The sequence below is a fragment of the Ptychodera flava genome, chromosome 10 (assembly GCF_041260155.1).
Source record: "Ptychodera flava strain L36383 chromosome 10, AS_Pfla_20210202, whole genome shotgun sequence".
Lineage (NCBI taxonomy): Eukaryota > Metazoa > Hemichordata > Enteropneusta > Ptychoderidae > Ptychodera > Ptychodera flava.
In genome coordinates, this window is record NC_091937.1 from 25,086,532 (window position 1) to 25,141,632 (window position 55,101).

Below are 55,101 nucleotides of genomic sequence, written 5' to 3' on the forward strand. Positions count from 1 at the left end.
AGTCTTCGCAGTGGGAGGTAAAATTGCGTCGTTCGAACTTATTATGGACTCCCTAGAATATCGTCAATCAGCACAACAACAAACCTTCGGGGGATTTCGCGTCATAATCAGAAACGATCGTAAAACTTCGGGATGTGAAAAATACGCTCGGGAAATGACATGTTTTTATCGATATCTCGAGATCCGCGCGCAGTCGCCACGTCAAATATCGACCGTTGGCATTAAAAAAATGTGTTTTAAAAATGTTACGAAATGGGAGTGACTCTTTAAAATCTGTAAAAGATACAAAGTTATGTTCTACTTCTTTCATGATGATTGTTTTATAAGGGATTTCGGGATTCTGATATCAATACAAGACTATACTACACAATGCGGTTCGTATCTTGACATTCTGAGTCAGCCTACTATCGCCGGTTTTAACCAGATAAATGTTAATATTGGCGATTTCGGGACGCTAAAATCCGAAGACGAAACTACGCAAAGCGTCTCTCGTCTCGACAGCCCGGATCTGCGAAATCGCCCTTATATACCCGATAAATATAGGCAATTTCGTGACTCTACCTGGTAATATTGATATTACAAGATACTTGAATGACTTCTTGCCTATTCTCGATCGCGGAGAGACGTCAGTAGGTGAAACGCATACGAGCGAGGTGAATGAGAGATCAGACGATACAGAAGAGCGAATGATACAGAAATTGTGTGAAAAAAAGCAGAACTAAAAATTATGTCATTTATGTGTATTGAAACTTTGAATATTTCTTTGATGGTTGAAAAATTCGAACTTCCAACGGCGCTGTGACGCAAAAATGACGTAAGAATCCGCAAGTACCCGGATGGCCCGCTGTCGAGAATGATGGGTCTCGATCTGCACGCCGGGTCTGAGAAATCGCCGACATTATATTTACCCAATAGATATCAATTGCGCCGAGACTCCTAGGCTACGATACCAGACGATACTAGATTTACGTGCACTGTGTGGTGTCGGCACGCCGGGTCTGCGAAATCACGGATATTTATCCGATAAATATCGGCGACTTAGGACTTTAACTCTGATACTGGACGATACTTTGTCAAATTGTGGGTAAATATCCGATGTATATCGGAGATTTCACCACGTGCCTAACAGATCTGACCACCCGACCACCTCTGTCCGACTCTTAGTTCATAGCATCCGTGGCCGGTAGTCAAGAATATTGTATGTTTTACATTATTATATTTATTCATGCATGAAATACATTTTTTACACGTAAAACATTTTTTTCATTAAATTTCCATACGAGCTTTCATACACTACAATCGGAAGTTCGTCGAGAGGGCCGATCGGATATCACCGTGAGTTGGGGAGCGCCTTGCACGAATTACATTCATATTCTTTACATGTAATGCATTTTACTTGGCGATCGGGACTTGAACAGAGGACATATCGGACATCATCGAGAGTTTTGGCTGGTCTTGTATGAAATACATTCTTTACAACAATATAGACAATACTATTTTTTTAAATAGCGGGCAAATATCCATTATATCGGAGATTTCATCACTTTGTAGATCTGAGTAAGCCCGACTTCCTAAGTTCGACACCAACTTCGAAAAATAGATGACACTGTACATTTGTCAAATTGCGAATAAATATTTTCCGATATATATCGAAGATTTCGCAACCTTAAAGATCTGGCCAAGCTCGACTTACGTATCATTCACGAACCAAAAATTAATTTTAAGCGACTGATAAAGAAAACTCTGTTTTAGAAACGTAGCGCTGGAGGATCGCAGAGTCACTCAGTGACTCCAATCCACTTCGGGGTCTGTACAAGCACAGTGACTCCCTCCGCGGAATTATGAACGATGTGTGGAAATGCTTTCCCATTATTACATATCTTGGTTCAAATTAGTATGGTTTGATTTCAGTCGGGGAAAAGTAATACTCGATGTCAGAAATATCGCTGTCCGAACTCTCCATAGTCGTCTTACGAACGCGCTGAACTGTTCACGGTACTCCTTCAGCTGCAAGCTACAATCGTCTGTATCGCCGATGACGTCACGCACGCTTCTCCCATGAGCCCTTTCGCGCCCATTGGATTCCGAGCTCATTTTCATAAATGTCGTCTACTTCAACTTCTCTTTTCGTCGCAGCGCGTGCAATTATGTTGTAAATTTGAGCTGCATTTTATTCAAGGGTGATTTTGGAAGGGATAAACGGTCAATGTCGCTGGACTTAGGTTTCCCTTTAAAATACCATAAAGGATTTTTAATCAATTTGTATACAAATACAAAATACAGTAATATAACATAATGAATATAGTGATATAGTAATATAATTGTAATGTCTAAAAACTTGTGGTTGCCAGTCAGCTACAGGTCACAATACAGTTGTAGTCGTTTTTCCTCGTAGAAATTAGTGACTCCCTAGGCCTGACTTTATTCTGCAATTTTAACTAGAATGCTTGTCAGATGTGAAACCACACGAATTGCTTCATTTAATTAAAAATATAGATCTATGTCTTAAATTGATGAGGTTTCTGTGTTATCATCGCACAAAACAGACTGCGGCGATATGTGCATTTTACTTTGTATAATATTTTTGAAGTTACATGAACTTACCATCAACGTGAAGACAACAGACAGGAAAAGATTATTTCATTTGATTCATCGACCGACTGAAATTTTGCCAATCTGACGCTAAGATATAATTCATATCGACCTTGGATGAATGGCAATTCGACGAGGATCAATACTTGAAAATTCGTTTCTGTTTTCGAGACAGTTACACTATTCATTATATAGACAGTTCAATACGGATAGTTTTCAATCGGGTTCGAACCCACAACATACGGCATCAGTCGCCTAGCGGAGAGGCCACAGAGAGAGCCGCTCGGCTAATCTCCACTCCCAAAAAAGAGTGGTTCAATAGCCGGGCTAAGTTGTTACATTTTTCTGACTGAGACCGCTCAACACGTTGTAGAGTTCGTGAAGCACTCACGCACGCATGCTCACTATCACACATCGCAACATTCAAACTTTATCGAAGCGAAGAAAGTTCAGTTTGCCTAGGATATACGATGCGTTATCTTTCATGATCTCACGAAAAGTAAGTTACCTGCAATATAGGCTTTTTGTTCTACATTAAATAATATTTAAGCAAGACAAGAAATATTACTGTAGTGTTTTATTTATCATAGATTTTTGAAACTCTTGACAATGTGTACATGTTTGATATTACGGACGTGGATGCCTTTCTTTCTAATGTTAGTTCGAAATGTTTAATGTTCAAATTAATTTCAGTGACTATAGTCCTTAACATGGCACGGATACACTAGCATACTCCGTACTGCAGGAATCATTTTGGGTAAATCTCTAATGTTTAAAGACAACTTTGCCTTCATTTCATGTCCCCACATACATAAGCTTAATATTTGCACTGTCGACGATCACATGCACAAGATCGTGTAATTAGTCAAGGTCTCATCTCGCGTATTAATAAAATGAATACATAGCTTTACCATTCACCTCATGCACAGTGTACACGAGACTTGTGATCAGCGGGCTGAAAATTTCGTGCTCATCCTATAGCGTGTTGTTTATATGTACAGCGTTCAGGGTGTGTGTGTTCAGTCGAAAACGTGATTCCTAACATCATACGCGACGCATCGCCTCTGTCACGAGGAAATTGTCAAACTTGGAGCCTACCTCATTTGCATGGATTTGACTCTATCGAATGTGCACAAACCAATGCTTTCAAAATTAAAGGTTACAAGCAGATTGTGTGAATTGAATTCTGCCGCAATACTCCTGGACAAGGGTTACATGTATATATTACACTAGGGACGTACGGCTACATGAAAAGATAATTCATTAATATGTTCATCTTTTCATATTCATCTCTCCCTAATCCCATACATCGCTCTTGTTATCATTTTCTGATAACATTGCATCTCCCGCGCCAATGACAGAAAGTTGATGTTGATTTGAATTTGCCATCTGAGTATAAGAACAAATTGGCGGTTCTACATGTATTTTATTATGCAGCCTCCATGGAATGTGCCAGAGTTTAGCTTAACTTAACATCTTTTCCTTTTCTGTACGAGAACACGTTTGTTATCAGAAGATCTCTATTGGTGTATCAAGGATTATTAAAGCTATTTACGTACTTAGGAGCTGTTAGCCAACACATACCATCATTTGTGACTGCACACTAGCGGAACGATCGCAAGTCGCTAACTCACAGGCGTGCGCTTAGAGGACAGAGGACAATTATCTGTTTTTACATAGAGAGGGCATTTAAGAAACTTATTCAGTTCTTGATCTTTACTAGAACAATGACAAGGGCAAGGTTATCCTAAATATGAATGAAAATCATTGGAACAAGTGAGTCGGCTAGTTGAACACTGTCCCGCCCCTTTTTAATTTCATCGTAATTTTCCTTTGACTTACGCGTTCATTACCCCCTATGTACATATGGCATAATTGATAGTAGTGAACCATAATCCTACAAGTCTACAATATCAGCTAATGCAAGACATACAGAACAGACATGTTAAAACGTTTAGTTCTCCCCTTGCCCGTTTAGTTCAAACATTGGTTTGTGCATGGGAGGTCATCAAGATTTAGGGAGCCGAAAAATGAAAGGTAAAGACAGAAAATAAAAGATAAAGACGCAACAATAGATAATTAAATGCCTACTTGTAAAATACTGAAATACAAAGATGTACATGAGAGAACTTACGCATTGAGGGTGATCGAACGAGTTGATTGGTCATTAGAAGAATAATGCGATCAGCAGAGATTATTAGAAGTATATGGATGTACATTTATGACGCAATTTAACGTCTCTAGCGGAAATGAAAAACATCCCACAGTAGCTCTTTAGTCCAAAAACTTACGAACCGTGTCGTATGTAGCATTTCTCAAAGAAATAAAATGATGTTGGTTCATAGACCCTAGTCTATATATCAACATGCCTCGTTTAACAGACTATACTGATGTCGATGCTGACTTTGCTGCAGAGTCTGTGACTGGGGTGATATTTTCGCAGTATAAGAGACATACCACAAGAAATACAATAATGCATTATGGTACCATGATGAAGTGGCTGATATTTGTGGTACGTAAATAAGCTTATTATATATAAGAGGTTTGTGATTAAGGTGGTATGCGCCTCGAAAATGAAACATTTAAACTTTTGCTCGAACTTTCTTCAAACAGTCTATCCTCTTTCAAAATTACGAATAAAAATTTGGGGTTACTGTACAAATCTGTTCCACTTCGTTGAATCTTGCAAATCGCGATGCGCAGATTGACCCACAAACAATGCAATACTCGTACTGCACTACATGTACATGTATACAGAATAGCTCTCCCAGTTTAATCAACACAGTGTTGGCTATGTTGAAATGTTATGCCCTGTCTAGCTCTGCTCTAAAATAAAGGTACATTCTTGCTCCGCCTTCTGAAAAGAAACACAGTAAACAACCTTTACCAGAGCAAAAGAGTATGGAAATTCCTCCCACGAAATTTGAAATTTTCACATCAATATTTTTCCAATGATTTTTCATATCAATATTTTTATTTGCATCTTGCTTCTGTTAGTATTTTACTCCCCAGAAACGATGACAGCTAGTCTGTTAATAAAACATTAGAGTTATCGTACGGCGGTATACGGTCTCAAGATGATCTTCTCCATGAGATATCGAAGCAAGGTGGCGCTGTTTTGTGATGAACGCTTCATTGACTTTTAAAACGATAGAAGTAAAATTATGAAGCTAAGCTGTTCTTCCACTGCTCAGATTCACAATGCAACAACGCTTTAGTGAGAGCTTGTCTGCATAGCTGTAAATTATGAGTCGAGCTTTCAATGCCAGTAACCCACAGGGTCAACCCCTTCCCTGGAAGGCATTACCCTAGATACGCGTCCACAACTTAGCTGAAGGCTATTTTCAGGTAAGCCTATCGTATCGGCTGTTATTCGAACATGGGAATACCAGTAAGCAATTGATGTAACAACGACAAACAGTCAAACTGGTACAGACAAGCCGTGCGACGAGCAAGTCCGGCGGTCACTATAATTTCCTGATTTCGAAGACGTCGGATACTTGATCTGTCTTGTAACATCGCCAACGGTGGTCTGACATTGTAATTATGGGATCTCCAATTCTACCTTTCATCGGCATCGGCTTGACAGTGCTGGCTGTGCTTTTCTACATCATCGCTACTGCGACCAATGCATGGGCAAGTCACAGAGGGGTCGACAGTACTGCCGATTTGGGTCTGTGGAAATCCTGTTACGGGTCAACATGCGACACCCTTGGTTTTATTTTGACAAATGCTGGTAAGCGTTGTCCCGACTCTAGGGTAATATGATGGATTATTTCAGTATTTCTTCTTGCCTTTATCAATTTCTCCTACTCGTCATTTCACAAAGTAACATTCAAAGATGTAAAATGGGTTATCGTAAACAATATAATTCAATAAAGAAGAGTAATGCTAGCTCTGTGTTCTACATGACTACATTATTCGCGCTTCAACGTTAACCATTTATGTGCATAAATATTTACGATTACAACATGTTAGCTTTTTTCCAATCTCCGCTTTATATAATTATCATTATAATGCTAAAATGATTTTCAATGTTTCCTCAGTATACAACCCTGCCATAGGAATTAAAACAGCCATTTTAATGTGTTTTGCATTGTCATGGCGGAGTGTTGTAATACTGCTAAAGTCTCGAGCTCAGTGAAGCCTAAGATAACATCAGATCACGTAGGACCGAGATGCCTTAACTGTGATATGTTGAACACTTGTGCCAAACTCACAACGACGGTTCTGTTCCTGAAGTTCAATTCAAATTGCTCTACTTCTTGTAAATAGCTCAATTGGATACAATTCGCCAATTTCGCAAGTATATGTGACAGTAATACAGCAATACCATATTATAAATTTGAATGTGTTTCTTAAAATTGTGAGAAAATAAGTCAAATCCCTTTGCTTGTCAACGGCTATTTGTACGGTGCATTGCCGTGTCATATTTGTTGATTTAAAAAATCGATCTAACAAGGCGTAAACAATAACGAGTTCAAACATCGCTTGTTGCGAAGAAAACCGAGGTACATGTATCACCTTTAACAACCAGGGTTTCAACTTGAAATGGGCGTGGCACTATTTCTTTGGTCGGCGGTTGAATTATGGTCTACGCTTTTTTCACGATCTATCAATCATTCTGAAATGGTCCATTGTGACGCATTCTGCCATTGTAGCTATAGTGTACTCGTGACGAGGTAAAAGTTGATCTTTGGAAGATTCTACTACGAATTGAAGGGATACTCAACATTCTAGAAATCGAAAAGGCAAAATAAATTATGAATATATACGTCAATCAAACAAAAACTTGTCATAAAATGTAATTTGTACCTACAGGTCATGTGTCTTCAGCACCATATATTTTTAAGTAATGCATTGTCTTCCTACTCTCAAATAATATAAAGGAGGCGTCATTTATTGAAATGCTGGGATACAAAATTAACATCAAAACTGTTAGGCTGACAAAATACAACGATTGTACGTCGTTTTGTGAAGCGTGCTAGCGAAAGCGGCTTCATTTATGAGTAAAGCCGCCTTCGACAACAGTGTGTCACGACGTTTAACACTAGCGTCCTTAGGTGGTCTATCGCTTTAGGAAGGTCAAAGTTCGGTGCTCCATAATGTCGACTTTGGTATAGCCATTATAAACGCTATGCTTTAATTGACAGCCTTACAGGTTTGTACATCATTTGCAGTCGGAGCCCAAGACGTCATGGGTGTACACGTGTGGAGGAAGGGGTTTCAATACAACAAATTGTGTGCCTCTGACAGCTTGAAAATCATTCGTCTATATGTCATAAAATTTCAAGATGTGTCACATAATAATCATCGATAAATCTCCATCTGGTCAGAATTTTGAGTGTCGATTTAGTGTAATGGGTTTCTTTTAAAGCCTAAACCAAATTTGATGTTACTTTCAAGGTATTTCAATTGTATTTAGCATGCGAAAAGTTTGTTTGATATAGCTTACTGATCATTAACTATCGATTCTTGTTATAGTTAAGGCTATATATCGAAACTTACTTCACAAGACACGATCTCATTCTTGACATCTATAAGTAATACAGAGGTTTAGTCATGCAAGAAGTGTGGTAGGTGTGGCGTACTGGTTTTTAGACCTTTTTAGCGAACCCGTGCAATTAAGCCAAATATCAAAAACATATCGAAACGGATTGGACTGAGTTTGAGCGGAGTTCATAGGTACTTATCATTCTAAGGGTTAGTTCGACCGAAAATTTGATGTGCTTGACTCGACGGACAGCAGTTCATTTACAAATGTATTTATTTTAGTTAGGTCAAACATCAAAACTGAGTGCCAAGAATTCAAAAGTGACACCAGATGTACATTTTCATGCATAGCTTTAGCTAGTTACGCTGAAAGATTTGTGAAAATTGACGAATGATTATTCCGTATTTGCATATTATCGAACTATTCTGATACGGCAACTTGTCATTTTTTTACTCAGAATGACATAAACGTATACTACAAACTATTCCGTGAATGTACTATAAACTTAACAACACAGAACTATATTCTATTTCATTATTTTTGCTGAAGCCCTGTGACGCTGTGACGTTACAATTTCTCTGCAGACGCAATCTACGTCTCCCGGTTTGCCATGATCACGGCCATATTGGTTGCCGTGGGAGCTCTCATTATCCCTCTCCTTGTGTTCTTCAAGAAACTTCAGAAGAAGTTGGTGAAGGTATCTGCTGGATTAATCATTGGTACAGGTGCGTTTTAACATGATTCAGTACTTTTCATTTGTTGTTTTTTAATGTAGGAATTTACTCATGTATGCAAACCTTAGCCTCGAACTAAAAATATGAGAGATTTTTTTTTGGCTCAACTATTACGTACATGTGCCGGGATTCAATGCGCCCATCTGAGAACTGTCTGTATGTCGGACGAATGCAGATATTAGAGAAGTGGCAGACTAAATGCATTGCTCCTGTCATTGATATCCAGATACATGCTGTTCCTGAATAACTTTCAAATTTATTTAAAAACGTGACCACGATCAAGCGGCAAAAACACTCGAGAAAGCAAGTTTAAATGATGGGATGTATCGTCTACAGTTAGTATCATTCAGTAATGAATAAAAATCATTACATTTTAATTTGGGAAAGCGATATTTTTTACGTCAAAACCTAGCCCATTGTTAGTGTATTTTGAAAGCACTATTCTTGCAAACTAAAACGTAGATTGCCGTGAGAGTTATTTATTTTGAGATTGCTGATTCTTTTTTCATGTACTGGCACCTAATAATAGAAGACTCAATATGTTCAATGATTTATGATTTGATAACTGGCCTGGTGGTGAATGCAAATAATGTAAACAATTTTATGCACTCTTGGTTGTACTGTCATATATTTAAGAGTATCTATAACCTCATATTTTTGTCTCTTTTAGTGCACTTTCCCCAATTTGGTAGTTGCTGCCCCATTATATAGAGCAACTGTAAGGGCCCCATAGGGCTGTTGTACAAACTGATGTTTTGCAGAAGTGGGTCCAAAATGTATTCTAAGTGGTCGTGGGTGATCTTTGACCTTATAATCAGTTTCTGCCATTCATTTGAAAATAGAAAAAATGGTTACACATAATATCGGTCGTCATATTGGCAGAACAGTCTTCTAAGAAACTTTTCACAGGAGTTTGGTTTACAGGCTCGTATACAGTTTTGTCACAAAAATGTGCCTCAACTCTGAGAAACTTAACATCAGACCATTTCCTTTGAAAATCACAAATAAAAATCCCGAGTCACAGTGCAAATGCTTGACGTGATTAAGTAATATCGGTTGTTATGCTTGTCTGACGATTCTCTCAGAAACTGTTCACCCTGTTAAAACAGGTGTTTATAGGAATATTGTTTTTATTTCGATTTGAAAATGGTCATTTTAAGTCATTTGTTTCTCCAGTGCAATCATCGCACGTTGACTCAAGATGTTGGAATTCGTGTTTTGCAAAGGCAATGTTCTATTGAGTAAATGCAATCGTAACACGATTGGAACTAATATGAGAGAGAGGGATCTTCAAATTGTTCAAATTTATCAAAAGTGTGAGGTGCCCTATAGCTTAAAAGTTCCAATATTATAAATTAAATGAAAATAAGTGTATTGTTAAAAACGAAAAGCAGATGAGCTCATATATGCATATTAAATCACTATTACTACAATATCCAATTATCCCAAATTAGCTCAAATCGCGTTTCGTGTAAATTTGCATATTGCAAACATTACACATTAGACATATTTGCTAATCTTCTTTTCCTCGCCTTGACGTAAAATTTCAATTCTATCAGAATTAATCCCTGTATGACTTTGAACTCCATGGAAAGAGTCTCGCCACTACCCACATTGTTAAAGTGGATGTTTCAATGTCTGTGTCCACGATGCTACATGATTAAGTTGTTGTTTTTTGTAATTCCTTTTCGTCAGCCGTATTGGTATTGTGCGGCACCATCTCGTTCGCAGTGTTCAAGGAGGACCGCTTGACCGAGTACGGCTATGGCTACTCCATCATCCTCGCCTGGCTCTCCATACCGATAGCCATCGCTGGTGGCGTCCTTATTCTGCTCGGTGGTCTGGAAACTCCGGTCAAGTTTATGGAGAATGATGTGGCACTTGCTTAGACTTCTTACAACGGACGAAGATGTGCAACTTCCTGAGGCTCTCCTTCGTCACCTGAAAACATAGTCAGACCAGTCGTTGCGTATATGACCCAGAGCATGGAGACGTATGATATTAAACTACATCGTGATCGCAAGGTGTAGAGAAAGGACAGCCAATTGTAATTTACGCTGCAATGACTATTTTGCAGATAGTGCGTATGGATAAGATTTTATAAGGATTTTTGTATCTAATAGATAATAATAATACTCTTCTTGTAGCTTATCTCAGCATCGATATCAACATGTGGGTGTTAAGGTTGCTTTAATAAAGTTTCAGCTCTCTAAATTTTATTCTGTTGCTTTTATGATTTCTTTGCCAAATTTATACATATTTTGATTCATACAAATTTATCAAAAGGCTCCTTGCTTTGCCGACAGGGCCATCAAATCTGCGATTACGTTAGCAAACACACATTTTAGTGTATAGGGCTCAATATCAAAAACGTATGTTTGAAATCGGTAGTAGGTTTTTAAGATAGCATGTTCTGGAGTTGTCATCGTTTCTCGCACTCTAACGTTTCAAGTGGAAGCAACCACGTATTCTGTTGTAGCCAGTGTTGTATTAGTTTATTATGAAAAATATGTTAGGTTTTTCTACAATAAGCATGGAATAAATGTTGAAGGATTAAAAGAAATCCTTCGAAATGGGGTGCATAAAATATTTTCGCAGCATATGTAAAATTGTAGAACTACTTGACACTGAGGTCAAAAGTTCAAGGCAACGAATGTATTGTACATGACGGCCAGCCTTGAAGTACAGATGAACGGCTAGCCTAAGTATTAGCTGGCAGTCAGCAGAATCTTTTTGCGCCTTATTTAGCGTCGTCTTTCTCTAGAAGACTATGTGTAATGTTTTATGTCACTTTTAATGTCTGCTTGTTGCCCAGCTTTCGGATGTCACTTTCTCCCCTTGTGTCTGTCTCTCTTTGTCAGTCTCTTTTTATAACTTTCTCTCTAAAGATTCGCTGCCTTTGATGGTGGCCAGATATAAGTCTAAAGTAAACGGACAAGGGTAATGAGAAAAGTTTGCCGAAAGTCTCCTAGATCTATAGGGACACCCGCCTACAAAGTTTCTTTATCTTAATTTCAATTGTCTTGCGTTAACAAATATATGTGAATCACATAGGATGGCCCTGAGTCCTCTGTCATGCATGGAGAAGTTAAGCACCTTTCAATAAACGAATGAAATATTTAAACGAACGAAGATGTCTTACGAGGAATATAAAGGATTGGATTTTATTTGTGTTCTGAACTTTTCAGGAGTCGGTGTCTTTTGAATTTTTACTGTGTTTATCACACGAAGTCGTCAAAAATGCGCCAAGACTAGCGTTTGCTGTTCACACTCGTTTTGGAAAATGATGCCAATTAATGTTGGTAATTGTAAAGATCTCAGTCATGCATATTAATTTTCATTTTACTTTCACGCCCAGCAACTTTTACAGAACCTCGACTGTGTCAACTTGTACTGCCCCTTTGCCTTTGACATGAAATGAGCGGCATATACCGCAGACACAGCGTTGCGAGGACGATAGGGGCAATCTCACTGAAATGCTCCGTCAACGCTATTGTAGCCTAAACCGTAACTCATTCTTCTCAATAATGATTGTGGACCATGGAGCTGGAGATGAATAGGTTTATGTCTTGATCAAAAGCGGCCCGCTCTACTATGTTCATAGCAAAAGAAAGCCATTGTTCATGTCCTCCAAACCAGAGGGACACAAAAACTTGCCAACAATAAACGAACCTGTACCTGAACATCACAATCGAACTGCCATGTCACGCTGGTCAAGCTCTAGTGCTTAAAACTTAGCCACAAAGAAGGAAAGAGAAATATGCGTACTCTTAAATTGCTTGCTGTCTTAACTACTTCTTGATTCATACAGGACTTCCTCCAGTTTTCGGGGTAGCGACATAATATTCATGTGTGTTCATGATTTTTAGAATATATCCCTGAAAGTGTACTGACTCAGAGAGATTCCGTCTACTAACCTTCCTTGTTTTAGACGAAAATGTTATTTGTTTAACGGAATTTATGTAAGGTGACGGTAAAAAGCCACACAAAAAAACTCCCAACGTTTCCCGCCATTCGCATGGAAATGATAATTTGACAATCAAGGCATTTGCAAGAGTTCCTTAGGTTATATACTTATTGAAGTTTGATCCCTGTTGTGACCTCAGTTACCGTGGTAATGAGGTCAGGGTTCGGTTGAAAAGTCATCACTTAGTTCAACCAATCGGAACGGCTCGTAAGTTAAGACTGTTGTCGATATGAACTTGACAATTTACTGGCCAGGACGAGAAACATAATAGTACGCAGCTATAACGTTAATTAGGATCCACTGTTGGAGACGGAGTCGAATGTTTTATTCACCGAGAGTGTAGACTGATATTGTAATTATGGGATCTCCTGCTCTACTGTTCATCGGTGTCGGTTTGGACGTGCTAGCTGCGCTCTTCAACATCGTGGCTACTTCGACCAATTCTTGGGCAAGTTACGAAGAAACGTCGGTGAAAAGTACCGTTGGCTTATGGAAACTTTGTGACACAGCATCGTCCGTAAACACGTGTTCTGATATTAAGTCTTGCAATGTACCAGGTAAGTTCGTACGGCCATGCTGTACTCTAGAAAGGAGATAGAGGGCGTCGTGATATCAGTTTCTTGTATCTGTTTTTGTCACATATTCTTTGTTTATTGAACAATTTTCGACTTCATAGTGTCTGTCTTGCATATGTAGCAGTTTTCCAGAGTGTGTTTTGTGTTTGTTTGTAATTTTTCAACAATTTTTTTTCTAATCCTTGGCCAATTTGAAATAGCATAAATCTCACCAACACTCTATAAAATAAACTAATGCAATTGATGTTCAGGTTTATAATGAACCGATAACTCCATGGCAACGAGACAACTACACTATGTTGTTACAGTTGACAATTGTCTTCCACCAGGGAGGGCATTGTCATGGCAGAGGTCACACAGTGTGCCATTGTGAAGCTTAAGGTCAGTAACCCTCTTGTCAAAGGGACCTGATAACCAAGCATATGACAACCTTCACTTGCGTTCATGATGGCAATGCCCTTTCTTACAACTGCCTTAATCTGCAACCTGGTTCGCGAAATTTCTCGAATTAGTTTAGATATAATTTTACCTAGCCATTTTTGCAATTTTGTGTCAGTTGCAATATCAAAAATATTGCCATATTTGAGAATGAACAAATACTTTTTTGAAGAATTTTTTCATTTTTCGAAGTGTAATATCCGCGTACCAATTTTAGCATCACACAGGACAAAACTCGATGGATTTATCGACAGCTTTATAATTTTGTACAGAGGGAGAGTTGGCCCTTTTAGCGTTCTAACTCAGGAAAATACACCAACATTTTACTGGCTACATAATGTGGAGTATTCAGATTGCAGTCAGTTTCTTACCAAAGGAGTTACTCCTGATTTGACAAGACGTTCAATTTAAACAGAACGCAATTGGAACTATTTTGTGATTATAAGATGAACAGTAAAAGTCACAGAATATGCTTTCTAAGAGAGGGTTTACTCAAAGCATTTAGTATTTATCAATTTTCTTGTGAAAATATCAAAATTGTAATTATCCACTTAAATGTTAAAGTAGTATAAAAATTGTAGTATTTAAAGCCATCTGCTTTTCAATATTTGTAAATTTATCCTTTTTGACAATTTTTAAGGACAATTCGTCTCATTAAAGTTCCATTAGCTGTATCTTCTGGCGATTTTTCGTTAGTTTTGATTGAAATGATCACTGGCTCATGTTGAATAGCCTGTCAAATAACAGAAAATCGCTGCTATTCGGAAACATTACGTGCCCTACAACTAAGTAACATGTGATTTTACAACGAAAATTTCAATTTTTGTCCGGACAGAAATACAAACTCTGTTGACACGCGGATTGCAACGTAGGCATTCTTCTGCACCTGCGCAAGCCATTTACAGCAATTTCAAAATAAATATTCATTACTTATGCCCAGCACTTACGTCGTAGTCCATTGTCCGAGCACCTTGCGTAGCAAGATGTCTGGCAATCCACGACGCAATGTTGTTTTGATCCCGCAATAAACGTGAACTTGTACATCTCGCATGATCGCGGCGTCATCATATATACGTTCTCCCAAGCACGCTGAGCATGCCAGACATCAACAAACGAGCTCGGAAGGGCAACACGTCTGAACAAAAATTAGCAGTTTTGTGTGGCTATAACATCACTAATCATGTTTGTTTCTTCGTAATACAACATTTTGCAACAAATATGAGCCTCCAACATGGAATTTTCCGAGGTAAAAAATGGTCAAAAGTTACAAATAATGGCTCTTTAATACACATTCTTGAAAATGTCAAGATTAAAGGTCAAAACTTGATGATTGCTGTATTGTTTAGAGGACCTGGATGCATTTGAAGAATATTATAAGTGCAATCCAAGAAATGTGTCAAGGTCGTAGCGTAGGGCGTGCGATAAGCGTATGCGAAAATATATTGTGGGATGAAAGTCAATTTTCGCCATGAAACATAAATTTGTCTCTTTTGACTCAGAGTTGTGTTTTTCCAACTATTCATGTTCTTGTTGAAGCTACAGACTTATAAACACAATACCCTTTCAATACGAAATGCGCATTATTATACATTTCTGTCATGCATATATGAGCTGAGTTTTCATGCTTAAATAGTCGTGTTGGTTTTAAATAAATTTAAATTGTGTCAATCAAAATACAAGTTGTATCCCTAAAAATACCAAACATGATAATAACAAATACAGGTTCGATTTTGGAAATTAAACTGTCATTCAAAAAATCGAACATATATTTTCGAACCTGTGTTTTCTACCGCTCAGAGAATTTTTCTTTTCCCCAGGGATTTTTTTACAGATCCTCGAATGTAACGACCTATATTACTAGCCGAATGTTCTCTTGACATCAAGTGGTACACACCGTTCACGCTCGATCGGCTTCGCGAATTGTAGCAATAACCTGAATGAGACGCTTCATGCAGAAAATTAAAAAAGACCCATTGTGAAAGTTCAAGAAGACAGAAGGGCATACAAAGATTTGTAACAATATACTGCAATACAGAGACACAACAAGCAAAGTCGTGTCATGTCATGCTTCATGTATGCGTTCATTTATCACAGCTTTCAAAACCAATCAACTGTATACTTAGATGTTTTTAACCTTAACTAGGTTGAAGGACATATTTCAAGGACATATTAACTGTACGCCCTGGCTCTTTTTAAAGATCATAACATTTCTTCTTACCGTTGGTGGCGAAAACTGTTTTCCTGATAGACTTGATATCGTCCAGTGTTATTTCGATATAATATTTACTCACGTGATGGTCGCTAGAATATTGTCAAAGAGTGCATAATTCTAACTGACTCTCTCTCTGTCACGTGGAAATTTTCAGCATTGACAGCTACGCTAAGGTGTATCCGAAACAATATATTTCAAGCACGCCAACATTTACACCATTTAAAATTGATTATTTTAAGGTCAAGGCGTTTGCAATCCGTCCATTGTTAAAGTACTTAATGACGTTGAATCCATGATTTCACCTCCGTTCCCTTGGTGATGCAGTAAGGGTTCGGTTGAACGCCGTCACTATAATCAGCCAATCAGAACGGGCTTGTAAAATAAGGCTGTTGTGGAAACGATTTTAACAAATCAGTGCCGAGGACCAGTAACCTGGTAGTCTAACATTAATTTGAATCCTCAGTCTGAGGCGTCGATGTAGCACTTTTTCGCGTAATATCACCCAGAGAAGACCCTCATCGTGATCATGGGATCTCCAATTCTACCGTTCATCGGCATCGGTCTGACCGTGCTGGCTGTGCTTTTCTATATCATCGCTACTGCGACCAATTCGTGGGTCCAGGCAAGTTACGAAGAATCATCGGCAAAAACTACTGTTGGCTTGTGGAAACTGTGTAGCTCGGGTCCTTCCACAAACACATGTTATCCTATGACTGAAAATGTCCCAGGTAAGTTCGTATGGAGGCGCTGAAGCGAATAACATCTACCGCACGGCGTCGTAACATTGGTTTCTTGTTGTTAAATGCTTATCTTCTTTCCTTTGTAAGGTGATATTCAAAAATTCTGAAATTTGTAATGTCTGTTTTACATACTTTAATGAATTTTCAGGAGTTGAGATAACTATGCTCGGTTTCACTCTTTAACTTTTGTAATTCACAGCCAACTTGAATTTTCCCAAATACATTGTTCTTTACTGCGGTCTATAAATCAAACCGAATAAAATCGGCGTTCAAGTTTCTTGGAGGCCGACTACGCAATAACAAGGAGACACTTTCATTAACTTTTATTAGTGTGTAATACAACGCGCTATTGTTACACCAGAAAGGTTACCGGTAAAGTCAGAGCTAACAGTGATGTATAAGACTGTATTTGCTTTCACTGTGAAAATAGCCACCTTTTTTCAATTACTCAAAAAGAAATTGGTTAGTTACATATCTCTAACTTATTACAGGCATAAAATGACATGATTGCATTTAAAAATTATATGTGACACTTGGAACAATGGCTTAGTTTTTATGCAAACATAATGTGAATTCAACTTATGCAAATGTCATTTTTTTCAAACTTGTCTTCTTTGTACTGGTCTTTCGCCGACTGTCTTTCAATTTGAATATAATGGTCCTGTCACACGTTGACGAAGGGAATTTGGCGAATGCGCTGGGCGTACGTCGAATACGTTATGGGCAAGTTTTGTGTAAGTTAAGAGCACGCTGAAGCACGCTGAAGCACGCTGGTATGCGTCGTAGTACGGCGAGGTCGTCGAAAACTTGTGTACATGCACAAAACTTTTCGACGTACGCCAGCAAACGGCTCATGCGTCCCTCACACGGGGGGAGGGGGCATAAGTTGTAGTTAGGTTATGCGCTCGTTGACACAGGTTCACACACGTTTACTTATAAGTTACCCATAAGTCGAAATGAGTCAAGATAATTGTCTAGGGTACCCAAACGTATTTTAACCAATGAGTACGTTATGAATATGCTCTTTATATGCCTAAAATACATCGTTAGTTCAGCAAGCCAGCGTTTTAGAGAAATTTTGATAGGTCGGCATATGCTGGCTACATAGTCAAGGTGTGACAGTGCCCTAAGAAACAATGGTAATAAAACATGTATCATCTGGTACGATAAGCTGCAGTTCGCGATAGTATTTTGTTATGTTTTGTTGACTTGAACTTGGAGAGTCATGGTAACAAGAATGTAATCATTTAAATAGCGTGTCAAGTTAGCTGAATGTGGGCAATTCGCAATTTCAGATACTACAGAATGAATTGCTAGGAAAATAAATCATCTTTGTCATTAGCAGGACACAATAGGGCAATGGTGTATCTACTCGTCCCATGATCCTGGTGTATCTACTCGTCCCATGATCCTTGATAAAGAGAGAAGCCACTTGATAAATGAACAAAGGCTTTCTGAAGTAATGATGAATGACTTCAAAGAATGACTTTTCGCATCACCAAGTTTTAGCCGTGAGGATATGTCGCCTGCGGGGCAGGGGTTAATGCCCCATTGTAGTCGAGCACCACTGTCAGACTAGCACAGTATGAACTATGAAACCAAATTTAAAAAAAACAAACTTTTCGGTGATGAAATCTTCAATATTTGCTATATGTTGTAAGCCAGCAACAGCAAAGCTTGCCTTGTACTGAGTTTTTTTAGGTTGTTGTAGTCATTTATAGAAACATACTGCGAGTGATCATATACTATTTAGAATTCGAAAAATGAAGCTTGGTCAAACGTAAACGGACTGCAAATTATTAAAGGAAAGATTGATAAATTGGCATTGAACATCAACTTGCACCAATACGCATTCGTGACATTACTGTCAGAGAGTAAAATGCATGCGTAATGTAAATATATAATTCTTCAAATAATAGAATCAGGCAGTAGCTGAATAATGCAAATATGGCGACTTTATAGTCTGCTAATAAGCAATAAAGCACACCAAACGATGGTATAAAACGAGATTTTGACCAGTTCACGACACATATGCACGGGCGATAGCGAGTGCATATATGAAGTGAACTGGTCAAATCGAGTGGTGTACCGTCGCTGGTGTGATTTATTGCTATTATATCATAACAGAATATTGAAATTCTGGCCTGGAACGTCATAAACGGATTTTTGCTCAAGCTGAGAGCTCGCGCGAAAGAGAGCCGTGGTATATCGCCAATGTACCACGGTTCTTTTCGCGTCTCGACCAATCAGATAGCTGTATTTGCACCATCAATATACTGGTATGATATAATATCATATATATTACATGTCGCACCATGACAGTCTGTTACTCAATCACGTGATGCATCCTTTTTTTCTGCAGCTGAAACCTACTTCTCTCGGTTTGCCATGATCACGGCAATATTGATTTCCGTGGGAGCTCTGGTTATTCCCTTCCTTGTCTTCTTCAAGAAACTCCAGAAGAAGTTCGTGAAGGTATCTGCGGGACTAATCATTGGGGCAGGTGCGTTTTCAAACATTGATTGCTAACACTTTGTTATAGGTATACAGTAACCCGTAATCTAGATATGCCCATATATGACCAAAGGGGTGTTCCTTGGCATTCAAAATGCCGATGTGAGGGCGCTGGATTTTAAAAGCGGCCACCCGCTTAAAATCTGTGATTGGTTAGATTTTCTCTTTCCATGGTAACTGTCGCAAAATTGGAACAGGTGACAGTATACCTTTAAGTGTTGCTTTCTTAAAACGTATATTGTAATTATGATAATTGACCCTGCCAAATGTTCATTGAAGGTTTTAGGACTGAATGATTGAGAAGTTTAATTGGGGAAAATGCTCGCGCGTACGAATTTTGGTGAAACTTAAGCTTTCCAGTCATCGTCATGTTATCCACGGACTCTCTTTATGGTTAGAAATAACTACTCACAAGATATAATTAGCATGTTTCATTTTGTTAATTAAATTAATGTAATACGCGCTCGGCATAAAAACTGAACGTTTTAATTTTGCTCAAACTCTCAACAAAGAAACTTCGAAACATTTTATTTCATTATAAAAATAAAAGTTTGGGTGTTAAGCTTCAAAATTTGGTACTACAGACACAAATAACCTAAAAATTAACAGTATTTCAAAGTTAATGGCCGCTATTCCTATGTTAATTTACCTTCATGGACAGGGGGAACTGAATTTTTTAAGTTCAACAAACAAAAAACCAAACAAACAAATGCTTTAGTCTCTCCAGAAGCTTCGAAACGAGTCCACAAGAAAACCAAAATAGCCCAAAGTATTGCTAAAAAATGAGCAGTCCGAATATTTGTCGCCGAGGTCCATTGTACAATGTGTAGGCTAGGACTTGTTAACTTTTTGGTGTTTTACCTCAAAGATCAATCGTTTCATTAATTCTTATTTCATCCCTTTCCGTCTTAAAGCCGTGTTGGTGTTGTGCGGTACCATCTCGATAGCAGTGTACAAAGGTGCGGATTTGGAGGGGTTCGGCTTTGGCTATTCCATCATCCTCGCCTGGCTCTCCATACCGATCGCCATCGCTGGAGGCGTCCTCATTCTGCTTGGTGGCTTAGATACACCAGTCAAGCTTATGGAAAAGGATGTGTCACTTTCATAAATATGTTCACATGAACATTGATGTTAAAACAGGCGTTTTGTGTCTACAACACTAAAAGCACGAGAACAAAGTAATGTTAAATAGAACAGCGTGATTGCATGTTATAAATATACTTTTTCAAATTTTATAATTTATAGTTCAGAACGCCTGACAATTCATAATTTGTAGATATTAAATTCATGACAGGTTTTACACTGGTTTTTGCTTTTGGAGCAGCTTTTAAATTCGCTCTGCAGCTCATTCGTCCAGAAATTGCTTACAATAATTAAATGTTCCCTTCGCTTTAACCCTTTCACCACCATGGTTCCACCCAAACCCATTGTTATCAATGGTGATCTTGGACATGTATACAGGGAACTGGGGGTGAAAGGGTTAAAGTTATTGCTTGTAAAATTATTGTGTCTATCTCATTCTGATGCTTGTATGATTTCGCTAAAAAAACCATATCCATTCAGTGTTTTAACATATCAAGCATTGATATTTCGCATGTCTTTTAGGAAATGTGTTTATACATTGCCAATGGGGTCGTCATCAAGAACAAACATTTAGATTTGTGTTATAAATGATAATATAATACATGTGAGTTTTGTGACGTCATCACTCAGATTATTACTGAGAATGTATACGATTATCCAGTATTGTCGCCCAAGATATTTTGTACACCTACAAATTCACTGGCTTCACTAAAACTATAAAATAATAGAATAATGCAACTCCTTCCCGGCCAATAATGGACTCGAGTAAACGATGCACTCAATAATGTACTCGACATGGCAAAATTTAGGATCGTGCATTATGTCATGCAAAGTTTGTTTTCGTCCATTACGTGCCGGGTGGGGGTACATTATTGCTTAAATATATTTTTATTGTCCATCATTATCAACGTCCGATACTTTCACATAGGAGTAATTAATATAGTTGACATTACTCTCAAATTCCCAAAATGAATGTTTTCCTCCAGACGAAATTGACTTTTCCGCTTTTTTAAAAAGATTTGTAAATAAAAAAAGAATGATTAATCTAGAATGAAAGAATGAGTACTAGTAATCTTGGTCTCCATCTTTCGAGGACTGTGTGAATTATTTTTCGTTGTACGATACCTACATTCTGTGGAGTTTGTAATGGTGGTGAGGTTTGAGTTACTTTCTACTTCTAGAAAGGCAACGATGCCTTTCCAAGTGCTGGAAGAAGCTGTTGTAGTCATTATCTTAACCCGGTCAGTGCTGTAATTTTTCCAAAATAATTTCCATGTAACATTTACAAATTTTTTATGATTTTTTGCGATTTTTTATAGTTGTGGATCAAGTAGTCATAACTTTGCAAAATGTTTGATTAAAAAAATCTGAACAAATTGTCTAAAATTGAAAAAAGTGTTTGGTGTTATATTCTGTAAAGGCAACAAAAATCGACTTTGGCATTCAAAGGGTTAATCTTATCAGTGCGCATATCATACGTCTTCCTTGCTCGCGCTTGTGCATAATCATTAATTTGTCAGACTGACTTTTAATGAAGCTTCTATATCTTCGTTTCTGCATTTCTTTGTCTTTCCAATTGTCTCGTCTTGTCTCATCCATGATGGCCAGTAGTCAAAAATTCTTCACGTTTTACATTTTTTTACATTTATTCATGCACGAAATACATTTTTACATTTAATACATTTTTGACATTTATAACACGAAAGGTCTGCACGAAATACATTCTAAGATCGGGTCGGGTCTAGCTGGGCTTGCACGAAATAAATTCTTTACATTTAATATATTTTTTCAATGAATGTCCGTACGAAATACACAAGCCCAGCTAGACCCGACCCGATCTTAGAATGTATTTCGTGCAGACCTTTCGTGTAATAAATGTAAAAAATGTATTAAATGTAAAGAATGTATTTCGTGCAGACCTTTCATGTAATAAATGTAAAAAATGTATTAAATGTATTAAATGTAAAGAATGTATTTCGTGCAAGCCCAGCTAGACCCGACCCGATCTTAGAATGTATTTCGTGCAGACCTATCGTGTAATAAATGTAAAAAATGTATTAAATGTAAAGAATGTATTTCGTGCAGACCTTTCGTGTAATAAATGTAAAAAATGTATTAAATGTAAAGAATGTATTTCGTGCAAGCCCAGGCGCCGATCTTAGAATGTATTTCATGCAGACCTTTCGTGTAATAAATGTAAAAAATGTTAAATCGGTAACTATTGGCCATAGCTCTCATGTCTCTCTGACTCTCAATGCATTTCCGTCCATCTTCTGTCTCAATGCGTATCTCCCTGTATCATTTACCCCTTCTTAACTCAAGGCTGAATTCTCGTGTCTGCTCGTAACACACATTTGTCTGTCTGAAAATCCAGGACCTTTGATGCTGAACCAAGATTTGAACTAAACTAACAAGCATAGTTTACCACGCGTCTTGCACTTGAAGCATATTAGGACATCGGCTAGCTTCTTTGAATACGTCAGACGTTTTTCACACGTTTTCTCTTTGTATGTCATCACAAAATGCAAAATGAGTAGGATAGCTTTGGGTCAAAAGTTTACTGTATACATCTATGTAAATTCCTATGACTCTGCAAGTTTACCACACTTCAAAAATCATATATATATATATATATATATATATATATATATATATATATATATATATATATATATATATATATATATATATATATATATATAATGTGTTGCGGTTTGGTATGGTACGGTTTAGTGTGGAATGGTATGGTATAGTATAGTATGGAATGGTATGGTATGGTATTGTGTGGTAAGGTATGGTATGGTATGGTGTGGTATGGTGCAGTGTGGTATTTTATCATGATCAATCATTTTTTTCTTCCAATACATGCTGGTCGGCTTCTTCAATGTTTGAACGTAAAAAAACGAAAGCAGTTTAAGTTCATCCATGTTAGGGCTCTTATATATGGCCATTAGACCGCGAGGGGCAAAATTACATGTTACTATTACATGTAATAGTAACACCGAGTGCAATATATATTATGCAGATTTAATATTATGCAGTGACTTAGAAACTATTCGTTATTATGCACACGTTCTTCACGTTTTATTCTGGTATTGTTGGACGGTGATTTACTTTCTTGTCGATGGCTAATCTTTTTGCAACAATGTTCATGCAACAGTGTCCATGCAACAGTGTCCATCAAAAAACTCGAAGGTAAAGAAAAGAACAATTGTTAAATCGACGTTGGTCAGTCATGTGTTTTAATCACTCTGTATCTGATTCAGAAAATCTGCATAATATAGTTCACACGTTGTAACTATTGCATGTAATTCTGCCCTTCGCGGTTTCAGGTCCATATATAAATAAGGGAGTCTCTGATTAATCACCAATGTAATAAATATGGCGAATCATCATGAGCTTTATTACGGGTGATCGGGCCAAATGAAGGGAGAGTGTTCTTATAAGTGTCAGTCCAGCTACAACCATAGAAGCAACACGTAGAGTGCGGGAACACACCAGGATCATGGCATAGATAAATTGAGGTTGATATTTGATAAATGAAAAGGTCATAACAAGAATAATGTGATTAACTGTGATTTTTTTTGACGTACGCATGCGCAAATTTTACATCATTATAAACATCAAGCCAAAATGAAAATAGTTGTTCATGTGCTCTTAAGCTTACAAACTTTGTAGTAAGCAGCATTTTTCACGGGAAAATGGAATGTTGCAATGCATCATCGGTAATGTATCTACATATGAAAGAAAACTGTGTCCTGATATATAAACATAGTTGCAATTTATTTTCCTTTTCGGAGAATTGGGGAATAATATTTGCACCTTGCAAGATCAGTATAGTAGGAAAAATATACTTTTTATTTTAATAGTATTATAAAATCAATGATAGTTCAAAAGGTTGAGATTAAAATTCCATGGGGTGGGTCGTATAGTGGTTTATACTTATTCCCACTATATTTGTTGTTCATAAAAGTATTACACAACAAAATAAACATCGATTTCTATGTACATAAAAAGAATAATTGGTTGAGAATCGGAAATTGTTGATAATTTATGAAGATATGATAATTGTAGAGTGTAGAAAAGCAATTCTATATTATTTGAAGTATTTTAGATATTATTCCCTAATATTTTTTTCGTTCAGCGAAGGAAAATACTCGTGACGTAATGACCGTGTCACCACGAGTCGAAGACGAGTGGTGACACGGTCATTACGTCACGAGTATTTTCCGAGCTGAATGAAGAAAAATATTAGGGAATAATATACTTATCACATGCACAAGCCAATAATTCGTTATTTTTTGCAAAATAAAATAAGTTTTCCATGACGATTCCGCGTTTAAACTTTTGAACTACTTTAGGAATAATATCAGTACGCCGTGCACAAGTTGTCAATCATTTCCAGTCGTCCGTCGTGTGCATTTGCGCTCACGTTCGTTCATGTGTGGAGCAAAGGACAGCTCTCGGTCTACATGTAGGCTACCTTCCGCAAAGTTATACTCTATTTCAAAGATAGCATAGTTCTAGAAATTTATCACAGACGAAGATACGCTATTTTTCGGGAACAAATATCGACTGAATCTCGACGGCGCGAACACAGTAAACGTCGCGCCTGACCCTGTTTGCAATGCGTACGGAACCCACGGTATACGCGACCAGCTTCGAGTTCGTTGTTTCCGCAAATTATTCACGTAATTCCTTCGGAATATACAGGCGGTACACTCTTGTGTTTACATTGTTCGGATTAGTAATGTCGTAGTCTGTGAAAATATCGATTTCATTACATGACTTTTGATCGTGGGAGAAACATCGGCCACCATGTTGTTTGTTTACATATTTACGAGCACACCGAAGATCGACAAAAAAAGGTCCGACGCACCAAAATTGATGACATAGACGCGGGTTGTCGTGACGTAGAACGACCAGAGAATAAATCCCGTATTTTTTGTTCGGAGACGACAAACTTTGCTTGTGCGTGTGATAACTGTTTTTGTCCCTTTTAACATAATTGGCTGATCATGCTTGGTTTATAAATTAGTATATGAATGGTGGAGTACAGGATTTATATTTCTGTGAACATGCAATGATGAATGAAATCATTGTATATCTTATCCACATCTATTAAGAACACATGAAAACCAATTTCATCAGCCAAATTAACTTCAAAAGTCCATTAAAAGTGTTATGTTTCAACAGATTATAGCTTGAAAACAAGTCCAGTGACCATACATTTCTAAAAGTATTTTTGTAAGTCAGACTCTTCATTTCTCATTCAATGACAAAATGTAAAAAAGAAATAGTTTACGGGAAATTAGTGGATCTAGACTTATTGCAAAGAGTGGAAACACTATCTAGCGTTAAGAATGTTAATTGAGACTAAAGATTTCCCATGGTTGGTCTGTAGAGTAAATCGTTATCATCCCTATACTATAGTGATTTACCATATTGCCAGAACAACACACAGTAGCAGGTTTCCAATTTTAAAGATCTTACCCGGATGTAGAAAACGTTTAAGTAATGAAATGCGTGAACTTCAGTCAAACAGTTGCACATCCTGTTCTCTAATATGTGGAAACGAGCATTCGTCGTTCTTCGGTGGTACTGTCCGTTGAATTACTATAATAACGACGATAGACAGACCAGCAGCACGCTGTTTTTTCAGCGTGATTGAGTTTATCCACAGGAAAAAGGAGTTGCTGATTCGAAAAAAGCACGATCGTTGTTGTTTAATTTTTTTCAAGTTCATGGAAACCATTCTATTTTTTTCTATTTTGGTTTCTTTAAATGTATTGCATATATTACCTAATAACAATTCAATCGCAACCATAAAGCTATACTGACATGAATTTGTGCTGTGAAATATCGCGTAATTTTCAATGGAGATTGACTTCGACCCTAGACTTCGACTCATTTCATGAGCAGTCCGCCAATAACAGTTCAGTTTGTCGAGACAAATTATGTCTGCTCTATGATTAGCTCCGGTATAGATTGAAAAACAAACGCTATGTCAACAATGTGTTTACATTGTAAATCACGGCATCATGCGTTACCGGCATCGCGTTCCCTCTGTGGCCCTCATAGAATTTACAAAACAATAAGCTTAGATTTCCAAACCGGGCAGAGCAGACACCTGTGCGATTTTGTCGCTATAAAAGTTTGAACTATTGGCATATTTCTAAATTCTACTGAGGGGAATGTTGCTCGCCCAACTGTCGAAACAAAAAGACGTCGCAAAAATTTTCACAAAAAAGATAGAAAACTTGTGGTGACGTACAGAAACGTAATCTTCATTGCATGCTTTAAACCGAAACGTAAGCGGGAACAGTTTTGGTTGACAGACTCCACTGGGCATTTGCAGAAATAAAAATATTATCTGACATTTTATTGTAAGTCGCAATAAGTTCGGAGCGGGATCAATTTGAATGTCGGTGCATACAAACATGTAAACTGTTATTAGAAAAAAGACGTAATTTTTGGATTTCGGAGTAGCCTAGTTTGATGCTAGTTGAATGTCAGACTATACTTTGCATTGAGTCCACGTCACTTGTTGTCGGAAACGATTGTACGTTTTTTTTCGGTGGCGGTTGAATTGTTAATGTTGGACTTTATTTGGCAAACATGTAAAGCATAAGACAAAGAAGTACTATTTGGATTTTCGGCCGTTATTTATTTTGTACGGGAACAATTTTATGTTACGTGTTATAGGAAATGAGGTAAAAATAACGTAAACTACAATGAGCATCCTCTCAGTTGTGCGCAAGATGTATCACCAGTTTTTGTTTGAAGCTCAGTTTTGAATGAGTAAGCTTAGCGTTCTGCGTTCTTACATTGCGCGCTTGCAGTTTACACCTTTTCAACGCACAGGAAACTAGAGTTTTAAGCCTGACAGTAACTCTGACAATTTCAGCTGTTCTCTCATTCCCAACCATATGCTTGATATTTCGCTTTTGTGGATCATGCTTTTGCAATCGACGGCTACCTTCAGTAGCCACTATACATACTTCCTGCTGGCAGCTGGGAAGAAGACTGACGCATGCGCATTCCTCCAGATGGAATTCACGTAACTACTTACGCTCTTGAGATAGTCTTGACTAATCTGCAAAAGAAAAACGAAGGCACGCGAACTGGCCTACAATGTTCATTTTTGTTAAAATCTAACATATTTTCGCGTATGTTATGGTTTCAGACTTATCGTCCACTCAAAGGCCATAGTACACGGATTCAAAATTTACCATAAACAAAAAAGGAAGGTGGGTCTATCCCATAAGAAACTCAGTTCTCTTTACTCAGGCTACAAATTCAAAATAGCATCAACTAGCTACGGAAGCAATCAGGATGCTATGAAAGACATCATACATAACAACAAATTTACACGAGAAGACAGAAGTGTTAAAATACCCCTCTGGAGTGATCAGTCTGCAAGAGTTGCGAGTCATTAAGAATTTCGTTTAACCCTTTGAGCGCCAAAATGATGTCAATTTTGCCACATTTGTAAAATATTCCCCAGTCAGGTTTTTTGCCAAAATTTTGATAAGAAACTGTAGCCAATGAAATGTGATGTCCATCTGGTCCAAAATTATAAAAAAATACCGAAAAATTCATTAACATTGGTAAAATGTTGCACTAAAATTTGGAGGGAAAAATCACAGTACTCAAATCGTTACTAATCTTGTTAACTAACAAAGCAGGAAAATCCCAGCGATGATAAACTTAACTCGAAAGAAGTCAACAAGAAGCTCATGTTCATATCGCATAAAAACGTGTTAGTCACTTTTGCCTTATTCCGCGTCTGCCCGCAAGGAAGTTTTCAGAGGGCTTTCTTAAGAATAATCACATTTTCTTGTAATTTCTGTTATTGACGATATCTCTGTCGCAAAACAAAGCCATGACTTTTGCATTACAATAAAATGCTCCATTACAGCTATCGTATTATAGCCATTGTGACGTGAAGTAAAAGTATTCTCCAGAAACGTCCATTTACACGAATGAGCTGTATGAGAAAACTGTCAAATTATCTATACAATACCCTTAGAGACGTCGTAGAGATACTGTCAGAAATGTTGCACTGAGTTTAGACATAAAGTATGCATGTATACGGAACTGGAACTGAGCCTCGGAGAGTACATGTCAATGTCACCAAGTGTGGAGTACCGGCCAGTCCGTAAGTTCGCCTTATTAACGTTGTCTCGGGATATGTAATCAGCGAAACAAGAACTATTTTGTTGGTTCGTAGCCTATCTTCTTTAGTGTGTGGAGATCATTCGATTCGAGTGCCTGGATGATATCGCCGAGTTATTTCTTTTGTTTACCGTTTCGCATTGTTCATGTCGCTTTTATTGATACCACCAGTGCACGAGACAGAAGTAATGCGTGGTGATATGAGTTGACACGTTTTGTTCCTGCATTAGATTTTTTGACAACGAAAAGAATTTATGTTCGTTGTGTCGCGTTTGTTGCCCGGATACCGATTAGTATCACAGACGACTAGTTTAGGAGAGATTCTTTAATCTATAGACCCGAACGTACGATGTCGAAAACAAAGATCGAGACGTCACAGATCTCTAACATGCCTCTTATGATGGAATTTATCAATGAGCAATTTCATTTGTTCAAAAGAATATTTTTCATAAAAATAACGGACGAGATAATCCTACATGTTGAATGCATACCATGGCATGTTCCTTTCACTTATCAAACACAGTCATATTTTAATGAATGCAGTGCAATACTACGCTGGCAAGTGAAATATGGACAAGAGTTTGATAACATCAGACTATAAATTTTGGAGCGAAAAAATGAACATACAGCCTTTTCAATATGATCCACCCTGACCAGCGTATAGGTATTCACCTTTATGTAGTCTATAATCCGTCCAATAGGAGACAACCGTTCTCGTCTCATTGCCATGTTTACGTGACCTGCCTACAAAATAATGTTTTAATTCCATCAAGAGCTTTCTGTTCATGGATATGCCTCATCTGGCCAGTCTGCACGGATAAAACACGGACCGTTTTAATCTCTCTACCTGATGGGTGCCCCATGGTTGCCACTGCTTGGCTTGGGATTGTCCTTCTTGGCCGTCATCCTATATACTGTGGCGACGGCCACTCATAACTGGGCTGTACTGGAGCAGACATCTTTCTTCGGCGAGACGAGCAGTACAATCGGATTGTGGCGATCCTGTACCAGTTCGGCTGGGTTTAAAACTTTGCGTCAGTGGAGGAGTCGACAATGTACCAGGTAATGTACAACTTGCAAGGGTCGGTTAATTTTAAGGACGTTTTGTCCAATGCATCTCACACGTCACTGACGTTTGTCAAAGTCAAGGTTGTGCTTTTTTTGATAATTCTTCATCTACTCCTATTCCGAGGGCAGATGAAATGCAATTGGTAGTACATTTAGAGAAACATGCATGTACATGCAAGTGATTGAGATTGCATGCATATGTTCTTTTTCCGCACATTAATCTTGGCACTCTCTCAGGCTTCCTGTAATGGAAACCAATGTATAAAATTCACGCAGTGAAATCATAATTCAGTGGCGAAGAAATAAATCGATTGCCCGCGAGCTAAAACCTAACGCAAGTGGAGATCTCGCTTTCTTCACATAGCTTATCCATTTTGCGATATCAGACGGAGAACTTGGGTAGTTCACAGTGCTTCATTTCGGCATCATAACCCAATGGACGACCTTTTTAGCAGAACTTAGAAGTCGCGATCGGAAAATAGTCGGAGATGATAAGACTATTACGTCTGACTCAGTTGCCAAACGTAGACCGTTGATGACAGCCTTGCATTGCAAGGGTAATAAAACCCGCATTAACTGTGGAACACATCCCATCCATGGAAGAGAGGAAAGACACTGAAGTTCATACTCTGAAAAACCCATGATGCAGATTTTCAAGATGCAAAGCTAGTCAAACTTTATGAGCAAGTGGAATTCGGGTATATCGTCAAAATACTGATTGTCATGAAGACATAAGTTGTCTGATATATATATATATATATATATATATATATATATATATATTATATATATATATATATATATATGTGTGTGTGTGTGTGTGTGTGTGTGTGTGTGTGTGTTTGTGTGTATACACATTTACATACATACATACATACATACATACATACATACATACATACATACATACGCACGCACGCACGCACGCACGCACGCACGCACACACACACACACACACATACATACATACATACATACATACATACATACATACATACATACATACATACATACATACATACATACATACATACATACATACATACATACATACATACATACATACACCAAAAGCTCATTTTGCATTTTGCACTACACCTCATCGCCATTTACTCAATGTGATTTTTCTTGTCGACTGTTGCATTTATCTTAATCGGATCGCTTCACTAGGAGAGAGTTAAAAGGTTATGGGTCAAAATGAGATTTATGCAGCATATCTGTTTCCTTTATTCGATTCGGGAGAAGATAGTGAGATTGAAGTTAAAACTGATGTAGGCTTTTATGCTCTCAATACTTTCAACAATGATGCCCATTCTCCCTTGACATATCGTTCTATTAACTACCACCTGCGTACGTGCATTGGAAAATCTCTCCTTATCCAAACACATGACGTTAAAGGACACCATATTTTCGCATTGATGAGTTTAATGATGCAATGTCAAAGGTCGAATCATGTCATCTCTGTGCATTGTGGATTTTGTGTTGTTAGAACTACATACTGGACCCGAGAAATTGCTCAGCAACCTGACAAATGAGCGCAGCTAGGCATTGAATAGAGTAACCCTGGCGTCAAGACTTCATTTCGAAGATATTTGAGTAGCAACTACTCTATTTTATTACGAGGCAGTGACCTCTGACATCACTAATCTCACACCCAGCACTCTCTATTAAGTGAAGTCATCAACATCCATCTCTGTCTGAGATTTGAATTGTGTACGATTTGCGAGGTGGCCACAGGCATGCTAACGCAGCCGGTTCGTAAATACTCAGAAACACGAGTTGCTTATACAGCTATATATCTCTGTCTTGTAAGCGATATACTATAACGTCAAACTATTATACGGAGGGAAGTACTTCACAGAATCGAAATGTGAATAGGCACTACCGCTATTATATAGGTATGCCAGCAAAATAGGCGGGAAAAGATGGATGGATTACATACACGTTAATGTAATATACAGACAGACAGACGGATGGACATATAAACGCAGACATACATACAAAGAAACAAAGAGATAGATAGATAATAGATACATAGATAGACAAATAGACAGAGACAGACAGACAGAGAGACGGAGAGACAGCTAGCTACCTAGATAAATCGATAGGTATCTTACAGATCGACTAACCGACCAACCGACAGATAGATAGCTAGCCAAATAGATAAAATAGATAGATAGATAGATTGATAGAAAGATAGATAGAAAGATAGAGAGATAGAAAGATAGATAGATAGATAGATAGATAGATAGATAGATAGATAGATAGATAGATTGGTAGTCTTACAGATCGATCCATCGGTAGACAGACAGGCAGATAGGTAAATAAGCAGACAGATGGATGGATGGATGGATGGATGGATGGTGGATGGATAATAGATAGATAGATAGATAGATAGATAGATAGATAGATAGATAGATAGATAGATAGATAGATAGATAGATAGATAGATAGATAGATAGATAGATAGAGGCGAAAAACGTAATATACTATACTTTGTCTATTTGTGGATGATTAAAATAAAACAACCCATATGAATATGCTTTTATTCACGCAATATCATATGTAATGTTTACATTGAAATTTCCAAAAGCATTATCCTGAATACCTATGAAACTATATTCTTTAGCGTCCAACACATTTTTACCCTGCACTTCTCGACTTTTCTTCAGCTGCCGTTCACTTCACTCGTTTTGCCGCCGTCACATCGATTGTGATACTAGCTTCGTCTTTGTCGGTTCCTCCGTTAGTGTACTTCAAGAAGGTCGACAAGAAGTTCGGGAAGATCTCAAGTTGTGTAATCATGGGAACAGGTGAGGTTTTGATCTTAAGACATGGTGTTATATTAAAGTGGCACTCCCACTTGGTAACATTTTAAAACACACTTTTCTAATGCCAACGGTCGATATTTGACGTTGCGACTGCGCGCGGATCGCGAGATATCGATAAAAACATGTCATTTCCCGAGCGTATTTTTCATATCCCGAAGTTTTACGGTCGTTTCTGATTATGACCCGAAATTCCTCGAAGGTTTGTTGTTGTGCTGATTGATGATATTCTAGGGAGTCCATAATAAGTTCGAACGACGCAATTATTTTACCTCCCGCTGCGAATACTTTACAGCATTATGCCTTTACCTCACAGGTAAGTTTTTTTTAAAACTTCTACTTAGTTTTTGTCGTTTTCATCATCCTTAATCAGTTGTATTATATTTTAAGCAATGCTACATAGATATCCGTTTTTAGGTGTAAAATATTAGCCTCCACTGATGACTACTAGTATATTTTGTTGTCTGCCAGTGCATGTGCTAAGACAGCCTGTCGGCCGAAACTAAGTTCCGTTTCGTAAAAATGTTCCCAATTTGGATATGCAAGAAAATGTATTTATGTCACTGATATCATCTCCTACCGCGTCAAGGTAGGTTTTGCCACATTCACCATATCAACAAGAATAAAACACAATTTTCGTCGCAAGACAAAGAGAAAAAGTTATGTGAAAAGTTACAATAGCTGTTTCTTTATACATACAGGTGTGTTGTTTGCGCTTGGAACTATATCATTTGCCGTCTGGCAGTCTGAGTCAGCGCCTGCCTACGACTTTGGATATTCCATAATATTGGCCTGGTTGTCGGTTCCCGTAGCGTTGGTCGGCGGTGGACTGGTACTGGTAGGGGTGATAAAGTCACCCATTGAGTTGCTGGGACAGGACGTGTCTCTTACCTGAGGTTTCCTTTCGCTTCGTCCGAGTGAAAACCAGGCTTTTTTGTACCTGTTGGACCGACAAAGGGAACTTGACTGTGTTCTCTGAGAGACGTTTGTGAGTACCGCGGCCTTCGTTATCAGCTGTATCGTTGTTCTAATCGACAAGTTGGCCTCCGTGAAAAGTGTCGACGCATACATGTGACAACGGAATTAATTTTATATTTATAACCATTGACAAAAATCACGGACTTCTTATCTCATTCTATTTGCCAAAATGACATACTGAATCAATAATGAAACGTATGTAAGACTGTACCCTCGTATCACAGTCCAAATTATCAGAAAGTGAAAGTATGTCTGTCTGTCTGTCTGTCTGTCTGTCTGTCTGTCTGTCTGTCTGTCTGTCTGTCTGTCTGTCTGTATGCATGCATGCATGTATGTATGTATGTATGTATGTATGTATGTATGTATGTATGTATGTATGTATGTATGTATGTACGTATGTATGCATGCATGCATTTTGTCTACAATGTGTCTATGTACATGTATTATGTGACATCTGTGTATGTTTGCATGGATGCAAGGAAGAATATATTATGACTTAGTATTAGAAAGTCGTCATTTCATCGACAATAGAATACTTATACTCCTAATTTTGGGCCTTCATTTGAAATTAAATAACAATAAATGAAGCCACTTCTGTAAATGTAATTGTGTATAAATATTAAAGTATGTGTTTGTAATCCTCTTCTCAGCGAGTTTATTGATGGTGTAATCTTGTTGAAAATGAAAGTACTCCGGATACATAACGCTCTTCAAAGTCAAGAAATTATCTGATGAGTAAGATAAAACGTATAACATCATGATTGTTTATGGTTGTTTGTAAATTATGGCATTTTCAACTTTTAGAAGCTTACTTGTCTGGATTCATGTAACTGGGACGGTGAAAGTGTGCAGACCTCGAAATGATTCGCATCTAAAGTGAAAAATTTAACTTTTGCTCAAACTTTCAACTGTTCTCTTATCAAATCAAGAATGAAAAAAAAGGGGGGGGGGGTCACCGGGCAAATTTTGGTACTAGAGAAACACTCTGGGTTACAGTTGCGAGTTACAGGAAACAGTAACGATGTTGAGTTGTTCTTAATTTAAAAAATCTAACCATTGCTACCTTTCAGTGTCTACAAGAAAACATTTGTCACAACTTTAGATACAAAATACTACATAACAGTCGTTGTTTTGATAGTGGAATGCAAAAAAAAACACCGGCGGGCTTTATTTGCATTTATTTATATGACAATGATAGAAACATTTTCATATTGAGACAGCATTTGAACCAACGGTGGTCATTCTTTATCACAGACGGTTTGTAATTATCATAAAAATTCCCAGTTCTTTTCATTGATCGCATCGGTATTGCACAAACATTGGAACTAAAATTAGAAGCAATCTAAAATCTGTAAGCCACTCAACGGGGTTATTTGCCACGAATGGTAAACAAACTACTATTGCTGTCTGTTGTCTGACATATGTACTGAATGCGTTTGGCTGAATGGGTTGAAATGAATGACAAACGTTACGAATCACATACATCTACGAAAGCTGAAAACTCAGTTTATGAGAACATTTAATTTGCATATAGCCATGTTTGATAATTCAGTAATATTATTTGTGTAAGTACGCCCAGTTTTTGCAGAGAACAATTGGTATTCGTTCCTTCCCGTCACGGTCTGTGTTTACTAAGTTGAAAATGCTTCAGTAGCAATGTTTACTGGGCTAAGCGTCGAGCCAAGTTTTGCGAACTCATCGAGTGGTTCGGAACTGCTTTCCTTCCTTGAATAATACTCTAAGGGTCGTTTTCAAATACGTACGTTCACGGATCGGGCGACGGGTCCGTGCCTGGCTCGTCTGACTCGCCAAAAGCTCGTCCAATAGCGATACGTCTCATGAGCCCGTTTCTGCGCATGACACAGAATTTTGTGTGTAACCTATTAGAACACCCTTTGTCTCTGATCAATAAAACGCTGACATTATGGCATTGAAAACGAAAGGGTTTATTGCGTCACATCTTGTAACTACAAGGACATGGAAAAGCTCTATAAGCCTAATTATTATACACCTACTGCCGTAACCTATGGGAGTTTGACCGTCCAATAACTTTCCGTATTTTGTATAGTACGCGGAGTCCCGAATACGGGAGACGCGCGACGCTCAAATTTTCAGGGTTTGTAGCAATTTTATTTCAACTATCGCGCCCGTTTCACTCATTTCGCGCGTGCCGCATCCCTCAAAATTTACCATAGAATTAGTTTAGACGGACGATTAATAGAGGGAGGTGTATAATAATAGGGTTATACACAAAATACGGCCCTGTATGGACTCGGGCTCAGTGAGTGACGTATTGGACTCGCCTTCGGCTCGTCCAATACGTCACTCACTGAGCGCTCGTCCATACAGGGCCGTATTTTGTGAATAACCCTATAATATAATTTGCATATTTTCAACATTTCAGTGTGGTAGTATAAGGGATGGACCATTAGACCTTGGGAGGGGGTGGGTGGTCACAATGAAATTGTGAAAATTTTTTTTTTTACTATTGTAAATTTCTGAAATTTTTTTTTTCCAATTGAGATTAGCTTTGCAAATTTTTTTTTGAGAGTAAATTTTCAGATTTATAATTTTTTTTTCGTTCGTCGCTGTCTGAAGATAAAGAGGGCAAACATGTGGTGCCAAGCACCACAAGCGGCCACGCAAGCGGTCACTGGGAAGAGGTCAGGAGAGGGGTGTCCCCCTGCTGCTGTTGGAGCTTTTGAAAAATAGAGATTAAAATGGTGTTATTTGGTGGCACCTGGGGAGTATTTTTGCGGGGGGGGGGGGGAGGTCAGGAGGGGGTGTCCCCCTCCTGCCGTTGGAGCTTTTGAAAAATAGAGATTAAAATTGAAGTTATTTGGTGGCACTTGGGGAGTACTTTTGCGGAGGGTGGTCAGGAGGGGGTGTCCCCTCCTGCCGTTTGAGCTTTTGAAAAATAGAGATTAAAATGGTGTTATTTGGTGGCACTTGGGGAGTATTTTGCGGGGGGAGGTCAGGAGGGGGGTGTCCCCTCCTGCCGTTGGAGCTTTTGAAAAATAGAGATTAAAATGGTGTTATTTGTGGCACTTGGGGAGTATTTTTGCTGGGGGAGGTCAGGAGGGGGGTGTCCCCCCTCCCGCTGTTGGAGCTTTTGAAAAATAGAGATGAAAATGGTGTTATTTGGTGGCACTTTGGGAGCATTTTTTCGGATTACACATCTTCCTCTGAAACATGGTCTTCTTGCTCCTCAGTAGCTTCGTATAGTTTTGAAAATTGACTATTTTGGTTTCCTGGCTTCCCTTTCTACTGCGTGGAGAAATGCCTACATTCACCCCACCAAACATCATGCATATCTCATGATTTACAATTGATTTTGACAAGCTGAGAAGCTAAAATAAGCTAAATAATATAGTGAAACTTGCATATTTGTGTTTTTAGAGCAATTGTTGCCCTTTTTTAGTCAAAACATCTATTTCTCTGTAGCAGCATTTCCAAATTAATTGGATGTGTATAGATGTGTTGAAATTTCAATATTTGTCTTTTGGGCAATTTATGCCATTCATGGTCAAAAAATCTGTATTCTTTGAAAGGGCTTGTCCAATTTCTTTGAAATTTGCTACACAAAAACGATTAATCATGCAGATTTATTCAGTATTTGTTATCGAGAAACTTTCAAAGTTCAACCCTTTTATGTGTTTTTGTGTTGGGATTTGTTGGATAGATGGCATTCTACATAGTGTATTGTTGAATGTTAAAACATGTGTTGCTGTTGTTATTTGAGGCTGTTTTTGAGAAAAAAGAATTGAAAATGCCTTTTTAAAAGCAAAATAATACATAATGACTTGATATGTTGTTTTATCATTATTGACGTGTTTCTACTTGTTCACCCATTCTTGCATTCATCATTGTAATAAAATGCTGTGAAAAAAATGAAACTGATGTGGCCTGCATCTGTTTACCTTGATCTTAAAAGGCAAATACAACTTTCTGTCTTGACAACCATACCATAGTTTCAATGTTTGGACTGTGGTTTTACCTAGTGTACCTGCTTGGTTTGTACGCAGGAAACAAGTAGAAAACAGGCTCTATAATTTCCTAATTTTCAAGTGATCAGAATACAAAAGTCCTGAAAAGATAAGATAATTACAACTTCCAAAATAAGGGATACAGTCACTCTAAATGTATAAATTAAAATTAAAAATGTGCCGGGCTGATGTATTAAAAATACAGAAAGTTGCTTACTGTCGGTAAAATCTAAAAAAATTCAAAATTTTAAAGACTTTTGAAGATTTTTTTTACGCCTTTGTCTTCTTATTTATTTTTTTTTATTTTGCAAACTAGTTTGAAGATTTTTTTTTTCTTAACTTTCTGCTCTGAAAAATTTTTTTTTTCTGTTTTTGACCACCCCCCCTCCCAAGATCTAATGGTCCGTCCCTAAGCATTCGTGCGCCCCTTCAATTCACCATAGGCTTTAATGCAGGGGTGATGACGTTCCAAACTTTCACTGTATAGCTCACGTAGACGTCAAATGCTGTATAGCTAGAAGACGCTCTTTTGGTTCAGAAAGCTATTTAACTCTACGTAACAGCTGTTGGGACTTCAACAACTCACAGTGAAATAAAAATGACTGAGTACGTCGAGAAGTTCCCGTGGGGAGATTGCCAGTTATTTTTCTGTCGAGCTCCTACTTTGCATATGCTTCCATAGGTTTCCGTCCCTGCCCTGCACGCACATTTGGATGCGTATTGTACAAATGCGGCGATGAGTATTGTTCGATTCAAACCAGTAAATAGGTTACGACACAGGCTGTATGACAATGATAGATGCGCACGACACTTCATCACAGGTCACGTCCTCTTAACACCAGAATCAAGCGCTCTTTCATTAAAAACACTCCCTTTGACAACTATTTTTACGATTGCCTTGTTTGTCCAGTAATTTTTTAGTAACCTGAATCGCTGCAGCTGTTCACGAACACAATGTCGAGCATTAGGGCTTGTTGGGCTTCCAAAATATCGGAATATATTTATGAGGCCAACTAAACCTACGAGACAATAAATAGAGATACACTTTTTTAGTAAAGAAAGGACTTATTGTCCTACACTGAACCACGTAAACAAGTCATCACCAGCCTACGTACGGATGACATTGTAAATCGTCTTTTTTTCACCGCGCTAGTAGTTTTCCTGAATTGGCAGGTGTGGGCTCCCCAAGGCATGCTGGTCCTGAGATTTACGAACGGAAGGTCAAATTCTATCACATATATACAGACACTAGCACAAATGAATTTGCTCCCACCAAAAAGCCTAACCTTTAAATTTCGATATAGGCCTACATGTACCTTAGAAATCTTGAATATGCGTGTAGAAAAGGACCCGGGGCCTCAATGCAAGAAACAGCCCTCAAAAATGTTGCCCTGCTTTCATTCGCGCTTCCTCGCTATGCTGCCGCGTTTTAATTGTCTTGTTTTGTAGCCACGATGGTTTTGTCTCTTTGTTTACAAATTCGCTTGGCGATTGTTGTACGGTAGCCTGGAATGCTCACGTGTTAGACCTGGACCAATCAGCTCATCAGCCCAGCCGCAACGGGCTCAGCGGTAAAGGAGTCATCGTTTATGGGTCACGGTTGCACGTCAGTCGTTTTGCACAAATTGGTGTGCGTAGAACGAAGCTAGTGGACGCGCGAAGAAACTACACTGAAAGTACGGCGCTTCGGAACAGCAGTGATTAACGTCCTACCGCTCGGGTAAAAGGAGAGCATCTCTTTAACTCTGAAAATGCCTTCAAAGCTGAAAACTTTCTGTGGCTTCGTGTCAGTCTTAGTTGCAATCGCTGCGACCGTTGTCGCCTGCGCCACGCCCACGTGGGAGTACAATCGAGCGTACGGCCTCACTACCGTCAGCGGGCTATGGACGACTTGCGCGGAGTATGAAGACCAAAACTGGACGAATAAGCTCTGCAATAACATTGGCATCACCAAGGTCGATGGTAAGACTCATGCTCGATCCATACTTTCATTTGCATATAACGAGTAAAATTCATGTACCTTCACAAACCTCGAGCTCTCTTATGCCTGTTCCAATACCTCCAATACCTGCGCCAGTCATCCCGCGCGTCACATTTGCAGATTCGCGCCGATTTGAAAGGCGAGTTTGCTCTGTGTATCCGAGAGACAACGCGTAAGGTAAATGCCTGCATTTTTCAAAGTCGAGTGGGGCTGCGTAACTCTTCATGTGGTATTGTTTCAATGCACATGCACACCGACACAAACAGCGCGACGCAACTATATTGAAATTCCCTACCCTTCAAAAGAGGTGGCATTTCTCCAACAATACAACCCAACGCCGTTCCGCTGGGCTGAGCAAATGCTATTCAAATCATTATCCAAGGCCCAGCGTGTAAACAACGACGAAGCCAGCTTTTTTTTGCCCGAGCCTCCGGGCACGTGACTTGTCGATTATGAGGTGACATTTTGGCGGTTGCCGATCGTAATCCACTTCTTCTTTTAAAATGAGGCCGATCATCAACTGGTATCACATTTCTCTGCATTTCGTTAATGTTAAAGCCTTAGTATTGGCGAGCAATCATGCGTATTTTGATTAAAATTATCCTATAAATGCCTCACAGATATAGAAAGTGGAAGCGATAATACAGCCATTGAAATGACGAATTTCAAAACGAGGCCAACAGCCTGAAGGTGAATTTTTTCTTCATTTACATCTGCGCCACAAGTATTTCAGGCGATCACATCCTGTCAATTCATGATTTAGGTAAATTGAGAGAGGCAATTCATGATTTACGTAGAGAGAGAGAGAGAGAGAAAGAGAGAGAGAGAGAGAGAGAGAGAGAGAGAGAGAGAGAGAGAGAGCGCTATTTGACCATATTTTTGCGATGAACTCTAATTGTAACATGCGCGGTCGATCTGGCAGGTCAAATGTTTACATACAATGAAACAGTACTAGTGACGTCATCTTGTCACCGTGATGAGACCAGTCACACGAAATGTAGTGGGAGCGCTTGCGTCTATTGAAAATAGAAATAAACCAACTACCATAAACAATATATATATATATATATATATATATATATATATATATATATATAGTCTATTCGGTACCTATTACTCGAGTTTGACGCATTAACGCAATCTTAACGAGTCACAATATTAAAATCCTTGAACGTTTTCCCTGTCATGTCTGATCGGTGACATGACCGTTTGATACACGCGACTGTCATTTCAAGAACGCGCTTATTTGTGACCCGCCTGCTGAACGCTTCGGTTAACAAAAGACCCATTAGTATCACCAGTATACTGAAAAACAACCGAGTGACCTGTGCACGTAGGCGTGTTTATGGTATGTTAGGCGAGTCACGGTGTCGCTCTATAAAAAGCAAAACGAGCTCGAGAGAGACAAAATGTTTGGGCATGAGACTAGATAGACCCCGGGCGTTTCCGATGACAGGCTTGAACATTTTGCAAGCCAGATCATACAATAAATCCGCGAGTCGTTATAGGATGGCGTAACGTAGCTCATGTGCGTTTACTTGAGGTGAGAGAGCGTCGTTTCGCTTGAAATCCTTCCCCTTTTTGTACAATGCGTCATTGGAGTAGGCCATTCACTATCCGACGTTTGTTTGCTCGGACTCAATAACGAACTCAGGCGATATTAGCACTTTCAAAATACATGTTCGGACTGTAACCTCACACTCACGTTTCTAGATCTGAAACTATATTCCCGCACAGTTCAGACCGTATACAAAAACTAAGTTTATTTAATATAATTCAAAACAACGTCTCTGGAATTTTTTGTTCTGTCGGAGCATAAAGATCAATATTACCATATTCAATAGGTGACGTTCCAAGTATGCAGTTCAATGGTAGATGTTTCTTTTCATTGGCTATCTCAGCCACTCATGCATCGGTATTTGAATTTGACCCCATTCTAACAATGGGATAGCCTGAGGCATGATTGAAATTACGTTTACATTAAGCATTATGCTGTCGCTAGAAAACTCTATTGTGCCAGGTAAATTGCAGTTCTCCATAAACAGAGAGAGAGAGAGAGAGAGAGAGAGAGAGAGAGAGAGAGAGAGAGAGAGAGAGAGAGAGAGAGAGAGAGTGTGTGTGTGTGTGTGAGTGTGTGTGTGTGTGGAGGTACTGTTATATACACACCGTACAGCTATGAGGCGCTACTGAACGATTCTAGCTATTTCAGACAGAGAGAAATAGTCTCTCTTTCTTTCTCATACATCATCGCAAAGAGTGACTCGGAAGTGCATGCTGTCTGAGCATGGATAGAGGGACACGATAATATATACAGGAATGTTTGTGCAGGGCACTTAATTCACTGAGGTCATCTTGTAGAATGAGAACGACCAGCAGATAATTAGAATGAATATTGGCACAAAAAATCACACTTCGTAATTTTCCTGATCCACTACTCATGTAACTTTTCAATGCGTCAGCTTACCATTGACAGTATAGAGGGCCCTATCATCGGCTGATCCGCATCGCGTCATTTCAGTCCGCCAGGATCCAAGCTACGAACTCGCATTACATTAATATGTGGGCGTTTACCCACTCTTCTAGACCAGTCACCGCCTGCAATCGCTGTTGTGTTCCTTCATGAACTCAGAAAATTACGTCTTCAAATCTGGGTAATTAAAAACAATTGGGGCACTACCATAACGCTAATTTAAAATGAGAGAAAACGCGACTATTTGTGTTCTTTGTTCGTTGGTGAATGTCGAGGTAACAATGTACAACGAAACAACATAAGTAGTCTGCCATATTACTGTTAATGTTGCCATCGGCACTTCTCTCTCTAAAGCTGCCTATTTTCCTCGAGACACTTAATGTAACAACACCTCTACCGATATGATCACGAGGTTGTACAATATCCGCGAATCCACTTCAAATGTTAATTTTCCGAACATTTGGCTCACATAACCGTTCTATCACTTTTTCTCTTCCAGCTGCCATACGATATTGCCGATTTGCCTGCATCTTTGGGGCCATAGTAGCTCTGGGGGCGCTGGTTGTCCCCATTATCGTCTGCCAAAAGAAAAAATGGATCAGAGCATTGAACGTTGCATCAGTCCTTATCATGGCATGTGGTACGTATGTCATTTTGCTCTCGAATATTCATTTGCTTGAATTAATATGACTCAATATTAGACACGATAAAACGACAACTATGAATAAATGAGAACAAGTTCAAGCTATAAATATGCTTTATCTTATCAGCGCCCTCCTCATTTTGAGACCCTCAAGTTCGCGTCATATCTTATTTCTTCTTTTGAGTCACACAGTGTGATCAAAGTTTTCTCCAAGGCAAAGAGCTTTCAAACAAATGGCTTGCGAATGGTTCACAAGATTGTGCCTGCCAGTATCTCAGTCCGTGTACTTTTCTTTGGCTTTGCAACGAATGCAGTTTACAAAGAATATATCAGATTTTCAACGAGTAAGATTCTGGCAATTTTTTTCAAGCAGTATATTGCGAACAATTTACACATCAGTTTGAACCGCTCTCCCAAATCTCGCAGGACCGATGGGTTTCAACAACATTGTTTGAACTTCTGGTCTGGTTATAATCACCGAAGTACGCAAACCTTGACCAGAACAATGGAGGCAACACACCTCCCTGGGTTCAATCTCCATGGCTCAACTGTGCCAGTGCAGTTAACACACATAATCGTTACGAAAAAGTTATGTTTCGATTTGGTAGACACTATAACAAAATCTATTCAGGGAATCATTCTGGATCAGGAAGTTGGACACGATATTAAAAGAGAAAACAATAAACTTACCACAGAGGGCACACTAACGAATCGTTACTGCTCTTAGTTACATAATGGCTCTATTGGCATGCATGAAAGGCAAAGGAACTGAAATATCGCTACCTTAAATAGGTTATGTCTGGTGCTGAGGGGTCAAACTGAATGATATGAAATGCATTGTGGGTACAATACTCGACATCTGACCACAGCTAAATTTTGAGATAGTGATCTCATAAATACTTTATACTCAAATGTAACCGCTGACGCACAAGAAATTTCTGTTTGATCGTGAACTCGCGAAACCAATTCATAGTCTCCTCTTTTTAAGCATTTCTTGTATTAAATTCCTGTATAACGTAAACGTTTATTTTTGCTTCTGAACTCTCATGTGTTTTACCACCGATTTTAGCTGTAGAAACCAGCCGTGTTGAAAATATGGTCGACCGGCTGATACTTTTATGACTCACTTAGGTGGCAAAATCGTATTTAAGTTACCGAGAATTGACAGTTATCAATTGGAAATTAGTGACTGACGTGGACCTATTAAGGAAGAAGGGCTCAGTCCCTTTGGAATATCTAGGGTATTACTTGCTGGAACATATATTACATTAATTTCATGCGTTAGACTATTGTAATCTTGCCATAACATTTCTGAGAATGAAAACCTTTTCTTTGTGTATTTGTTTGCTATTTATGCATACCTTTTTAACATTCATTGCTCCTGCAGGTGTGAACATGCTGTGCGCGACGATCTGGTACGCCTTAAAAATACGTGACTCAGAGAACGAACTCAGATACGGATACTCGCTCATTCTTGCCTGGGGGTCGATTCCCTTCTACATCGTTGGCGGCGTTATGCTGATACTCGGCTTCAAAGATGACGAACCGAAGGACTACATGGCCTCATCTGGAGCAGTCTAGCGCTGTTCTTGATCAACAGTAGTATTAACGAACTATTACCGGATTAACCAGAACTAACAAGACATTATTTAGTGGGTTGAGCTCGTTGTCTCTTATACTTGATGGTGTACAAAATAATTGGACCAAACGGATTTTTATTTAAATTTGTTGTATGAAAATCCTATTCATTAATTTGTTGCTCAAAGTCGAGAGTGATTTGAATAAAACGTGATAGGCATGCGCTGCCAGTGTAGGATATCGCTCAGCGAAACGACATCACTTTTACGTCATCATAGGGCAACGGGCAATCTGTCTCTGGGAACTGTAGACTGGAAACGCCATAGTCTGAGAAATCACGCCGCATCTTCAACGTCGCCGGAAGCGGTGAAGTTGCTGCTTTCTCTGCGGCTTCATCACGACATACTCGACACACTGCAGCCAATGGCAGTACCCTCACGTTGTGAAAGTGGCAGGCGGGTGTGGTGTTCCACCAAGAAGCCTCAATCGCCCTTAATTGTAAACCTTCAAGCGAAAATGCCATGCTTCACAGAGCAAGCAACAGAGCAAGCAACAGCATAACTATATTGTATGACAAGATGACACTGTCTTCACCTAAAATGTTAACTTATTTTGGAAACAAAAGGACGTAAACTTCTCTAAATGTATCTTTGCACTATTCAAGAATTATATTTGATCATTTGATGGGACTGTAGTCATACTACAACGTTCTCTCGATAACGTATGGCCAATTTCAGGTTTTATCAGGGATCATATATTAAAGGTATACAGTCACCTGTAATCTAAATATGCCCATATATGGTCAAAGGGGCGTTCCTTGGTATTCAAAATGCCCATGTGAGGGCGCTGTTTTTTAAAAGCGGCCACCCGCTTAAAATCTGTGATTGGTTAGATTTTCTCTTTCCATGGTAACTGTGGTAAAAATTGGAACAGGTGGCAGCATACCTTTAAGGTATACACCAAATATTTAACCAAAGGGTTCATTGAAAAATTCGATACTTTTTACAAGAAGATGTATATGTTGAAATCTTCGTCGAGCTAGAAAACACATATACGAAGATATTAAGCGAATACAAGTCAAGATAACCTTATTTTCAATATATCTAGCATACTAATGAACTATATTAGAGGATGCGGCAGTTAAAGTTCACGCCAGTCTAATGTGCCTAATCATTCATTATATATTGAAAGTGGCATACTCTTGCATATTTTATTTTTTATAGTGTTGTAATACCACGATGCCATCTTTATTTAGTTGTTGATATTCATTTGCGTTTTATTTTTTTTTAATTTTCTGTCAACAAGATCAGTATTGTCAAAATAGCCTCTGCTGTGTATTTCAAGCGGCCGTTGAAAGAAATCTGAAACGTGATTTTAAAGAACAATAATATTTAGATTTATAATTTTGGAATAGATTTTCAATAAAGTTTAACCCGTGAGGAAAACCGCGCTGGTTTGAAATATGTTTCGACAAACCCGACAATAGTTGATTGACTTTAACTTACAGCCATGGGTGCCCTGAAAGGCCGCTAAATTGTCCGAAAGGACGTTGGTACAACTCCTGCATATTTCGCGCTTGGTCGTGATTTTTTTTCTGTCGATCGGATGAGGGCCAGTTTGACCACAATCCTTTTAGTGTTATTAAATGTTTACTGTGGGTATTATTGTCTCGAGGTCACGTGCCCATTGTGAGTTGTCTCTGGGACAGCCTGGCGTGATCAAAAATTCATTTATGAATGCGACCTATCTTTGGCAATGCGCCCCTGGGAGAGATATTGGAACTATTGGATTGAAATGGGTACAATGTCGATTCTGAATTTTAAATATCAGTCAAATTTACATTTTGTTTCTCTAGTGCCGAATTTTGAATAGTGACCCCTTATTTCATCCTTTGGTTTGAAATAAAACGAATCAAAGGTTTCTCATGGAAATTTTGAGCGAACCTCCGTGTCAAGGCGAGCACTACCTTAAAGGACAAGCATCGTCCTCAATCCAAGTTTGTGATTTGTTAACTTGAGAATGTGATAAACGCGATGATATATTCTCTGTTGTCATATCATGAAACATGTAACTGGGGTGAACGCAGTACGGGGGAGTTGCACCAGGAATGGCAGAAACTCACCACTGCACAGACTTAAGGTAGAACGCACCTCGGGGACAGACATTCGGACTCTCAAACTTTTACAATTCTCTTCTGATATACCACATGTGGGGGTTCATTTTAAAGCTCTTGGTGAAAGAAAACTTTTCACCGGCTTAGTTTTTCGAAATTCGAAAATTTTCATTTTTCTCCATAGAGTTAACACAGGGATGGCGGCCATTTTGAATTTCTAATATCGGTAATCTTGAGTAATTTGTTTCTCTAGTACCAAAATTTGCTCGGTGACCCCCTATTTTTATTCTTGATTTTGAAAGAGAATGATTGAAAGATTCCTTGAGGAAGGTTAGAGCAAAAGTTTAAGTCTTTCACTTTCGAGGTGCATACTACCTTAAAGGCAACACGTTCGATCGCTACGAAAACCTGTCCAGGGCTGCCAAATTTCAAATACGTTTGTATGAAATAGAAGAGAGACAAGAGAAACTGATGCGAATGAACCAAGTCTAGTTGGATTTTCATATTTTTCAAATTTCTCAAAAGTTTTAGTTGCCTTATAGCTGAATGTCACAATATTACAAATTACTCATAAAAACAAGCGTGTAACTTGAAAAGAAAAGCAGATGAGATAACATTTGAAGATTTTGAAGACATTACTTCACCATCAAATTATCCCAAATTAGTTCAAATCGTGTTAAAAGTAGAATTCTAAAAGAGGAGATGTAGCAAAACCCCCTGCATTTCGGTGAACACTAAATTTGAGTTCGATATCAGCACGCGTGTTAAACAATGATGCTCCTGCTGATGATCATGATGATGATGAAGATTACGGCGGCGAAGACAATGACGACAGTGCCGATTGTAATGATGTCGATGACGTTGAATGAGGACGACAGGACAAAGATGACGATAGCAATGAGGGAAGGATCAGGAACACATTAGGTATATTTCAATATCATTTTACCTGATTCATGGGAAAAGACAAGGCATTGGTGACTGCATTCAATAATATTAATTTATGGAATAACGAAGTGATTATTTAAAATCTCACCGACGAAGACCTTTTGTTCAATTTCCGTTTACTCTTGTGACAGCTAAAAAAGCATTGCAACACTGTTTGCCTGTGACGGTTGCTCTTGGTAGCTGCTATGCTATGAAGCAAATTACATCGAACTGCTTACAGTGTGAAAAGAATGAATCCCATTTCGATTTTGCAAATCACATTACGCAGCATATGGTGACACTTGTGGTCAATAATTTATGCACGGTTCTTCATATGGTAATTTCGTCTGGCTTTTACTCAACACATTGGTATGAGTACTAAAAGCCCTTGCAGTAAATACTATTTTAAGTCTCGCCCCTAGCCAGCTGAAGCGTGTAACGTAACGTCGAGTACAAAACTTATTCATACGCAAATTCTAAATGAATTTTCTGCGGCTGATCTGTAATGGTTTCACAAGGTTATCTGTCGGTACGTATTTTCGTTATTTCTGTGTGAGACATACAAATCAAACCCATAGACGATATTTTGCTTTGTCACCCGCCTGTCATTGGTACACGTGACGATAGCCGTACTTCGACCACTGCCGGCACCCCCACAAATCAACGCTGCTAAAACTTGCCACAAGTTCGTACTGTAATGAATGCAGATAATAAATTAGGTTACATAACTTACAGACACAGAGAGAAATAACTTCCCTACACATAGCATAGACGCAAATAAACAAAACAAAAAACAAACAAAACCCAAAAAAAACCAACAAACAAACAAACAAACTTTGAAATGGCCGCACTTAATTAAAGCAACAGTTTTTAATCCTGGTTCTCGCATTCTTTCTTGCTTATGTTTACTGTCTATCTGATCTAAATATCTTGTTATCTGAAAGTTGTGTTCAGTTGATCATTTGTTCAGAGGCAAAGTTGATAAAAACCTGACTCTTTTGCGCGAATGTCTGGAATGTGGAAGACTTTTGTGTGTAGATCTGCCTGGCGGCTTTCTAGGATAAAGGAAGTCAGTCGAGAAGAAAAGATCGACTCTACTTTTGCAAGATTTTTACCACTCGTAAAACCACTGGATTGATCTCGTCCAAGCGCACATATTTGGTCTCGCTTTCCACATAGACAGTAGACACGCGTCATCATACGGTCTATGCTTATAGTCCGTGGGCTAGAGGGGGTCTACGTGCACCCCCCCCACAGGATAACAAACCTGTATTTTTCAGAACCCTTGGGATCCCTAAAATACGAAATGGAATTTTAACAGGAAAAATATAGGGACGCAATAGCTGTTATGGTCATGTTTTGAAGGGTACCGCAAAATCACGATTTTCCAAGCCAAATGCATTTTCGTCAAATCTGTCTTCTTGTAAGTCATGTGCTGAGCTCATTTTTTAACATAACCTCACTTGTTTGGTATCATTAGAAAGGAAATTTATTCCTCTTTAAGATGACATATTGCACTATGCAATATCTTCTACAGTTTTTGTCAAATATAACCAAAACTTACCCCTTACCCCAAAATTTAACATTGCAAATTACAGTAAAACTCAAATTCTACCAATTTTTTAGCTGGGCATAATAAAATATGCATTGCTTTGTCTGAAATCTATTTTATTTGATACAGGGACATGTCAGAAATATGAAATAGACTTTTAACAGAAAAAATATTGGGAATCTACAGCTGTAACAGTCATATTTTGAAGGGTACCGCAAAATAACAGTGTTGCAGATTTGCATGCATTTTTGTTAAAACTGTCTTCTTATAAGTTATCTGCTGAGCTTGTTTTTGATATAAACCTGGCTTGTTAGGTATCATTAGAAAGATAATTTACCAATCTTTAGAATAACATATTGTAACATGCAATATCGTGTGTAGTTTTCATGATATGTAACCAAAACTTACCCCATACCCCAAAGTTTACATTGAAAATTTCAGTCATAGCTAAAACCAAATTCTACCATTTTTTTAGCTTGACACAAAAAATCTGGCCGTTTTTGCTATGAAATCTATTTTATTTGATACAGGGACATGTCAGAAATATGAAATAGACTTTTAACAGAAAAAATATTGGGAATCTACAGCTGTAACAGTCATATTTTGAAGGGTACCGCAAAATAACAGTGTTGCAGATTTGCATGCATTTTGTTAAAACTGTCTTCTTATAAGTTATCTGCTGAGCTTGTTTTTGAATATAACCTGGCTTGTTAGGTATCATTAGAAAGATAATTTACTAATCTTTAGAATAACATATTGTAACATGCAATATCGTGTGTAGTTTTCATGATATGTAACCAAAATTTACCCCATACCCCAAAGTTTACATTGAAAATTTCAGTCATAGCTAAAACCAAATTCTACCATTTTTTTAGCTTGACACAAAAAATCTGGCCGTTTTTGCTATGAAATCTATTTTATTTGATACAGGGACATGTCAGAAATATGAAATAGACTTTTAACAATAAAAATATTGGGAATCTACAGACAGCTGTAACAGTCATATTTTGAAGGGTACCGCAAAATAACAGTGTTGCAGATTTGCATGCATTTTTGTTTAATTTGTCTTCCTATAAGTTATCTGCTGAGCTTGTTTTTGAATATAACCTGGCTTGTTAGGTATCATTAGAAAGATAATTTACTAATCTTTGGAATGACATATTGTAACATGCAATATCGTGTGTAGTTTTCATGATATATAACCAAAACGTACCCCATACCCCAAAGTTTACATTGAAAATTTCAGTCATAGCTAAAACCAAATTCTACCATTTTTTTAGCTTGACACAAAAAATCTGGCCGTTTTTGCTATTAAATCTGTTTTATTTGGTACAGGGATATATCAGAAACATGAAATAGACTTTTAACAGAAAACATATTGGGAATCTACAGCTGTAACAGTCATATTTTGAAGGGTACCGCAAAATCATAGTGTGGCAGATTTGCATGCATTTTTGTTAAAACTGTCTTCTTATAAGTTATCTGCTGAGCTTGTTTTTGAATATAACCTGGCTTGTTAGGTATCATTAGAAAGATAATTTACTAATCTTTGTAATGACATATTGTAACATGCAATATCGTGTGTAGTTTTCATGATATATAACCAAAACGTACCCCATACCCCAAAGTTTACATTGAAAATTTCAGTCATAGCTAAAACCAAATTCTACCATTTTTTACCTAGACATATAACATCTGGCCATTTTTGCTATTAAATCTATTTTATTTGGTACAGAAACATGTCAGAAATATGAAATAGACTTTTAACAGAAAGAATATTGGTATTCTATGGCTGTAACAGGCATATTCTGTGGAGTACTGCAAAATCACAGCAGTGCAGACTCGTATGTGTTTTTGTTAACTTTGTCCCATTGTAGGTCATCTGCTGCGCTTATTTTATTACATAACCATGTTTATTTGGTATCATTAAAAAGCTAATTTACTATTGTTCTAAATGACATATTGTTATATGCCATATCTGATATAGTTTTCATAGAATATGACGAAAACTTACCCCATACCACAAAGTTTATATCGAAAATTACTTTCGTAGCTATCGTCAAATTCTACCAATTTTCTAGCTAAACATAACAAATAAGGCAATGCTTTATATGAAATCTTTTTATTTGGTACTGAGGAATGTCAGAAATATGAAATACACTTTTAACAGAAAATATATTGGGACTCTACAGCTGTAACAGTCATATTTTGAAGGGTCTCGCAAAATCACAGTATTGCCAACTCGCTTGCTTTTTTGTTAAATCTGTCTTCTTATAAGTCATCTGCTGAGCTTGATTTTTGACATAACCTGGCTTGTTAGGTATCAATAGAAAGGTAATTTACTAGTCTTTAAAATGACATATCGTAATATGCAATGTCTTGTTTAGGTTTCATGAAATAGGACCAAAACTTACCCCATACCCCAAGGTTTACACAGCAAATTACTGCAAATCTAAAACTCTACCCTTTTTTACAATTTATTAACTTTATATACCAAAGGCAATGCTTGTATGCAATCTATGAAATCTGTGTTTTTGTTAAAAAGTATTCACAAATATGAAACTAACTTTTAACAGGAACATAATATGATTTTGTAGCCTTTTGGATCATATTAGGAAGGGTACCCAGGTATCAGGGCAAATTTGCCGAAACACATACATTTGCAATATATGGGTTCCCCTCCTAAAATGATCCAAATGGCTACTAAATTGTATCATCTTCCGTTATAAGTTAGTTTTATACTTGTGACATACTTTTGTAACAAATAAATCAGATTTTAAACAAGAATTGCCTTTTGTATTATGTGCAGCAAAAATGGTAGAATTTAAGATAAGCCGTAATTTGCGATTTGAACTTTTTGGGTATGGGGTAAAGTTTGACCATATTCCAGGAAAACTATGAATGACATTGTATATTAAAATATGTCATCTTAAAGAAGAATAAATTGCCCTACTAATGATACCTCACAAGCCAGGTTGTGTCACAAAATAAGTTCAGCAGATGACTTACAAGAAGAAGAATTTAACAAAAAAGGTGCCAGTTTGCGGTACTGCGATTTTGCATTTCCCTTCAAAATATGGCTGTTACAACTATACAGTCCAAATATTTTTTCTGTTAAAAGTCTATTTCAAATTTCTGACATGACCCAGTACCATATACAACAGATTTAAGGTGAAGGACGACGAATTACGTCAAAATTAGGTTGTGGTGTCATTTTCTTGAAACTTTGCACAAATATTCTTGGAAGTTGTGCAAGTGCAAAAATGAAATAAAAAATGGGGGTCACCACGCTCGTTTCCATGGAAACGGACGTTAAAATGGCGTCGTTAGAAATAAATAACAAAGGATATAACTCACTTAAACTAAAGAAAGCAACTATAAAACGCTTAGCAAATGAGTTAATTTTAATAAATACCAAGACTTAAGATCCACATCTATCGAATGTATAGTTTTCATAATGTTTGTAAAGAAATTTTAACATAAGTATCGATTACAGAATGACGATATCGAAATTATATCACTACATAATTTTCGAACTTTCTTCCTGTCGCTTTGAATGGTGTCATTTTGACCAAACTTGGCGAATAAAATCCTTACATAATACCATTTAGTTTATACTTTTAATAAAAGGGTGTCACCACGCTACTTTTTACAATATCTCCAGGTGAATGGGTAATATGCGTCATGTAAATGGGAGAGAAATGTTAATTTTTCGCTCATATTGAATAAAAACCAGCTTCCTAGGGGGTCAAAATATGAAAAGGTTATAGGTCACATGTATTTCTAAGAGATTGGGTCAAAAATTAGGTAAAAGCGCAATTTCAACAATGACAGGTGATGTTAAATACATGCGCTACAAAATAACCCATTTGCGGCAGGCTGGAGTTAAATCTGCGCAGAAACGTTCTAAAGCGGTGGTGCGCGTCAGAATTCGTCGCACTTCACCTTAATACCGAAACAGAGCATTTTTATCATGTCTAGCTAAAAATTCACGGAATTTGATCACGCTATCTATGACAGTACTTTCAATATAAACCTTGGGGTATGGGGTACGTTTTGGTCATATTCATGAAAAATATACAAGATATTCCTGTTACAATATGCAATTGTAAAGAAGGCATAGCAAAAACGGCCAGATTTTTTGTGTCAAGCTAAAAAAAGGTAGAATTTGGTTTTAGCTATGACTGAAATTTTCAATGTAAACTTTGGGGTATGGGGTAAGTTTTGGTTACATATCATGAAAACTACACACGATATTGCATGTTACAATATGTCATTCTAAAGATTGGTAAATATCTTTCAAATGATACCTAACAAGCCAGGTTATATCCAAAAACAAGCTCAGCAGATAACTTATAAGAAGACAGTTTTAACAAAAATGCATGCAAATCTGCAACACTGTTATCTTGCGGCACCCTTCAAAATATGACTGTTACAGCTGTAGATTCCCAATATTTTTTCTGTTAAAAGTCTATTTCATATTTCTGACATGTCCCTGTATCAAATAAAACAGATTTCAGACAAAGCAATGCATATTTTATTATGCCCAGCTAAAAAATGGTAGAATTTGAGTTTTACTGTAATTTGCAATGTTAAATTTGGGGTAAGGGGTAAGTTTTGGTTATATTTGACAAAAACTGTAGAAGATATTGCATAGTGCAATATGTCATCTTAAAGAGGAATAAATTTCCTTTCTAATGATACCAAACAAGTGAGGTTATGTTAAAAAATGAGCTCAGCACATGACTTACAAGAAGACAGATTTGACGAAAATGCATTTGGCTTGGAAAATCGTGATTTTGCGGTACCCTTCAAAACATGACCATAACAGCTATTGCGTCCCTATATTTTTCCTGTTAAAATTCCATTTCGTATTCTAGGGATCCCAAGGGTTCTGAAAAATACAGGTTTGTTATCCTGTGGGGGGGGGGTGCACGTAGACCCCCTCTTGCCCACGGACTATTACCAGTCCTCGTCGCTTCCCTATACTGACGATAGGCATGGCGCCGCTAGCGGTGGGAAGTGGACTTACGAGCGAAGAGCGAAAGAATATCTGACACTACCGCCAGCGGCGCCCTTTACCATGATTGTTGAATTGTGCCAGTGAAACGACGGGGTCCAGAAAGCGAGATTTGTAGATATCCCTGAACTAAACATCTCAAAAAAAGATGATGCCGGCATAATATGCAGAAAATCATCAGCAGATTTAAATGCTCCGACTGCCGACCGTAGTACCCAACTTTGTACCAAAAGGCAACTTACGGCTTTTGTAATTTCTGCTACAGGTTTTCATTCAAGATGTATTTAGCGTTTGAATTGGTCGTGTGAAAAAACTAAGACTTGTCATGGTAACTGTAAGTAACAAAAAACAGGAAGTTTAAGGGGTGATCCCACCAAGTATTAAATACTAGTATAGAGATGGATGTAACGTGGTTGTTCATTGAAGAAAAATTCAAAACATGCGATATTTGCCTTTGCGGAAAAAGCAAGTCGGCACGCCTTCATGCCATTTTCTAAACGCCTACATCATCATAACCGCGTTTTACAGTTTTCCAGGGTTATAGTCATTATCTTATAAATAGAGGTAGTTCCAGGCTTTCATGAGTTAAGCCACAGGCTAAACACATTCCTGAAATTATTGTGAAAGTCGTTTCAAGGAAACGAGTTGTCAAGTTGACGAATTAGGTCATCGAAGAAATGATCAGTTGACGATCTGTGGTCGTCAGATTTGCAAATATTATCTTTGCATGCGTTGTAAGGCCTCGTTAGGAGGGGAAAAGTTAGTGTAATTTAAAAGCGGACACTTTTCACATGATCGAACTGCCTGGTCGTCAACTTTTGCTAAGTGAAAAACACATTAGTCGTCAGCGATCTTCAAGGAATACAATATTGGAAATAGGTAGATGGTATGATGCATTATTCACATATTGACTGGCCATGAGGGCAACAGCATACGTCTGTACCCCGAGGGACTGTGAGTCACCCCCAAAAACAGACTGTTTCCCGAGGCCGTAGGCCGAGGGAAACAGTCTGTTTTGGGGGTGACTCACAGGCCCGAGGGGTTAAGACGTATGCTGTTGCCCTAATGGCCAGTCAATATGTTGTTTGTAACACACCTCATCCGTAGTCATACATAAGAACGTACCATACGCAAAAGTTGTCGCATGTAAGCTATATGATGTAATATGTTGGAGTGGTTCAGCAAGAAAAAAGTTTTTGCCGACAGGGTCGCAATACTTCTGCAAAACGTTCAATGCACCTTTGATTATCGTCTTCGTTCGTTTCGAGTCCTTGTTTGAAACCAGAGCATTCAGTTCTTCTTCAGAAAGTAGGATAAACAGAGAAATTTCTCGACTATCGTTTCGCTCGTCCGCAGACGGCATCTTTGTTTATATTCCAGTTTGCGCATGCGCCAATGTTTTTTTGACGTCAGCGGGCATCATTTTTCGGAAC

At 38.1% G+C, this 55,101-nt stretch overlaps 3 protein-coding genes and 1 long non-coding RNA gene across 5 annotated transcripts; all 4 read left to right on the forward strand.

The window, feature by feature from the left end:
• The first annotated feature begins 5,818 nt into the window (after positions 1 to 5,818).
• Positions 5,819 to 11,946, forward strand: LOC139142325 (epithelial membrane protein 1-like). 2 transcript variants are annotated; one of them, XM_070712231.1, is made up of 3 exons: positions 5,819 to 6,328; positions 8,671 to 8,811; positions 10,516 to 11,946. In XM_070712231.1, the coding sequence occupies exons 1-3, from the start codon at positions 6,139 to 6,141 to the stop codon at positions 10,707 to 10,709; spliced, it is 525 nt and encodes a 174-aa protein (XP_070568332.1). In that variant the 5' UTR covers positions 5,819 to 6,138; the 3' UTR covers positions 10,710 to 11,946. The 2 variants fall into 2 exon arrangements, with proteins under 2 accessions (XP_070568332.1, XP_070568333.1); XM_070712232.1 differs by having other exon boundaries at positions 10,552 to 11,010.
• A 4,123-nt stretch (positions 11,947 to 16,069) lies between these two features.
• On the forward strand, positions 16,070 to 21,659 carry LOC139142319 (epithelial membrane protein 1-like). The gene is made up of 3 exons (XM_070712227.1): positions 16,070 to 16,740; positions 19,115 to 19,255; positions 20,181 to 21,659. Exons 1-3 carry the CDS (start codon positions 16,539 to 16,541, stop codon positions 20,372 to 20,374), a joined length of 537 nt encoding a protein of 178 aa, XP_070568328.1. The 5' UTR covers positions 16,070 to 16,538; the 3' UTR covers positions 20,375 to 21,659.
• A 7,616-nt stretch (positions 21,660 to 29,275) lies between these two features.
• On the forward strand, positions 29,276 to 34,375 carry LOC139142321 (uncharacterized). The gene is made up of 3 exons (XR_011554354.1): positions 29,276 to 29,589; positions 32,268 to 32,408; positions 33,125 to 34,375. It is a non-coding gene; the product is annotated as an uncharacterized lncRNA (long non-coding RNA).
• Positions 34,376 to 38,913: 4,538 nt separating this feature from the next.
• On the forward strand, positions 38,914 to 45,504 carry LOC139142322 (uncharacterized). Its single transcript, XM_070712228.1, has 3 exons — positions 38,914 to 39,349; positions 42,338 to 42,478; positions 43,869 to 45,504. The coding sequence occupies exons 1-3, from the start codon at positions 39,139 to 39,141 to the stop codon at positions 44,060 to 44,062; spliced, it is 546 nt and encodes a 181-aa protein (XP_070568329.1). The 5' UTR covers positions 38,914 to 39,138; the 3' UTR covers positions 44,063 to 45,504.
• The last annotated feature ends 9,597 nt before the right edge of the window (positions 45,505 to 55,101 follow it).

Excerpts from the sequence above, each read along its gene's own strand:
- LOC139142325 (XM_070712231.1), top strand. The coding sequence starts at position 6,139 with ATGGGATCTCCAATTCTACCTTTCATCGGCATCGGCTTGACAGTGCTG. Across the intron at positions 6,329-8,670 it reads TTTTATTTTGACAAATGCTG|ACGCAATCTACGTCTCCCGG; the intron begins GTAAGCGTTGTC and ends ATTTCTCTGCAG. Across the intron at positions 8,812-10,515 it reads TGGATTAATCATTGGTACAG|CCGTATTGGTATTGTGCGGC; the intron begins GTGCGTTTTAAC and ends CCTTTTCGTCAG.
- LOC139142319 (XM_070712227.1), top strand. The coding sequence starts at position 16,539 with ATGGGATCTCCAATTCTACCGTTCATCGGCATCGGTCTGACCGTGCTG. Across the intron at positions 16,741-19,114 it reads TATGACTGAAAATGTCCCAG|CTGAAACCTACTTCTCTCGG; the intron begins GTAAGTTCGTAT and ends TTTTTTCTGCAG. Across the intron at positions 19,256-20,180 it reads GGGACTAATCATTGGGGCAG|CCGTGTTGGTGTTGTGCGGT; the intron begins GTGCGTTTTCAA and ends TCCGTCTTAAAG.
- LOC139142322 (XM_070712228.1), top strand. The coding sequence starts at position 39,139 with ATGCCTTCAAAGCTGAAAACTTTCTGTGGCTTCGTGTCAGTCTTAGTT. Across the intron at positions 39,350-42,337 it reads TGGCATCACCAAGGTCGATG|CTGCCATACGATATTGCCGA; the intron begins GTAAGACTCATG and ends TTTCTCTTCCAG. Across the intron at positions 42,479-43,868 it reads AGTCCTTATCATGGCATGTG|GTGTGAACATGCTGTGCGCG; the intron begins GTACGTATGTCA and ends TTGCTCCTGCAG.